The sequence below is a fragment of the Chiloscyllium plagiosum genome, chromosome 23, assembly GCF_004010195.1.
Source record: "Chiloscyllium plagiosum isolate BGI_BamShark_2017 chromosome 23, ASM401019v2, whole genome shotgun sequence".
In the NCBI taxonomy this organism is placed as follows: domain Eukaryota; kingdom Metazoa; phylum Chordata; class Chondrichthyes; order Orectolobiformes; family Hemiscylliidae; genus Chiloscyllium; species Chiloscyllium plagiosum.
Genome location: NC_057732.1, coordinates 39,115,149 through 39,187,237, shown reverse-complemented (window position 1 = coordinate 39,187,237; position 72,089 = coordinate 39,115,149). Strand labels below are relative to the sequence as shown.

Here is a 72,089-nt window from a genome sequence, read left to right as displayed (position 1 = left end):
TCATATAACTTTTGTGCATTTCAAATCTTATTTAGGGGCGGCACGGTGGCCCAGCAGTTAGCACTACTGTCTTACAGCTCCAGAGACCCGGGTTCGATTCCAGCCTTCAGTGACTGTCTGTGTGGAGTTTGCACATTCTCCCAGTGTCTGTGTGGGTTTCCTCCCACAGTGCAATGATGTGCAGGTTAGGTGAATTGGCCATGCTAAATTGCCCATAGAGTTAGGTGCATTAGTTAGGAGTAAATATGGGGAATGGGTCTGGGGGGGTTACTCTCTGGAAGGTCAGTGTGGACTAGTTGGGCCGAAGGGCCTGTTTCCAAACTGTAGGGAATCTAATCGAAATGTGTTGTTGCTGGTAGGTACTTGATCATCAGTGAAGTACAGATCTTTTAAATTTTCAACAAAATTTAAATCTTCTTATTCAGCATTTGCTGTAGGAATTTGTAACAATGTCGCTTGTTTCTTCCCTGGCATGTTTTCAATTGTAGTGTTAAATCTCATCAATCTCATAGAGTTATTGAGTCATACAGCGTGGAAACAGACCCTTTAGTTCAACTTGTCCATGCCAACCAGTCATTCTAAACTGAGCTAGTCCCATTTGTCTGCATTTAGCCCATGTCCATCTAAACTTTTCCTATTCATGTACCTGTCCAAATGTCTTTTAAATGTTGTAATTGTACAATCACTGTACTCTTGGTCACAAATTTGCTATTTTCTTTGAATTCAATAGTCACCAAAAGTCTGTAATTTGTCTCCATTGTGAACTGAAAACACAAGACATAATCTGCAAACTTTTCACAGGCCAAAGAGCAGTGATTGTCCTTTTTACAATGACTGCATACCTACGGACTATTTCAGTAAAAGAAATTGATCTACATTTATCATCTCTCTCAATCTCAAAAAGTAGGCTCCTAATCAACAATGCACCTGTGGCAACAATTGTAGGCAGCTCTGAATTATAATCATAATGAAATTAACATCTCCTTGATCCTTTCAAATGAATTCTGTTGAATACTACCCAGCATCTAGCCTGGTCTTGTCCCAGTAACTGACATAATGTAAAAACATAAGCACCTGCAGCAGGAGAGTAGGCCATCTGGCCCTTCAAGCCCACTCCGTGATTCAATAAGATCATGGCTGATCTTTTCGTGGTCTCAGCTCCACTTACCCGCGTCTCACCATAACCCTTAAGATTATTGTAATTTGTTCCTATAAAGTGGGACTGTTTTGCTTTGGTACCAGCTTGTGTTCATATTGATTTGACCGCTTTGGTATTGTGGGACACCTTGGCAAGTTCATTCATAACATTCTGGTCGGAGTCGCAAGTAGTGCTGAACACTGTGCAATCATCGATGAAAATGCCCACTTCTGACCTTTTGACAGAGGGAAGGTCATTGATGAAGTAGCTGAAGATTGTTGGAGAAAGTGAGGACTGCAGATGCTGGAGATCAGTGCTGGAAATGTGTTGCTGGAAAAGCGCAGCAGGTCAGGCAGCATCCAAGGAGCAGGAGAATCGACGTTTCAGGCATGAGCCCTTCTTCAGGGCTCATTCCTAAAGATTCATGAAGAAGGGCTCATGCCCGAAACGTCGATTCTCCTGCTTCTTGGATGCTGCCTGACCTGCTGCGCTTTTCCAGTAACACATTTTCAGCTCTGAAGATTGTTGGGCTTACGACTACCCTGAGGGATTCCTGCAGAGATGTCCTCGAGCTGAGATGACTGACTCTCCACAACCACAACCATCTTCCTTTGTACTAGGTATGACTCTAACCAGTGGAGTGTTTGTCCCCAATGCCCATTGATTCAAGTTTTGCTAGGGCTCCTTGATGCCATTGTTATGAAGGTGTAGAGGTGTACTGTACCGTTAAGAGAGTTGAAAAACTACAGGGATTGACAAAGCACAGAGAATCCTGAACAAAGTAAGAATGCAACACTTGGGAAACAAGTAGCTCCAGCTGAGTTGCATGAAATAAAAACAAATTCAAATTCAGCTGAGTTGCCATGAAATGAAAACAAATTCAAATTCAGCCAATCAGTTTAAATTCTGCCCCAAGACACCAAAATCCAACCAAATTTGAATTTAGTATTTTGATAATATTAAAACCAATGAAACAATCTGATGTTTTGTTATCTAAAACCGGACATTTTGAACAGTTAGAAGAAGGACATCCACAAATATAGACTGCTAGTTGAAGAGCTGTCTGAAAGGTACCTGTCTGTGGGCAACAGAAGATCGAAGCCGATGTAGAGAAAAATCTACAGTGGAAAATCTACAAAGGAGAATCAACAAAGCAGACTGGTTTTGATTTTCTTTTGTAAATCTTAATCCGGATTTTTTTTTATCAGATTAGTATTGTAGAGTGGGAGGTAAAAGATAGGTTTAAGAGAAAGGAGTTGTAAATAGTTGTTGGTTTTAATATTCTCTGTTGGACTTAAAGAATAAAATTGTTAATTTTTATTTTAAATAGTGACATCTGGATAGTTCTTTGCCTCTCAAATTTTAACAGATTATGGCTTGAGGTGAACATTTTCTGTGTGGCTGGTTTAAATTAGCATAAGGGTTTACCTGTGTCGCAATAGTTTGGGGGCTTTCGTCCTCAATTTGAACAAGCTTAGACAGATCCAGTCTGAGATTTGGACAGATTTGAATAGTCTTGGGGTACAAAAAAAGCCCAGTAGATTCAAACACTTGCAGGTTAGTGTCCTAATTCTTTAAATAAAATGCGGGTGAGACAATTTGTTTAATTTTGGTGACTTGTGGTTGGTTAAATGAAAAGTGACAGAAATGGCTCCTTAATATTGCTAAAGAGCTTCTGGGGTTTGAAGGTGATTCTCAAATTTGCCAAGAAAGTTTAGAAGGAAAGAAAAAGGCCATACTTTTAGAACAACTAAAGAAGTTAGATTTGGGTTTGACCAAGGACAAAAGTAAAGCTGAAATTATAAGGGAATTACTCAAACACTTCGGTGTTTCAGAGAAACAGACAGGTGGAGTAGAGTTAGAAAAACTTAAATTACAATTGAGGAAAATGGAGTTAGAAGATAAACAAAGAGAGAGTAAGTTCTTAGCTGAGCAAAGAGAGAAGAGAGAGAGGAAAAAGAGAGAAGGTTCTTAGCTGAGCAAAAAGAGAGAGAATTTGAACTTAGTTAGCAAAATCAAATAGGATGGAGATTAAAAGAGAAGGTAGTGATATATACAAATATGTCAAAACTCTGCTACATTTTGAGGATAAAGATGTTGAAGCCTTCTTTATTTCATTTTAAAAATTGGCTAGGCAGATGGAATGGTCCGAAGATTTATGGGTAACACTAGTTTAGACTAAACTTGTAGGCAGAGCTGGTGAGGTATTTGCCAGATGAGGGGTCAATAAATTATGAAGAGGTCAAACAGGCTATTTTAAGAGCTTGTGAATTGGTACCATTAGTGTATAGACAGTGGTTCAGAAACACAAAGAAGGAACCAGGTCAGACTTATGTTTAGTGTGAACAAAGTAAACATAATCATTTTGATAGATAGGTGCCTATGAGGCTCTAAGAGAGACTAATCTGCTGGAGGAGTTTAAAAATTCACTTCCAGAGATGATAAGAATTCACATATAGGAATAGAAAGTTCAGGAAGTGAGACAGGCAACAGAATTAGCAGATGAATACGTTCGTGCATAAGACAAGCTTCTGGCCAGAATTTTGTCCTGTGAGGGATAGAAGTTGGGAGAAGTGGAAATCCTACACTATGAAAGAAAGAGTAGAGAAACTGGTCAGAGTTTATCACAGGTTAAAAAAGAAGCCCAAGAGGGCAGAAAGGAGGTGAAAGACCTCAGGTGTTTCCACTGTGGTAAAGTGGGACACGTGAAGTCACAGTGCTGGTCGTTAAAGAGACTGTGGGAAAAGATGTGGTTAAAAAAAGCTAAGCCAGTGGCATTAGTGAAGGTAATAAAGGAGACCCCAAGAAGAGCTGAGGAGCTGCAGGAGAGTGCACAGTCTAGGCAGGGGCTGGGTATGGAGTTCACACCTGATCTCCACAAAGAATTTGCCTCTGTGGGTAAAGTTTACTCAGACAGAACAGTTGGAGAAGGACAAGAAATTATAATTTTGAGAGATACTGGATCTAACCAGTCTCTAATAGTAAGAGATGAGCAAATTAGCACTCTTTCTGATTTTTACCCAAGAGTTTGGTAATTTGTGGGATAGATGAACAGAAATTTAGCATTGGCAAAAGTGAGGATTGCAGATGCTGGAGATCAGAGTCAAGATTAGAGTGGTGCTGGAAATACACAGCAGGTCAGGCAGCATCCGAGGAACAGGGAAAGCGACGTTTCAAGCAGGAGCCCTTCATTAGCATTCCCCTATGTGAGATCAGGTTGGAGTGCCAACTCAAGACTGGGGAAGTAACAGTGGGAGTGATTGACAGTGTCAGTTCCAGGAATCCTGTTTGTTCTTGGGAATGATTTAGCAGGATCCAAGGTTGGAGTGACACCCCTTGTGGAGAAACCAAAGGAAGACCAAGAAACTGAGGAGTTAAAACAGAAATATCCTGGTATTTTCCCAGATTGTGTGGTAACCAGATCCCATTATCATAAGTCACAGCATGAAGCAAAAACTGAAGAAACAGATGAAGGAGTTGAGGTTCAGTTAGCAGACACCCTGTTTGACATATTGGTGCAGGAAAAGCCTGAACAGGCAGAGGGTCAGACAGAAGTGTTTAGTCCTGAAAGGCTAAGGGACTTGCAACAGAAAGACAAGACGATAAAATATATACATGTGGATGCGTACTCCGAAAAGGAGGCAGAGGATATTTCTGAGGGTTATTATCCGAAAGATAGACTCCTAAGACAGAAATAGGACCACGGCAGGTTAGTGCAGAGGAGAAATGGGCCAGAGTGCACCAGATTGTATTGCCGGTAGCATACAGATAGGGAGTGTTACAGGTAGCACATGAACTACCGGTAGGAGGTCACCAAGGGGTACGAGACTCAGGCTAAGGTACAAAAACATTTTTATTGGCCTGGAATGTACAAGGATGTGATTAACTTTTGCCTTACGTGTCATATATGCCAAATGGTAGATAAGCCACAGTTGGTTATAAAACCAGCACCTTTGTTGCCAGTTCCCGCATTTGAAGAACCATTCATGAGGGTTATAAATGAGAGTGTAGGTCCCCTCCTAAGAACTAGAAGAGACAAAGAACTTGAGAAACAGTTGTTAGTTACTGCCCCGCAGAGTGAGGAATCAAATCCAAATGGTGTGGATTTTGATGCGCCTCAAAATAGATTAACAAATGAAGAAGTCCTTGGGATTGGGATAGGTTAGTAAACTATCTGTCTCAGGAGAATAGAACACAGTTGAAAGGTTTGTTACTGCAGTATGAGGGCCCATGTAAGGACCAGATGGGGAGGACTAATGCTATTGTACATGAAATAGACGTAGGGAATATTGCTCTGATAAAACAACACCTCTTAATCCTTTCAAAGCCAGACAGGTCCCGGAGGTGGAGGCCATGCTCAACAAGGATATCATCATACCGAGCCAGACTGAGTGGAGTTTGCTGATCATCTTAGTTCCCAAGCCAGATGAGACTCAACGATTTTAGATGGATTATCGGAAGGTCAACGCCGCTACAAAATCAGACTCATATCTAATACTGAGATTGGCGGACTGTATCGAGAAAGTTGGACAAGCCAGCTACATTACCAAGTTGGACTTACTGAGTGGTTATGGGCAGGTACCTTTATCAGAAATGGGGAAAGAAATTTCTGCGTTTGTAACCCCAAATGGCTATTTCAATGCAAAGTGATGCCCTTTGGAATGAAGAATGCACCCGCCACATTCCAAAGACTCATGAACAGCGTTGTGGCTGGGTTAACAAACTGTGCAGATTATAAGAAATAGGATTTATAACCATCTAGAAAAGTTATAAGAGATAGGATTTATAACCATCTAGAAAAGAATAATCTGATCAGGGACAGTCAGCACGGTTTTGTGAAGGGTAGTTCGTGCCTAACAAATCTTATTGACTTTTTTGACAAAGTGACCAAACAGGTAAATGAGAGTAAACCAGTTGATGTGGTGTATATGGATTTCAGCAAGGCATTCGATGAGGTTCCCCACAGTAGGCTATTATACAAAATGCGGAGGAATGGGATTGTGGGAGACATAGCAGTTTGGATCAGTAATTGGCTTGCTGAAAGAAAACAGCATTGTAGTTGATGGAACATGTTCATCTTGGTGTCCAATTACTAGCAGCGTACCGCAACGGTCGGTTTTGGGTCCACTGCTGTTCGTCATTTTTATAAATGACCTGGATGAGGGCTTAGAAGGGTGGGTTAGTAAATTTGCGGATGACACTAAGGTCGGTGGAGTTGTGGATAGTGACGAAGGATGTAGTAGGTTGCGGAGAGACACAGATAGGATGCAGAGCTGGGGTGAGAGGTGGCAAATGGAGTTTAATGTGGACAAGTGTAAGGTGATATACTTTGGATGGAGTAATCGGAATGCAAAGTACTGGGCTAATGGTAAGATTCTTGGGAGCGCAGATGAGCTGAGAGATCTCGGTGTCCATGTACACAGATCCCTGAAAGTTGCCACCCAGATTGACAGGGGTTTTAAGAAGGCATACAGTGTTTTGGCCTTTATTAATAGAGGGATTGAGTTCCGGAACCAGGAGATTATGCTGCAGCTGTACAAAGCTCTGGTACAGCCACACTTGGAGTATTATGTACAGTTCTGGTCACCGCATTATAAGAAGGATGTGGAAGCTTTGGAAAGGGCGCAAAGAGATTTACTAGGATGTTGCCTGGTATGGAAGGAATGTCTTACGAGGAAAGGCTGAGGGCCTTGAGGCTGTTCTCGTTAGAGAGAAGGTTGACAGGTGACTTAATAGAGACATGTAAGATAATCAGAGGGTTAGATAGGGTGGACAGGGAGTTCCTTTTTTCAAGTATGGGAATGGCAAACATTAGGGGACACAACTTTAAAGTGAGGGGAGATAAGTATAAGACAGATGTCAGAGGTAGTTTCTTTACTCAGAGAGTAATAAGGGTATGGAATGCTTTGCCTGCAATGGTAGTAGATTCGCCAAGTTTAAGTGCATTAAATTGTCATTGAACAGGCATATGGACGTACACGGAATAGTGTAGGTGGGATGGGCTTTAGATTAGTATGACAGGGCAGCGCAACATTGAGGGCCAAAGGGCCTGTACTGCGCTGTAATGTTCCATGTTCTATTATTTGGAGAATGTAGTGATATTTAGTCAGTAATGGAAAGATCACATGGTACAGTTGGCAGAGCCCTTTGAACGATTATAAGAAGCAAAACTGGTAATAAGCTTAAACAAAACTGAATTTTCGAAAGCTGAAGTGGCATTCTTGGGACGTAACATCGGTCATAGAAGGTTGACCCCACAGAAAGCAAAGACGAAGGCCATCGAGGAATTTCCATGACCAGCCTCGAAGAAAGACATGTTTTGATTCTTGGGACAGAGCAGATTCTGTTGGAAGTTTGTTTCAAACTTCAGCAATGTAGTGGCACTGTTAACTGATTTGCTGAAGAAGAACACAAAGTTACGTTGGACAGAATAATGCCAGGAGGCATTCAACTATTTGAAAGCAATACTAACCACCATACCAGTTTTGGCTGCACCAAAGTTTTCAAAGTTGCTAGTGACATAGGAGTTGGAGCTGTACTGCTACAGAAAGATGAGGATGGGACTGAACTGCCAGTTGGTTACTTTTCCAAGAGACTCAACATCCACCAGAAGAAATATTCCACGATCGAAAAAGAACTATTGAGTTTGGTACTGGCCTTACATTTTAATGTGTATGTCACAAAAAATGTGTCAGAGACTGTTGTGTACACAGATCACAATTCTCTTACATTCTTAGAACACTTTAAAGACAAGAATATGAGACATTTTGTTGGATGCTTATGATACAGACTTTTAATTTACATACCATACATGCTTCAGTTTGTAAGAATGTAATCGTAGATGTATTGTTGTAGATTTAACTGATAAGTTATAGATAAGATTGATATCTATTCAGTATATTGTGTGGGAAGACATTAATATGAACTTAGATTAAAGTCACATGCATGTCATGATAACGTGGTTAAGGAATAGAGAAAAAAAGAAGCTATCTTTCCATTATGATGGTTCATTCTTTTCTTAAAGAGGGAGGTGTTATGAAGGTGTGGAGGTGTACTGTACCTTTAAGAGCGATGAAAAACTAGCAAGGACTGACAAAGCACAGAGAGTCCTGAACAAAGTAAGAATGTAACACCTGGCAAACAAGTAGCTGTAGATGAGTTGCCATGAAACAAAAACAAATTCAAATTCAGCCAATCAGTTTAAATTATGCCCCAATATATCAAAATCCAATCAAGTTTGAATTTAGTATTTTGATAATATTAAAACCAATGAAAAAATCTCATGTTTTGTGGTGTAAAACTGGACATTGTGAACAGTTAGAAGACAAACTGCCAAGGGCATCCACAAATATAGACTGCTAGTTGAAGAGCTTTCTGAAAGGTACCTGTCTACAAGGAGTTTGTGAAGCAGAACATCGAAGCTGACCTAAAGAAAAATCAAGCCCTCCTTTTCTTCCTCTCATGCTGTCCCAAACAGTACCCTCCCACTGACACCCTCATCCGTCTGGGTAAACCGGTACTCACCCTCAACAACTTTTCCTTCCAATCCCTCCACTTCTTCCAAACCATAGACACCCACATGGGACCCAGCTATGCCTGCCTATTTGTCGGATAAGTGGAACAGTCCATCTTCCGCAGTTACACCGGCACCAGCCCACACCTGTTCCTCCGCTACATCATTGACTGTATCGGCGCCGTCTTGTGCTAACCACAGACATATAGTCATAGAGATGTACAGCATGGAAACAGACCCTTCGGTCCAACCCATCCATGCCAACCAGATATCCCAACCTAATCTAGTCCCAACTGCCAGCACCCAGCCCATATCCCTCCAAACCCTTCCCATTCATATACCCATCCAAATGTCTCTTAAATGTTGCAATTGTACCAGCCTCCACCACATCCTCTGGCAGCTCATTCCGTACACATACCACCCTCTGTGTGAAAAAGTTGCCTCTTAGGTGTCTTTTATATCTTACCCCTCTCATCCTAAACCTATGCCTTCTAGTTCTGGACTCGCCAACCTCAGGGAAAAGACTTTGTCTATTTATCCTATCCATGCCCCTCATAATTTTGTAAACCTCTAAGGTCACCCCTCAGCCTCCGACGCTCCAGGAAAAAACAGCCCCAGCCCGTTCAGCCTCTCCCTATAGCTCAAATCCTCCAACCCTGGCAACATCCTTGTAAATCTTTTCTGAACTCTTTCAAGTTTCACAACATCTTTCTGATAGGAAGGAGACTAGAATTGCACGCAGTATTCCAACAGTGGCCTAACCAATATCCTGTACAGTCCAACTCCTGTGCTCACTACTCTGACCCATAAAGGAAAGCATACCAAATGCCTTTTTCACTATCCTACCTACCTGCAACTCCACTTTCAAGGAGCTATGAACCTGCACTCCAAGTCTCTTTGTTCAGCAACACTCATTAGGACCTTACCATCAAGTGTATAAGTCCTGCTAAGATTTGATTTCCCAAAATGCAGCACCTCGCATTTATCTGAATTAAACTCCATCTGCCACTTCTCAGCCCATTGTAATCTGAGGTAACCCTCTTCGCTGTCCACTACACCTCCCAATTTTGGTTTGCACATCACTTATTTGGTTCACCACACTGCAGAAGGACACAAAGGGATAGTAAGGAATAAGGGATTCAGAAAAGGAGGGGCAAAGCTTATGAGAACAAGCCCATATCACTGGATCAATCTGTACAGATGGTATAACTAAGTATCTTTACAACCATAAGCTCTATACCAGCAAATATCTATGGGTAATGGAGCATAAAGGGAACAGAATTATTATTAAGTTGGCTACCTTGGGCCAGGCCAAGTGCCAAAAATGGGAAATTGAAAGGGTTTAACTAGTTTTAGTTAGTTAAGGGTTAAATCTTCAGGCAAAAATATTAAAACAGTAGAAGTAATTAAGAACCACAGATATGCAAGGCTCGGAATATATGAATTATAGGCCAAATAATCAGCAAAAATCAAGGAAACTTCGGGTACAGACAATGTCTATTACATACTGTAGAAAAGAGCAATTTATACTTGGACAACTCAGTCAACATACATTAGGAATTGACCACATAAGCAATTCAGAACATGACTTGTGTATAAAAACTGAATACATATATAACTTTCCAACGTTCTTTCTTGCTTCTAGGGCTGACTCTCCTTGCATATGCATGAATAAAACAATTAATGTCTTGTATCTCTTCAGTTTGTCAAATTGTAAAATTGTAAAAAAAAATATATTACAAGCCCACTGACTCCCACAGCTACCTAGACTACACCTCCCCCCACCCAACCTCCTGTAAAAATATCATCTCTTATTCCCAATTCCTTCGCCTCCACTGCATCTATTCCCAGAATGATCAATTCCACCTCAGAAAGTTTCAGATGGCCTTTTTCACGATTGCAACTTCCCATCCCACGTGATTGACAATGCCCTCCAGCGCATCTCCTCCAACATGCACCACCACCCTTGAACCCCACCCCTCCCAACGCACCAAGGACAGAACCCCCCCAGTCCTCACCTTCCACTCCACCAACCTCCGTATACAACACATCATCCTCCGCCACTTCCATCACCTACAAATGGACCCCACCACCAGATATATTTGCCACCCCAACCCTAACAGTGTTCCGAAAAGACCATTCCCTCCGTGATTCCCTCGTCAGGTCCGTACCCCACTCCTGGCACATTTCCCTGCCATTGCAGAAAGGTCAAAACCTGGACCCACATCACTCTCCTCACCTCTATTCAAGGCCCCAAGGCATTCTTCCACATCTGTGAGAAATTCACCCACACCTCTCCCAATGTCATCTACTGCATCCATTGCACCTGGTGTGGTCTCCTCTACATCGGGAAGACAGGATGCCTTCTTACGGATTGTTTCAGAGAACATCGCTAGGACATCTGCACCCACTAACCCCACTGCCCCTTGGCTGAACACTTCAACTCACTCTCCCACTCTGTCAAGGACATGCAGGTCCTGGGCCTCCTCCACCACCAAACCATTACCACCCGATGCCTGGAGGAGGAACGCCTCATATTCCACCTTGGGACCCTGTAACCACACAGGATAAATGTGGATTTCAACTGCTTCCTCATTTCCCCTCCTCCCCACAAATCCCAGTCCCAAATCTCCAACTCCGCACCACCCTCTGGACCCGTCCATCACTAACCCCTCTGATCTATCACCTTCTCCCTCACCTTCATCCACCTATTGCTTTCCCAGCTACCTGCCCCCAACCCCAACCCCCTCCTATTTATCTCTTACCCCCACCCCACAAGCCTCATTCCTGATTAAGGGCTTATGCCTGAAACGTCAATTCTCCTGCTCCGCGGATGCTGCCTGACCTACTGTACTTTTCCAGTACCACACTCTCAACTCTGATCTCCAGCATCTGCAGTCCTCACTTTCTCCTAGAGAAAAATCTACAAATGGAAAATCTACAAAACAGAATCAACAAAGCTGACTGGTTTTCTTGAAATATCATTTTTTTCTGCAAATCTTAATCAGGATTTTTCTTTTGGACGAGTATTGTAGAGTAGGAGGTAAAAGATAGGTTTGTGGGAAAGGAATTGGAAATAGTTGTTGATTTTATTATTCTCACTTGAACTTAAAGAATGAAATTGTTAATTTTACTTTCAATAGTGACCTCTGGGATAGTTCTTTGCCTCTCAAATTTTAACAGATTACAGCATGAAGTGAACTTTTTCTGTGTGGCTGGTTTAAATTAGCAGAGGCGTTTACCCAGTGTTGTAAAACTATACTCCGTCAAATGTTAGCCTTGATGTCAAAGGCTGTCACTCTCATCTCACGGTCTAAATGGGCAACTTTGAAATGCTAAATGTAGACTTGCTTCCAACTGCTATCACTGCTTTTTTCAACAGAAATTTGTTTATACTTTCCTTAATGTTTCCCACCCTATTTTTTATCATCTGGTCTGTTATTTCACTCTCATCTCCAAGATCTTTCAGTATGGACTTCATGATTGTTTGAAGCCATTCCTCGTTATACTCCTTGCTTTGAGAGTGTAACTCATTTATCTGTGTTTCAACTCGGAGTAACAAATCTTCATCTTCTATGACTTTAGTGACAATCTTCAGATGCTGTTGCACCTCTTTGATTTGTTGAATGTTCTTCAGTCCATCGTCACTGAATTCATTTACACACAAACTGAAAATGGGAAGACAATTATAATTAGCAAAAATGTTAACCATTCATAAATCCTCACAAAATGTGTGATGATCAGAAATATCAGAAAGAACTGTATAGAGGAACAAAGAAAATCAGAGAAGGAGTAGGCCATTGGATCTCTGAGCCTGCCCAACTATTCAACTAGATCATCGATGAACTTCGACCTCAATGTCATTTCCCATTCTACAATGCTCAAAATACATGTCGAAACATTGGAATTTGTCATGATACCACTAAAGATTCCTGGGACAACTTAATCACTGGGGCAACCTAAAGTGCCTTCTGCTGGGATTAAGCTTTTCAGCAGAAACACAGAAACTAGGTGCAGGAGTTTGGCCTTTTCAGCCTCCATCACCATTCAATATAATCATGCAATCTCAATATCCCATTTTTGCTTTCTCTCCATACTCCTTGATCCCTTTAGGCACAAGTGCCGCATCCAGTTCCCTCTTTAAATATATCTAATGAACTGGACCCAACAGCTTCTGGTGGGAGACAATTCCACAGGTTCACAACTGAGTGAAGAAATTCTTACACATCTCAGCCCTGAATGGCTTACCCCTTATTCTTAGACTGTGACCTCTAGTTCTGGACTTTCCCAAAATCAGGAACATTCTTCCCGCATCTAGCCTCTTCTGTGCCACTGGGATTTTATATATTTCTATGTGATTCCCCATCATTCTTCTAACTTCCAGTGAGGACAAGCCCATTCGATTCAGTTTATCCCCATATGTCAGTCCTGCCATCCTGGGAGTCAGTCTGGTGAACCTTTGCTGGATTCCCTCAATAGCAAGAATGTCCTTCCTCAGACTTGGAGGCCAACACTGCACATAATACTCAAGGTGTGCCCTCACCAAGGCCCTGTATAACTGCAGCAAGACATCCTTACTCAAATCCTCTCGCTATGAGAGCCAGCATAACATTAGCTTTCTTCACTCCTTGCTGCACCTGTACAATTGTTGAAATTCATACATGTGTTCTTTAAATGTTTGCCATTTCCTATTCACCGTCAACCATTTAAGTATCCTTGGTGAGTTCATCCTAGATAAAGCACGCCTCATAGCATCAAAATTAGCTTTCTTTAAGTTTGGGCCCTACTTTGAGATTTAGTGGTAACACTCTCCATTGTAATGAAAAATTCTACCATACTTTGGTCATGCTTCCCCAAAGGATCTTGCACCACAATGTTGCTAATCAATCCTCTCTCATTACACAATGCCTCGTCTAAGAGGCTGCAAGTTTTGTTGGGGTGGAGGGTTGCTGTGTTAGGCAGGCTGCAAAGAAGAGAGAACAGCTTTAAATATGTCAAAGCAATACTTAGATAACTGGCAACCAGAAAAACTTGAAATCACAGGAAGCTTGGTTGCTCAGAGGTTAGCACTGCTGCCTCACAGCACCAGGGATCAGGTTCAATTCCACCCTCAGGTGACTGTCTGTGTGGAGTCTGCACAGTCTCTGTCTGCATGGGTTTTCTCCGTGTTCTCCGGTTTCCCCTCCACAGTCCAAAGATGGGCAGGCTAGATGGATTGGCCATGAGAAGCGCAGGGTCAGGGTAGGATTTTCTTGAGAAGGGCGGTGTGGATTACATAGGCCATATTGGCCTGTTTCCAGGCTGTAGGAATTCTATGATTCACTGAGGCAATGAATTCCTCACAAATAAATGAGGAATCTCTCATTTAAGTGTGCAAAAGGTATAAATCTACTTAATGGGGAAAAATGTAGTGGACGTTATTGTAAGCAAAACAGTGTCAATTGTTAAGTTTAAGTCTGAGGCTAAGATCTGATAAAAGGGGCAATAACTGCCTGCTTAAAATGTTCCATAATTAACAACTCTCAATGAAGATTTATCACAAAAGCAAAATAAAAGTCCATCACTGACATTGTTATTGTCCTACTTTGGATTTTGGGTTCTTAATTTATTTTTTCCAATGCTCATATCCACATCATTTCCTCTTTTTTAAAATCTAAATACCTGTCCTAGTCTAACATTTTTCATTATCTAAGTGAATATCAAATTTTATCATGTTATGATCACTGTGATTTAGAGGTTTCTTTACGCTAAGTTTATTGATCAATTCTGTCTCATTACACAATTCCAAGTCTAGAATAGCCTACATGCTGGTCTACTACAGAATATATTATCCTAAAGCTGGTTGGAGTCAAGTTCCCAATATACTTGCGTTATTTATCCTGCTTTTATTATCCCAAACCCACACACTGTTTCTTTTTTAAAAATTCCTTCAAGGTTTATGATCTGTTCTACAAGGTTGATCCATCTCCTTTCTCAGTTGGTATTAGTATGACGCCTTCAATTCAGGGAACTTGCGAGCAGCTCACAGTGAGTGTGTGCTTGCTTTCCATGATTTTATAATAAACACTGTATTTGCTTCCTATTCCAGTCTTGAAGAAAAAAATCCTCTGACAACAGATTAAGTACTCTTACACAATGGTACAGAAAAGATAAACTTTCTTTGTGAAAGTAATTTGGCACTAATCATTTCACCACTGATAAATAATCCAGACACTTTAGGGTGGAGAGTGAGGTCAAATGTTTGTGGGGGGAGGGATAAGATAGCAGGCTAGTATTTGCATTATGTTTCCAACAGTTTGCGTTCATTCACCATTCCAACTAACCTGAGTCAGAAATGATGCATATGCATACATTTGTTTGTAACTTTACAAGAAATTACATATTTACATAAAATATTTACATTCATGTGCCAGCACACATGCTGCATACTTACTAGAGCTTCTCAAGAGTTGTATTGTAACTCAGGTAATCAACCATGTTTTTTATACCTTCATCTGTAATCTTATTATCATACAAACGAAGAGATTTGAGCCTTTGGTTTCTTGTCAAAGCTTTCCAAAAAAACTGAGCTCCCCTGGCACCAAAATAGTTTGTGCCACATCTAAATGAAACAAGCAATTCAGAAACAGAAATGACAATGATCAGATTTTTTACTAAACTTGAACAAATTCTTTTTTAAAAATGATATGATTTAAGTACTTACGATAATGTCTCAATTCTGCATTTTGGGTCTTGAAGAATGTCACTCAAAATCTCTGCTGACTTCTCAGTCAGTTTGTTGGAGCTTACACTGTAAAATAAGATAGTAAAGACACTCAGTTTTGAATACTTGCCAAATAAGGATCATAGAGTCATAGTCATAGAGATGTACAGCATGGAAACAGACCCTTCGGTCCAACTTGTCCATGCCAACCAGATATCCCAACCCAATTTAGTCCCACCTGCCAGTACATGACACATATCCCTCCAAACCCTTCCTATTCAGATACCCTTCCAAATGCCACTTAAATGTTGCAATTGTACCAGCCTCTACCACTTCCTCTGGCAGCTCATTCCATACACGTACCACCCTCTGTGTGAAAAGGTTGCCCCTTAGGTCTCTTTTATATCTTTCCCCTCTCACCCTAAACTTGAGCCTTCTAGTTCTGGACTTCCCCACCCCAGGGAAAAGACTTTGTCTATTTATCCTATCCATGCCCCTCATGATTTTATAAACCTCTATAAGGTCACCCCTCAACTTCCGACGCTCCAGGGAAAACAGCCCCAGCCTGTTCAGCCTCTCCCTATAGCTCAAATCATCCAACCCTGGCAACATCCTTGTAAATCTTTTCTGAACTCTTTCAAGTTTCACAACATCTTTCCGATAGGAAGGAGACCAGAATTGCATGCAGTATTCCAAGTGGCCTCACCAATGTCCTGTACATTTGCAATATGACCTCCCAATTCCTGTACTCAATAGTCTGACTAATAAAAGAAAACATACCAAATGCCTTCTTCACTATCCTGTCTACCTGCGACTCCACTTTCAAGGAGCTATGAACTTGCACTCCAAGGTCTCTTTGTTCAGCAACACTCCCTAGGACTTTTCCATTAAGTGTATTAGTCCTGCTAAGATTTGCTTTCACAAAATGCAGCACCTCGCATTTATCTGAATTAAACTCCATTTGCCACTTCTCAGCCCATTGGCCTATCTGGTCAAGATCCTATTACAATCTGAGGCCACCTTCTTTGCTGTCCACTGCACCTCCAATTTTGGTGTCATCTGCAGACTTACTAACTGTATCTCTTATGCTCGCATCCAAATCATTTATGTAAATGACAAAAAGTACTGGACCCAGCACTGAACCTTGTGGTACTCCATTGGTCACAGGCCTCCAGTCTGAAAAACAACCCTCCACCACCACCACCCTCTGTCTTCTACCTTTGAGCCAGTTCTGTATCCAAATAGCTAGTTCTCGCTGTATTCCATGAGATCTAACCTTGCTAATCAATCTCCCGTGGGGAACCTTGTCGAACACCTTACTGAAATCCATATAGATCACATCTACCGCTCTGCCCTCATCAATCCTCTTTGTTACTTCTTCAAAAAAAGCAATCAAGTTTGTAAGACATGATTTCCTATGCACAAGGCCATGTTGACTATTCCTAATCAGTCCTTGCCTTTCCAAATACATATATATCCTGTCCCTCCAACAACTTGCCCACCACCGAGGTCAGGCTCACCGGTCTATAGTTCCCTGGCTTGTCTTTACTACCCTTCTTAAACAGTGGCACCACATTAGCCAACCCCTGTCTTCTGGCACCTCACCTGCGACTATTGATGATATAAATACCTTAGCAAGAGGCCCAGCAATAACTTCTCTAGCTTCCCACAGAGTTCTAGGGTACACCTGATCAGGTCCTGGGGATTTATCCACCTTTATGTGTTCCGAGACACCCAGTACTTCCTCCTCTGTAATATGCGCATTTGCAAGGTATCACCATCTATTTCCCTACATTCTATATCTTCCATATCCTTTTCCAAAATTGATGCAAAATACTTGTTTAGTATCTCCCCCATTTTCTGCGGTTCCACACAAAGGCCGCCTTGCTGATCTTTGAGGGGCCCTATTTTCTCCCTAGTTATCCTTTTGTCCTTAATGTATTTGTAAAAACCCTTTGGATTCTCCTTAATTCTATTTGCCAAAGCTATCTCATGTCCCCTTTATCATCTGACTGAAAAGAAGATATTAAGAAGTGCAGCATTGTTAGGGGAATAAGCTTCTGGCCAATGATAAATAAGGAAAATTTTTGTATTAGGTATTATTAGGTAAATTTGATCTAGCAATGGTTTTAAATAGTTTAATTTTTAAGAGATTCTTTGTTACTGTCTTGGAGTATCGAATACACAAAAATGTCTTGATTCAACCATCCTTTCAATAATGAGCTTCGCTATCTGTAGGTCCATTTGGCACTGGTCTGCATGTAACACCTTCAAGGTCATGAGGGAAAGGAGACAGTGGATTCTGTGATGGTTCTGTGAGCAGACTGTTAAAGTCATTTCGCAGATTTCCTTAATTACCCTGATGTACTTATCTAAGGGATGATCTGTCTGATTAGCACGGAATACAATACTTTTCATTGTATCTCAGTATATGTGACAATAATAAATCAAATCATCTCCAGGACACAAGCACCAAAGTGCGGAATGACTGGGTGTCAGAAAGGCACACTACGTCAGGCCCTTTATACACATCCAAAGTCTCTGAGTCTCTCAAGGGAAGTGTGGTGATGAAGACACTGTCATTCACCTTCTGTGAAATGTGCCTTTTCAAAGAAGGCCTGGGAAGGTTCAGTGATGCAATACTCTGTGCTCTACAGGTTATCCCCAGGGACATACACTGAGATAAACATCAAACAAAGAACTGCAGATGCTGGACATCTGAAGTGGTTTCAGTGGAAGGCACTCTTTGGTCTGCCAGAACCTTGTTGGTCCTCTATTGCAAATCTCTGTGGAAAGGACGATGGATGAGGACTTGCCATGTGAGGTAGTTTGGGCTGAGGTTAGGAATAGGAAAGGTGAGGTCACCCTGTTACTATGTTCTATGTTCTATGTTCTATGCAAAGTTGTCACAGCTGTGGATTACAGACTGGCACATTCTAAGGTCAGAACCACGTGCTCAGGGACACATTAAAGCTTGAGGCAGCTGCCCACAAAAACACAATGGGGATAGTTTCACCATCTAAAAACAGTCAGCCATAGTGCACCAAAGGGCTGGTAAATTATGGAATCATCAGGCTGTATGCATGTCATTGAATTCATTGAGTGAATGCCATTGCATTGTCACGAGATTCCTAAGGATACAACATATTCTATGGAGAAAAATTGAAAGTACCATCGCACTTTCCAGAATGTCTGATTTGAAATGTTTATGTTTATACACGTTTTACGAATAAAGTACATTTTTGGACAAAATATCTGTAACAACAGAGGAAGCAAAAACGGAAATTGCTGGCAAAACTCTGTGGGTCTGGCAGCATTTGTGAGAAGAAAGAAGAATTAATGTTTTGAGTCCATTGACTCTTCATTAGGGCATAGGAAGGTTGTTTTGATATGAAAATAAACAAAGATATAAATCTCAGTTTCTAAACTGATGTAATTGTTAGGCCTCTTCAAACAATAGATATTTGCCCTGTAGCTCCTGGTCCCACCAGAGATAAGAAAAAAAGAAATTATATATATTTATATGACACCTTCATGGACTCAGGATTCTCCAAAACATTTCCAAGCTGATGTAATACATTTCCAGTATAGTCACTGCTATTTTACAGATAAACATATCAGTCAATTTGTGCCCAGTGAGATCACACAGATCATAATCAACAGCAAAACAATTTATATCTACGAAACAAAGAATTCCAATAAACTTCAGAGTGACATCACAGAACAAAATATAATTCTGAGTGGCATAAGGAGCATTAGATCAAATGAACAAAATCAATTCCAACTTGGATTTAAGTCTTTGGGAACTGGTCACTGTCCAATTCTTCAGTTTTACTCGGAACACAGAAACACTGGCATGTGGAAACTACCAGTTCTGCTGAGACAAAAAAAATGATTTCAAGAGAGATTTCTAGCTTCTGGTTTGTCTTCTTTACTGATTCTTGATGATAAAACAAAAGCATGAGACCAGAAAGGGAACCAATAGTATCAAGGTCACTTAATCCTTTCAAAGCCTATTTAAGGCAAAGTAATTAAGGCAATCAAACAAAAACCAAAATTGCTGGAGAAACTCAGCAGGTCTGGCAACATCTGTGAAGAGGAAGTAAAGTTAACATTTTGAGTCCAATGACCCTTCTTCAGTACAAGGGAGCAAATTCTATACTATAGCACATTTACAGCTGAAAGTTGGAGCAATAATTTGGGATGCTGAAGAAACCAGATTTAGATGAGTCTGGATATCTCGAAGTGTTGAGGGGTTGGGCCGGATTGGAGAGGTAGGTAACAGCAGGATCTTGGAAACAATGAGAATGTTAAAATCAACTCAGAAGGGTGCAGTCATATAGATGAGAGGAAGCAGAGGGTCACCTTTGTGCTCTAGATTATTCTGGAAGGGTAAGCAATTTTGGCAGAAGAGATTACGATCTAGCAATCAGTGACTAAATCAAGTGTCTGCCACATCCTTTTAAACCAAGCTCTGTTGTTTATGCAGCAACTATTGGCACCACAATCTACAATTCTTTCACATGAAATTTGGAAACTTGATAAAGTCAACACCCGAGTACTTTGACTAACTTACAATCCTGAGAGAAAGTGAAGACTGCAGGTGCTCGAGATCAGAGTCGAAGAGTGTGGTGCTGGGACAGCACAGAGACTGCTCCTAACTGGCTGTGCTTCTCCAGCACCACAATCTTCGACTTACAATCCTGAGAGCTAAGTTGTGACCAATTTCCAGCTTGATTTCCAATTGAACCTTGTTTAAATGATCAGAATATAGCTGTCATCAATTTGAGTTTTGCCAACAAGAAAGTTGATGGACTGGAGGAGTCATACATCTCTATCCTTGGTTTCACAGACCATTGCTTAATAAGGCTGTATTTCCATTTCATTTTTTAAAAACTATTATCTCTGCAGAGTGATTGGTGTCCTGTGTGTTTGAGAGGTTTTTTTTTGTGATTGAAAAGGGACATTATTCTAATTCTGGATTACAGCTTATATATTAAGCAATCCTGCCACTTTTGTTAAGGAAGGGTTTTGTGTTGGAATAATGGAATATTTTCATTTTACTGAAGAAATATAGTGCAAAATTGCTTTAATTCTGAATAATGGTGCAAAGGGAAAAAAATTGCTGTTTTGTTGGTTGAATTTAAATGTTCATATTTAACACACATGAGTTTATATGTGTGACTCATGACTTGGGGCTTAATTAACTGTACATTCATCCTGTCATGATTATAGCAAATACATAATTAAGTTTATGTGAGACTTACAGCAGACCTTGCCATCAATGTATTTTACAGCAAACTAACCAAACAGTAAGGCAAACAAAGCGAATTTAAAAATACTTTTTTAAAAAGAATCTCTGAAATATAGCAGAAAGACCTATAGCAAAGAAATCCAATCACATATTGCAGTGTAATTTTCAGGTATAATTGATGGGGTATTGTACAAATTATCTCCACGACTGGAACGTGACACAATGCAGGCATTAAATTTGATCAGGGCAGAACTGAAGCAGAAAATGCATGACAAAGGGAAACACAGCGAAAGACGGTACACGGTAAAGCACCCAAATGCAAGATTTTATTCCTTGCAGATTGTAAACCTGTTGCTTTAAATTCTTATGAATGATATTACTCACAGAACAGTTTTGCATTTGAATAGCACATCCTTGAGCTGTTTTATTCCATCATCCGCTATAGTACAGAGTCTTAAATCCAATTCTTCCACAGCAGAATGACGGAGACAGTAACATAACGCAGAAAGGTCTAGTGGGCTCAGAGAAATGTTGAAAAAATCTACATGCTTGAAGTGAGGAGATACCTCTGTTGTTATAGTTGAATCATGCAATTCAAAAAGACAATGCATTAAATTCAGCAGCTTGGACCTTTTGCAACTTCGTTCAAGACATTCTTTGAACCAAGTCACTAGAGCTCTGGCTGTAGAATGAGGGAGTGAAGCATTACAGTCCCACAACTTGCTACCTCTTCTTGCTTTTAAGCAGCCCATGAGAAGCCTCGTGAAATTGTACAGCATCTCTGTGTGTTCAGCCTTAAATGATCTCAAATAGTATTGGCTTTTTTGATTCTGTGGTGTTCTCCCAAAACACCAAAGATCCAGACATTTGACCAACTCTTCAGCGTCATCTTTCAGTGAAGTTGCACAATACAAAGCTGCAAAATATTCCTTTAGCATGACATGGCAGAACTCAAGGATTCTTTGGCCTTTATACTCTTCTTCCAAGATAAGATTTGAAAAATACTTTGAAAGAACATCATGATCTATTCCATAGTGACACATATCATCTATTTTTATTTCAAGTTTCCCTGACAGCAAATTGTTGAAGGACAGTTCCCCCAATTTCAGGATAGTATCTTGAAGCAATTTGTCTTTCTGTTCAGTCCCAGAGTTTTCAATAATGACCACTGACTTGTCAGATGTCCTGCAGTGAACCAGGCTATAAAGGAACAGCAAGAGTACTTTACTGTGCGTCATTGACACATCTGCCATCACAGTGTAACTGCAGTTACATCTTTCCAAAATATTGCACAGGATATAGCTGTTGAGGGGATTTGACATCAGGCAGTTGATGGTCTCATATTTAACCACGTGTTCATAAATTTCTGCTGCGCTTTGTTTTCTCTGAAAGAATATTTCACAATATCCTCTTAACTGATCGTTGGTAAACCCAGAGATAATAAGGATGCAATCAAAATACTTCTTGTGAGATTCAAGCTGCTCAGTATTCCATCGGGAGGTAACCCATACCTGTGCTGTTGAAAGGAGATCACCTGCAATGAGTCTGTAAACAAGAATATTTACTTCAGCCTCAGTGTCTATGTTAAAATCACCATCCAGTGGATTACATTGCAACTGATTGCTGAATTCATCCAGTCCATCCAAAACGAATAACACATCCTCAGGGTTACGAAGAAGTTCTGTTAGGACTGATGACAATGACTCAAACTGCTTCTGAAGCAGTTTCCGTAGAGTCGTCTTTCTTTCAACTCCATTGAAGTCACGGCATCTGAAAACAATGATGCACCTTGGTTGACTTAGCTGAGATTCTGCCCACTCTTGCTGGATGCTGGCTATAGCCCAGCTTTTCCCCACTCCTTTGTCACCGATCAACAGGACTCGCTTTGAAGGGTAGTTTGCTTTCTGCGGCAATGACAGTAGTTGTGCAGCTTTCACTCCTGACACAAAATCTGGAGCAAGACCTGTGATCTGTTTCATGGGAGAGGTGATATTGACTGTTCTGTCAAGTAAGCTGTAGGCTTTGGCCTTCCCATGTGACATTTTGTCAAATTCTGTTCGATTTTTCAAAATGTCCTTTTTGTAACTTTCAATGACATCTGGAAGGAAATGGTTGAAATTCTCAATACACAAAGTGGGAAGAAACAGTTTCATTCAGAAACAGGCACCAGGCATTCAGTCACATATTCAGCTTTCATAAATGTCCACCTCCCTTTACTTCAAATTCTAAACATTTATAGCATTTATATGTTCATTTTCAGCACTTAATATCTGGGGCAGGATTTTAATGGCTTAGTGGGAGCAGGAACTCAGATGGATGAACCCATCATTTCCCGACACCATATTGTCTGTTTAGAAATTGGATTGCCATCTAGTTTGCAGTTAGTCATTTTCCTGAAAGATAAAATGTGTCAGGGTGCTGCACCTGTCTTGATGTGGTTCCCTGTCATCTGTCAGCAACACTGGAACCAGAAAATTTCAACACAGAAGTTCACTAACTCTCCTGGCAGAAAATAAGACCCTTGTGGGCAACATGTGACTCGTATATCTACTCTACGGCTTCTACTAGACAGTTTATTCCAATGCCAAAGATCAACACCTCTCCATTTGCATGACATAGACAATTTGGGCACTCAGTGTTCTATGTCATTAATACCTTGTTATTCAACATGGCAAGATCATCACGGTTTCAAAGCCTCAAAGTTGAGTCCTAGTTTATGTCTGGCAGCAGCCACGGAAGATGCCAGAACACAAAAATCTGATGTTAAACTGGTGTAATGTTTAAGCCTCACATTGGTACGCTTTAATAAGCAGGTTTGGAAGAGCATTCCAAACATTTTTTTTTGAAAGGGAGCATGAAAACCAAGTCAGACTTTTTACCAAAGTAGCGTGGGAAGGAACATTCACATAACATTATCACAGTTTTTAAGTTCTACCTCCTTCCCTATTCATCTGTGACTGATTCTGAAGGAATTAAAGAAATGGTTTCATAACGAAGTAAACCTGGTAGGTTACTGGTCTTTTAATATGTTTTTAAAGCACTTACATAGTTTTAATCTAATTTTTTCTATCTCGAGATAATAGAACCAATATTCCAAATTTGTTTAGTCAGTAACATTCTATTCTTTCCTCGCTAATTTACTAAAACAAATATTATCACAATCCTCTGAAGATTATGTTGGTTTTTTGGTAGAAATGCATCAAATAGTTAACAAGAATACCAAATTTATTTTGTAGTCGGCTGTAGTGCCATCATATATGTTAGAACCTAATGAGAACACAAAAGAGAATTCAGTTCATTACCTTCTACAGCCTTATCCAGTAAAGGCACATCTAGAAAAAAAAAATAAGCTTGAGTTAATGTCTGCTTCTTAAGGGCAATATCATTTACTGTCAATATCTATTAGATTCACCAAGTTACTGGGCGGGTTTTCTATAGGGGCATTGGGACTCCACAGTTGGGGCCAAAAGGGTGTCACAAGCCAGCACTCTTGGGGGGCCATTCACCCAGCTGTGATTTTCCCAGTGGTGGCCAATTGATAGGATAGATTTGCTATTCGAAACAACAGATTGACTCTTGCAGCTCCATGGCCTGAAAGAGACCTCCATTATAGAAGATGGGATGGCGTTGGGAAAACACCATGTTGGCCAGCAGTGACACTTGCCTGTCTGTGAACTCTCAGTCACTGGGGGAGAGCTAAACCTTCAGGCCACTCTTGTATATGTGAAGTTCAATCCTGCACAGAATTCAATGTAATGGCAACAATTCGATAATCTTGACCATAAATCACACTCAATCAAACTGAATCTCACGTATTTTTTGGCTGATTGTAAGTTGCGTCGTGTTTTTTAAAGAGGGTTTTTCACCATGCGGCCTAGTGAGATTTCTTGCCTGATCTTGCCAAACTTGCTTTATCAATGATTCACCCCACCTATATAGCACCTGTCACATTGATTCTGGCCCTATCTTACAAGAGGCCATTCCTGGAACAACTCAGCATTGACTATATGTTTGCCAAAGGGCTAGGGCATCCCTGGTGATGGTGCCATGTTAGAAAGGCCAATGTGCACCTGAGTGAGGGCTAGCATTCTAATGCTTCCCTTCTCTGTTACGGATAGAATTTGAACATGTTGGAGAAGGGCAGATGCTGCTGCAATTCTTTGATAAAGACCTGGAAGTCCTGGTGGATGAATGGTGCAAAGTTAGGGGCATCCTCTTCCTGAAGACGAGTAGGGGGAGTCACAACACCAGACCTTGGCATCCTGGTCTGAGGTTGCCACCTTGGTCAGTGCAGTCTTGACAGTGCAGATAAACAGCCTGCAGTAACGCAAAGTCAATGATCTTCTCTGCTCTGCTAAAGTAAATATCACACCTTGATACTTCATAATCACTCTCTCTCCTATTGTACCCATCTTCCACCAAGGCTCAAGCTCTAATACTCTCATAACTGTATGCCTCATTTTCCTCATTTACTCTAATCCTGCAGAGTTTCTAAGTTGCCTATGCATTCCCTTGGAAAACCTCACCAACTTAAACCGCTCCCCCCCCCCACCATCACCCCACACCAGCACGAACAGCATTGCCATCCATTTTCAGCTCACTCAATCCCTCCCTTTGTCTCCAGACAGGCATCAATAAGCCCATATGAGTAGTGAGGTCCACAACATTAGATCCTGAGGTGCCATGAAAATGAGATCTGTCTTTTGCAGAAGACTCAGATCACTCCTGCATTTTTATGACTAAAGTATATTTTTGAAATTAAAATAAACATTCATTTCCTGCCAACTGAGTACAGAACATTCTTCATTCTAAAACCCTCTCACAGTAGCCCTGAAATCTATCTCTTTCATTGTTCACTATTTCTAACCAGTCGCAGCGACATGTTGTCTGTCTTTTGTCTTGCAGCACAATGTTCACCACTTCCATGGAGAAACGGCTGGGTCAGCCAGAAGCCACCTGCTCAACTGAAAACACTGACACCTCAGTGAGAATGTCAGCCACAGAAAGTGGAACATTTGCTGGTGAGCACCTCACTGTGACAGCTGGCTGAGGATGAAACTGCTCAAGCCTCTGGCATTCGGAGGCCTGCAGGAGACCAAGTGCCTGCTTAGCCCCAGGCAGGAGGGGACCTTTTGGGGTTGACAATCAGGGACATCATCCACATGCACAAGCAGCAACGGAATTGGAAGCAAGGCATGTGGGAGACAATAGCCATCAATGCCCAAAAGCCTTAGGAGTGCAGCTATGCAGGAGATTGTCTGGCTGCCTCTATGGACAGTCGCACTGGACAGCCAGGTCCAGCATCCTCCGAGTTTGCTGGAGAGGTGAACTCACTTGGATTCCAGCCACTGGCCCTCAAAACTGAAGGTGTGGTGACAGGGGGATGGGGAACCTGCCCACATCCTCAAAAGGAAACAGGGCAGTGCCAGGAGGCACCCAACTGGAGAAGGAACCACACACACAAGCACCTCAGAATCTCCTCCCAGATTACTCCAGAAGTGGTTAGACCCTCCACCTCCACCCTGCCTGCACACCCTTTGACCCTTGGAAGTTAAAGCTAGGAAAAGAGTCCTCTTGCCTTTGGCAAGAGAAGTCTGGGAAAACATCTCTGGGCCATCCAGACACAAACACCCCAGGACATCCTGACCAAATCACTGAGCTCCACTGCCAAGCAGAGTCCCTCCACCACTCCTGCAGAATCAGCGATTACACCGAGATGTAGAGACAGGGATAGAAAGATGAAACCTATTCAGGGCATTTTGCTGGCACAGGTGACATTGCACATGTGTGTAAAGTGTCACATTTGTATCATTTTCCTTGTTTTGACACCACATCTGTTTCTTTGAGTCTCTGTTTAGCCCTGAATATAACTATGCCAGCAGAAGGACTAACTTCATATTTACACAGGATACACCATGGACCAATATCTGTTTTGAGAGTCTGCTGCAGTAATCAGAGGTAGGATGAACCAAGTGTATAGAGAAGAATGGACTTTGCTGATTCCATTACCCCTCATCCTAAAACATCCCCATTCATTGCCTGGCCATTTTGTGAATGGTTGTTAGGTGAGATCCAGGCAGGGAGGAGTGCAGCATACAAGGAGCTAATGCACTAGGCGCCTCCCTCACAGGCTCAGACACTGATCCCACCCAGTCTCAGTGCGGTTGCAGCCATATTCTTTCCCATTGTGTACTTCCAATTTTCCCTAACAATGGAAGGAGATGGCAGGGTTGATGGTGTTCAGGATCCCAACCCGTCTGCTCCCTCTCACAAGACAGATTGCATCCTTCTTCCTTTGTTTATTTAACTCTTCTTCATTTAACTTTTGAATCAAATTAATTTCTTCTTTCTCTGGCTGCGGTGGTGGAGAGAGATTGCAGAGAACTGTTGAGCGGTGGTCATGTTCATTCCTACTTGCCATAGCAGTTGCAGCTTGAGGGGCTGTTCCAGCGTCAATGAATTGGGGTCCGCTCATTTCCTTCGGTGTTTTGGTGAGGTCTGCAATGGCGGGCGAGTTAACGATCTCTTGGTCTTCAGGAATTGATTTGGACGGTCTACCACTTCTTGGAAGTTGAGACAGATCCTGGCCTTCAACAGTTGGGACATTCTCCTGGCTATGGCAGTGGCTGGAACGTCAGCAGCAATGAGGCAGCTTTGGCAGAGATGACATCTGGTGGAGAGGAGCTGCTTCAGCTGCTTCCGCTTTGGTGTTGTGACCTCAGGGAGAGTTTTGGCGGCTGGAGAGTGTGACAGTATCCTGTAGCACTTAAGAAATCAATAAACCATGTATGGAACAAAAAATGAGATTAGTCCTAACTTTGTATGATTTATTTCTTTTTGTAATTTATGTAATTAAAATTGCACCAACTTATGTCACCTTATACATATTTCACTGTATTTTCATAAATACATGTAACATGGCAGGGTAGCTCAGTGGTTAGCACTGCTGCCTCATAGTGTCAGGGATCCAGGTTTGATTGTAGCCTTGGGTGACTGTCTGTATGGAATTTGCACATTCTCCCCGTGTCTGCGTGGGTTTCCTCCAGGTGCTCTGGTTTCCTCCCACAGTCCAAAGATGTGCAGGTTAAGTGAATTGGCCTTGCTAAATTGCCCATAGTGTGCTGAGATGTGTAGGTTAGGTGCATCAGTCATGGAAAATGCAAGGTTATAGAGTAGGGGGATGGATCTGAGTGGGATACTGTTGAGGTTTGGTATGGACTTGTTGGGTCGAATGGCCTGTTTCCACACTGTAGGGATTCTATGGTAATACATTACTATTACAATGTGTCGAAGAAATCCTGAACATTCAGATCCTGTTTGAGATAGCCCTTCCCATGAAATGCTCTTTACACATCCTCAGGTCTCTGCCTAAGTGTTTACAGGACTGTACATAGATGTACCAGTCCCCCAGGCCCTGCATTATGAGGTGACCATGCCTGGTGTGGTTATTAACTGTCCTCTTGAAACCAGTGGGCTCCTGTCTGTGGTTGAACCCAAGACCCCTGCCACATGATTCCATTCACTTCCATGATTTACCATATCTCAATTAACCAACTTCATAATCATCGTTCCCTTTCCCCTTAAGCCTGCAACCCTCAATCCTGAACAGTAGGTTCCTGTCTTATTCCTACAGGAGCTGCACCCTCTTCCATCTCTTTTCCCTTTACCTCTGAGGATGGACCCAACAAACTGAGCACAGCCACTCCCTTAGGCGACGTAACGAGATGCCAGCAAGAACTGCCCAGACCGTAACACATTCCTGTATATCTTTCCAGCGAACCCCTACCCAAAAAACAAAACTGATTGCAACGGAGCCACAGGTCTGACTGGGAATTTCTGCTCTGCATGGGCACCCTGAACAAGTCAACCCTGATCGGATGCCTGACTGTTAATTGGCATCAGAGCGTGCCCTCACTGACTGTGGCAGGATTCCTAACTGCTGTGCTCTTCCAGTACTTCCATGAACCTCAGTGAGGATAAGCCATCGGCTTGCTGCACACGCAATCTGTTTAGTGCATAATATGCTGACACATACTACATTTATGACATTGATGTAGCTGCCCTACAGCAAGATGTACATCCCTAGATTGAGGACTGCTGACCAACAAGGTAAGCTGCTTGGTTGTCTAACTGTGTTAAAAGGAATGGCAAGGTAAGGCAAGGCAGGGATACTGCAAGGCTGCAGATAAAAGCTAAAACGTAGGTACTGAGAAAACAAGAAAGCAGCCCTAAGACACAGCTTTGTCCAATCTGTGAGCTGGTGCCTATGCCTAAGTAAAAAGTGTCCTTGCAGCAGAATTTCATTGCTCGTTGCCATTGTACCTGGCAATGCAAGTCTGTGCTTGCAAAGTGGCCTGTAGTGGATTGGAGAGATGCCAAGATGGTTACGAGGAGTTCATAAATGTCAGATGGCAATGTCTGTGGATGAGGTGTGCGTGCAGCCCATGGCTGCGGATGCTGTTTGGTGCTGAGCAATATGGAAGCTTCTCACAGCCAAGCAGCAAGCTGAAGTCGCCAGACATGGGCTCTGACTTCACACTGAGATGTCTTCATGTCTAGCTTGTTCAGCACATTTGGAAAGATAGGAAGTGAATATTAATGAGGCAATTTGCAGCTATAATCCCCCTGAAATGATAACTTGCTGCTGCCTAGTGGGAAATTCACCTCATCACCCGGTATCAATGCAACAGATTTCTCCCTGCATTGAGATGGCCCTCACTAGACCTCCCACCCAATTCTGCCACAAATCTTGCTATTGTCCATGTCACTCAGGTTTCACCCAAATTTGAGATTACAAAGAATATGTGGAGCATTGACTCTGTGATGTTTATTGGGCAACAGTTTACTGTTCAGTGAATGTGAAGCCATTTACATTACCAATTGAACAATACTAATTCCCTTGAATTCCCAATAACAATTCCCTTGAATCTTGAGACAAGTCAATCCCTGACTCTTGACTACAGAGATTTTAAAAATATGAAGTCCCAGTTCTGTTTCCTATTTGGAAAATCTAACCTTAGAATTTATTAATGTTGGTGCAAGCAATCTCCTTCAGTGAAGCTATACCTTGCAATAAAAAGCCTAAGAAATCCTTACATTAAGTGAACAATCATATCACAAAACATGCATCAATAGAACTCAATCATTTCCCACATCCTGTGGGAAATTCTCATTTTTTTAATCCCATAAACATATCAGTCTGTGTCCCATATCTTAACATTTTTTTTTAATCCTAAGGTTGAACTTTAGAAACAGAGTAAATTCCCTTGTGTCAAGAAACTGTAGCCTTAAATATTAAAACAAATTACATTAAATTTTGTAACTGTCATAGTAGGTCCTTCAAAGTATCAAACTTCAGTTACTATATGCAAATTGCTTGACACGTGTTTAATTTTTTGGAACACTTTACTCACTCTCGTTGGAAATTTGTTGCTTCTTCTTTTGCATTTCCGAATATCCAACTCTAAATCCAATTAAAACAATCAGTGCTCCACTTATGAATCCAAGTGTATAAATTGCTCTTTGTCTGTGCAAAACTGCGGTATCGTCATTTCCAATGACCAGTGGTTTATCTAGGATATTTAGAAGTATAAAATTATGGTTTAATCACTCCATTAACAGCTGAGATACAATGTTCACTCTTCTTCCCATGAAATGAGCTATCTTAACTAGCATGTTCAGGTGTTAATTATCCTCTGATGTGATCACAGTGACCAGAGCAAACTATACTGTAAACAGAAGAGCCTTGGGAAAAGTTGATGAGCAGAGAGATCTGGGAGTTCAGGTCCATTGTACCCTGAAAGTGGTTGCACAGGTGGATAGAGTGGTCAAGAAGGCATATGGTATGCTTGCCTTCATCGGACGGAATACTGAGTATAAGAGCTGGCAGGTCATGTTAAAATTGTACAAGACTTTAGTTTGGCCACATTTAGAATACTGTGTACAGCTCTGGTCACCACACTGCCAAAAGGATGTGGACTCTTTGGAGAGAGTGCAGAGAAGGTTTATAAGGATGTTGCCTGGTATGGAAGGTGCTAGCTATGAAGGGAGGTTGACTAGGTTAGGATTGTTTTCATTAGAAAAAAGGAGATTGAGGGGGGCCCTGACTGAGGTCTACAAAGTCATGAAGGATATAGACAGGGTGGATAGAGATAAGCTTTTTCCCAGGGTGAGGGATTCAATAACGAGAGGTCACACTTTCAAGGTGAGTTGTGAAAAGTTTAATGGGGCTATATATGGCAAGTACTTTATAGACAGGGTGGTAGGTGCCTGGAATGCGTTGCCAGCAGAGGTAGTAGAGGCAGGCACGGTAGATTCATTTAAGGTGCATCTGGACAGATGCATGAATAGGTGGGGAGCAGAAACATACAGATGCTTAGGAATTGGGCGACAGGTTTAGACAGTGGATTTGGATTGGCTCAGGCTTGGAGGGCCAAAGGGCCTGTTCCTGGGCTGTAAATTTTCTTTGTTCTTTGTTCTTAAACCGAAATGCCAGTTCAGCTGTGTTTAGAGCAGAATGTCATCTTAGTAAAAGAACAATTTAGAACAGCTATTCAGAAGCTTGTAAAAGGGTTGACTGATACTAAAAATGCCTACAGTGCTCAATTAGGAGACTTGTTCTAATACCATCCCCCAACAATTTACTTGGAAGTAAACAAAGTGTTGTTATGGATTTGAAATACTGTTTAAATGGATACTCTTGACCATCTCAATTTGCTGCTGCAATTGAGAAGCTGCTACTGAATAAATTGTAAGACTTTCTTAGAGACTGAACTCTTCAATAACTTTACAGCAACACTTATTCAAAGAATTCTCTGAGGAGTTCACCTAAAAAAAGGGAGTTAAGTGCTCTGACACTCTTCTTGGAGTCAGCAGCAGAAAGGGAGTACCTGGTCAAGGCAATCTTGTTAGTGATTCCCATTCGTTTTGGACAAAGAATGGGAGAAGGACATGACACTATGCCATGGCACTGCCTACTGCAGGAGAGCGGGACGGGAGGAATGGAAGAATGGTGCCTGTGCCTTTTAGTTCAGTGCTTTCTCCTTCTCTGGACCTCGTCCAACCTCAAGTGCTGTATGCAAGAACTGTGCACACTTTACTCCATGCTTTGGCCCTTGTTATAACACGCTAATGTGCATCTACCAGGCAGAGGCCTGCACTGTAAGTGATTTAGAAGAGTCCACAAAATCTTCTCCACAGAAATTAAGTGCTAAATATGAATAAATCTTCTTTATTGCCTCCAGACAAATTAAATTATGATAATCAGTAATAAGGACCAAAACTTGCACTAAACCCAGACTCCAGACAGTCATGCCATATTTCCCAAGTACCAATTTAGCTTCTGTTTTCAGCTTTTGCCTAAATAAACAACTAAATTTTTTGCACTACTTAATAGTTAAATTATTAGAATATAGGGTTGTTAAAAAGTACCAGATACCAACTTAAGGTCTACAGTTTGCATCTGAATGTAATGATATTTCAGTAAGATCTATATACTTCAATTAACCATATGGTGGCATTAGACTATGATTTATTTTTATTCATTCATTTATGCTATGGCCATTTCTGCTACATTGTGTCTGTCTGAAATGTGTTTTATCCTAAAATATCTAACATTCATTTGAGTATAATATTTCATAAGTATAGGTAATGCCATTCAGTTTACATTATATAATAATCTTGAATGCCTGTGGGTGCTAAACTTTAAATTGTACTTGAGACCTTAGAATCTCCCCTTTATCAAATAAATCTAATGAAATCCTTAATGTTTCCTCAATTAATTATTAGTAAATGTGTGACCACCAGCTCAGAAGCTTCATTGAACAGCTAACTGGAGCATAAAATGTCTGGGAGTTAGCAGGATGATTGGGGTCTGATTTTCCCCTCAAACTCAATCACCAAAAGTAAGGGATAAAGGGTCAGGAAGATTGCAACACTGGCTCTGTGCTCATGTTCTTGCTTGGGATTGCTGGATTTCCACTGAGATTATGGGATTTCTCGTACCAAGGGACACGTTAATAACTAGCAATTCCATCTTATCCTCCTCCACCAATATCAGAAGAGCACCATCTTTGAAAAGAAATGGGTCTCAACTAACACCCTGTCTCTGTCTGCAGGGTGGGAGGCAACAACATCCTGGAAGTTGGGACAAAGCAGGTCCCTCTATCTCCCAGATGGTAGCACAAGGATCAGAGGCAGAGGTCATCCAAACTGAACTGGACATCAAGAAATTCTTGAATATGACAACCTTCCATCATGCCTGTCAGATTTGAGCTTTTAGGTTCATTAGCTTCCAAGTGTCAGGCTTATGCCTGCTGTCCATTAAGTCTTGTTAATAAGCTGACTAAAAAAAAAAGCAGTTTCAGGTGAAGTTGGGCAGAACACTTCAAACCTAAAGGTATTCTCAGACTAAAGAAAGTTGGGGGCCCATGACAAATTATTTAAGCGAACAGGATAATTGATAGTTAAACGGTTTACTCAAACTGATGTGTAGTTCATCTTCTACACAGCACACAAGTGACTGAATATATGATATAACTTTCTTACAGTCTAACAAGCTCCATTCTCATGAATCTCCCTGAAACATTTAAATATGTGAAAGATTTGAAACAATTTCCAGGTGATTATTCCCTGCCTGGGCACAATTCTCTCAACAAGTTTTGCATGTACTTTTATTTACGGCTGGGAGATATCTACAAGCTTACCATATAATTTCAGTTCCACCAAATTTTCAATGTAGCCTTTTCCATCCTCCTGAATTACAAAGCAGGTGTAGTTCCCCATGTCTGATGTGGCTGCTTCTTTCAATCTGAGTGAAGCATTTCCATTGGGGAAGTTTTCGGGAAATAGTTCAGTACGTCCTCTGAATGCTGGGTCCTGATACTCTGGATGGTTTTTCTCATTGTAGTAGCTATGAACCACAATTAAACTGACTGTCCACTGCCAGGTAATGACAAGTTGCTGCAGACTAAAGTTGGATGCAACAGTAAAGGTGCAGGGCAGTAAGATGTCTTCACCTAAGACGCCGCAGATCTGGATGAAGGATCCATCACCTAATGAAAATATTAGACATACAATATACAAATAAGGATGAAACAAGAAGTGGTCATTTGCCCCATTCAGAACATCCATTCCATTTAATGGTTTCTGCCCAATCTATTGAAATTCCCAAAAGGAACCAATCTACAAGATAAAGGTGTAAAAGCTCTCCCTTTCCCACACAAGTCAAATCTTATCTTCCAATCTGCCATTACAACCCTGTCTAAATGTAAAATCATGATTACTCAACTCTAGTATCTGGACCAACAATATTTAGATTGTGATGTAATTGGTCAATATGGACAGTTTCAAATCCTATTTCAGGATTTGAGTGCATGACTGCCACTTCAGTGTGTTACTGAATAAAATGCTACCATTTGGATATTATACTGAGGCCCTATGTATTTCGTCTTGGAAAGAATGCAAAGCCTGTATTCAGCAGTTAGAAAGGTTCAAAGGAATGATTTTGAAATAGGGTATATCACCTGGAAATAAAGTAAATCAAGAAGGGTTCAGAGATGGATTGCAGTCATCATGATGTGGCAGTTCTCACCAGACTGCTGTTTTCTTCAGATAGAAAATGGACCAAGAAAGGAGAACCACCCCAACACTTCACCTGGAGAGAGCAGAATGCTTCCATCACTCCCTCCTGAGGTCAATACGTTCTGTGCCAAGTGTCCGTTTGTCACTGGTATTGGAGAACTGCCTTCCCCTGTCACAGATTGTAAACTTTTCCTGCCTATTTAGCTAAGCACTATATCTAAACTGTTTTCTTTATAAATGTAATAAACCACCTTAAAATTATTTACAAATAGTCAAACTTATTTTAAGGATGTATGACTGCTGAATCCCAAATGTTACATATATGGCTTGTGTTTTCTTACTGTTCACAAAGGCTGATGTATTTGTCCACACAAGAGTGGTAATTGTCCTTTAAAACTTATTATTTTCAGCATTTGGGATTTCTGAAAAGAAGTGATGTATTGCTATTTAATGTAAATTGTTTTCCCTCAGCTTGAGCTTAACTTTTTAAATTATAGCCCCATTGTTCATGTGCCATTAATACTGCTTTCCTTTCAAAGAAAAGAATCACAAATGGCACTAACTATTTTTCTGCTTGACTATTGCAGTTTGATCCAAAACAAATTCTCACTGACATCAATTTCTCTACAGGCTTACTAATTTCATATCTGTCTTCCTTAGATTCTCATTCATTGTATATATCAGTGTGGTGTAAACTCTTGTCATTTATATGTAATGCCATTTATTCTACGTTTGGGATTTTGGTTTTGAGTAACCGGCCTGTGGGTTTTCTGTGTGTCTGAAATTAATAATTAACTTAAATATTTCCGAAGCCATAGTGATTTTTTTTGTTAGTAAAGCAGTTTTTGAAGCCAAACTTTTTGTACACCATTAATAAAAGTTTGATTATTTTGGCTTGTTTTGGACTCACCAACATAAATACTGGAGTTTCAACATTTGTTAGAGACTTTTGGAACTTGTTTGTTTAAGCTTAAGGGAAAAAAACATAGCTTTTGACAGGCAGCTATTTGTTCTTAGGTTTTCTTTGACTGAGGAAGTCCTGGAAAGCCCTCGAATGGATGTACAGCCCAAGAGGCAAGGACAGGACATAGGGAACTCAGTATCCTTATAGAATGAAGAGCAATGTTATCACAGACCAGAATGTTGGGATAAAACCCTGAAGTGGTTATATTCAAACTAAGGTGGATAATAGTTCCAAGAAGAAACTATCCACAGTTCAAGTCAGTAAGTTGAAGTCACAGCAAATTAAACCTATCATGGTGTTAGATACAGGGGTTTTAATGTATGTATTTCATGAGTATTGTAAAAACAAAAGCTGTTTTATTTTATTTTCAATTTATAAAAGTGCATTTTGGGATTTATGGGATTACACTCTTACAAAGCATTTAAAGATCTTTGAATGTGTGTTACGGTTAGATGATTTAGTTTCTTCATTTTTATCTTTGTTTCCTTTGTTAGTAAACTTTTGGTTTATTGTTAAAACAAAATCTGCAGCATTGTGTTTCAGCAAGAGATCACTTGTTAAAACCAAAACTAAACATGATCCAGACAGATTTAACCAGACAGTCAATTACACGTGAGAAACTCCTGAAAAAAAAGACAAGGCACTTACCTAAGAAAAGCTGTTGAAGGAACAGAAGTGACCACAATGTGATGCACAGTGGACTCTCCATTGCCTGAAAACCAAAAATCCATTGGAATGAAATGAGTCATTAAAGATTTTTCCAAATAGCTATTCAAGGTTTGTGGCAATTGTGTGTCCAGAGTGACTGATGATTAGAACAAAAGGTGATAGGTGCTTCACTGGCACCTTAAGTTAAAAGAATCATTCAGACTCGCTACTTAATAGTTCCAATCAACCTGACCCTCCTTTTTTTTTGAGTTAAGATCATTTCTCTCTGCTGTCTTCATTCATCCTTAGTATCAAGAATACTCCATCATCCTTTTAATCTCTCTCATACAAGTACGCTGGAATACTTAGGTCCTAATCTTGATCACTTTGCAATTACATCTTTGTAATAATTATTGGATTAAGCCAATTAATTTCTGTTATTAATGTGTCCAATTTGTTGTAAATCCTTCACACGTTTACATAAAGTGCCTTAAGCTTTGACTTTTTCTGTTTTTTCTGACATCACCTTATACACGAATACAATTTTAACTTCATTTCTCTTTGTCACTTCCTGAACTACTCTCCTTATTTTTACTTAAAACAGTGTGCAACTCTAGAGAACTTTAAAGAACATTTCCCTTTCTCCTTTGAATTTGTCCTTTTCTGAATCTTCCTACCTGGCCTTCATTATTTTAAAGTGCACTCTCCAGCCCTACTTGTTAAGATTTGCCAGGATTCCAATCCCAACTTGGTTCAAGTGGAGCCCATCGCAAAGGAACAGCTCCCTCTTTCTATGTGCCAATGATCCATGAAGCAAAATCCTTGCTATCACACCACTCTTTCAGCAATGCATCTGACCCTATAATCTGTTTATTCCGGTGTTAAGTGGGATGTGGTTTCAGTGGCAAACCAGAGATTACTTTTTAAGGTTCTGCTTCTTCATTTGAATCCTAATTTCTCAAACTCTCTCAGCATAATAGCATTTTTCATCCTTGCAGTGTCATTGTTTCCTACATGGACCAGGACAACTGGATCATTGTCTTCAAGTTCCTCTTTAGCCATGAGATGATGTTTTTAATCCTGCCAACAGAATCTTTCGAACTCTAGACCTTGATTGTAAATCAAAGAGTATCAATTTCCCAAGTTACAGTGTCCCCAATCACACCATAATTCTTTTATCCCTCCCATCTTCACTTGAATGTGCTTGTGTCATCATGCTACAGTCAGTTTCCATTCACATGAAATTGTTGTTCTTATTCACACAGCAAGTAACTTGCACCTGTTCATCAAAGTGAATGGCTACACCTCCTCCACTAATGTATCCCATACCAATCTGACTTGCAATCACACCCTCCTGCCCCTGACCATGAACCAACTCTAAAGGTTCACTTAATTGAAGGAACACAACTGTCTCTAGTAACAAATTGTCCAGGTAATTCCCTCACTCATTGATACTCTGCAATATTTGCAGGTCAGACTCCAGCTCAAGAATTCTGAGTCGAAGGCCTGTGAGCTAAGCACATGGTGCAGATATGAACATCTAAGATCGCAGTGATCAACTCCAACTCCAACTTGCTGCAGTACAGCATACCCCCAACTCTGTCACATCTGTCTGGCTGCATCCAACTTTAGGATCAAAGAAAACTATTCTTTTTAGCTCTTTCATTTGACTCTCAGTTTGCATTCTCTTCAATTATAAAAATAAACTCACCAACTAGTCATCAATCGTCACAATATGATTCACTCCAGGGATCTCCAATTAAAGACCACCCTTCTTAAAATAAGACGTCTTGTTGTTTGGTCATCTGTTTCACTGATCCTTGAAGTACCTTGGAGAGTCCTTTGTGATAATTTAGATCATGCACACAAAAACAGCCCGTGGTTTCCGAAAGGCTGGTTTCACTTAGCATAATGACAGTGGCTTAAAAAGCTCCAAGTGCCTGCAAACTTGAACAAGCAGAAGATTCGTTTTAATGTCTCTGAAATGTTTATAGTTCTCTGCTTTGAAACATCTAATATTCCAGGAGAGTGGGATTACTATTGGATTATTTCAGCAAGAAGAACCGATAGAGAAGCAATGCTCACTGAGCAGTTTAGAGATTTGTTTGCAACAGGAGAGGGAACTGGAGAATTCCCATCACTCCCCAACCTTCCAGGACCCGGGTCCCAATTTCCTTGAGTTCTGTCATTTATTCAGTTGTCGTGAGCTACTATCATCATTTGGGAGAAAGTGAGGGCTGCAGATGCTGGAGGTCGGAGTCGAGAGTGTGGTGCTGGAAAAGCACAGCAGGTCAGGCAGCATCTGAAGAGCAGGAGAGTCGATGTTTAGGGCATTAGCCCTTCATCAGGACGCTGCTGAGCTGCTCCAGTAATTTATATTTTTGTTTCTCATTTACAGTTCTTTTCTGATGATCATTTGGTCACCTGACAACAACGAAACCGATCGATGGAGCAATAAAAACACGAAGTGGGAGGTAAATTCTGATTCTGTACCTGATCCCCAAAATGAGAGAGAAAACAAACGCGTCTTACGACCCGGGAGAAAAGTTCGCGATCTATTCTGGCACTATTCGTTTGACGATAACTGTTGACGCAGTGAACTTGTGAAAGTGAAACTGACTTGTTTAACTTCGGAATAAAAATTCAGCGAGTGACAAAGTTCATCGACGCAAAAAGTTACAACGCTTTTTCCCCAAATTGCCTAAACCGCTTCCCCTTCCGAATTCCTGTTTAATTCAGACAATTTCAGCCTTAACATACTCTCAATTTCTAGAAATCGCGTTTCCCTCACATCATTTAAAAATATTGAAATGTACTTATCTGAATGACAAGGCTTACAATTGGTTAAAGTGCTGGATAATAGTATTGGAATAGTTAGGTGATTGTTTATGACCAGTGCACACCCGATGGGCTGAAGGGCCTTCTTCCTCTTCTGTTGACCTGGACGATTCTGTTCCCGGAACTGGGGGCGGCCAGTTACAGAGCAACCACGAAATTGCGACAACAAAAACATCCGCATGATGTCAGAGAGTACTTTTGGCTACCGGATGTTGTAAATGTGATCGGTAACTGTACCGGTAGATACTGAGAACTCAGCTTCCGTGTTGTGGCAGATCCAACTGAGACTCGCAAGTAGAATGTTTGATCCCGATGGGGCCCCGAGGCCGACATCCTTTCCAAGGGACATTTCCCCAGAGACGCCAAGTTAAAATTGTTCTGTACAAGCCCACATTTTCATCACTTATGCCCCTATTAGGACTCTGTGTACATTTCTAACCACTTTATCCTGCCACTTTTAATGCTATATGCACATACACACGCAGGATCTTCTGCTAGTGCACCCTCACTAGAATTGTATACTTTATTGTTGTTACTATTAAATGTGTGTCTTCATGTGTTGTATGAGATGTTTGGTTCTAAAAGGGTTAATGCTGCAGAGTGCATTAAGCCCTAGCAAATATGATGATATCAGGAGGACATAGATAGGGAAACAGCTCTGAATCTGGAAGGAGACAGATCCAGTCTCCTGGTACTTTTAGGAACCATGTCTATCATCCAACGTAACTTGTTTGTAAATTGCCAACATGTAATAAAATACATTGTTGAAGAAATGAGTCTCTTCTATTTACCCTGCCCAGTGGTTTTCCTCTCATCCCACTAGACAAAGCAGGTCCTATCATTCCTAAATCTACCAGGCAAAGAATCCAGTGAGCACATAAACACAATGAGCCATGGTGTATGATTCATTATACAACATGTTGCCAGCAGGGGGCATTACATCATGTTATAACATGGTGAGCGCTGTTGCAAATTTGAACAATACAAAGAGTAGATAGCACTTTGGATCCAGTGATATCAGAAGAATGTAAGAGAGTAACTTGTGTAGACATCAGTAGCTGAAAGAGCTGAACTGTCATCTGCAGAAGAGCAATTCACAGAAAAATTCAACAAGGCAAAATCTAGTCAATGCTGAAAGCATTTCACTCTTGGTACGAAAAGTACAGCAGCAAGTGTATAATATATGTGGGAATAAGGCCATTCAGCCTACTGAGTCTGCTGTGCCATTCAATCATGGCTGATACTGCAACTATTCTACCTTCTACCGTAACCCAACCGCAAGCAGTGCGGAGGGAGGTCGAAGATGGCGGCGGCCAGTGTGGAGTCTGATTCAGATTCTGACAGTGTGGAGGAGCGGTCACGCCTCAAAGAGGCTACATGGAATGTCGGCAACACCAGTTCCCACAAAATGATAGGCAGTAAGCGCTTTGTTTGTAAGATTTACCAAGTTTCATTCTTTGCTGAAATCAAAACAAATTTCTGGAGAGACTGGCACCATCAGTGGAGACAAAAATGAGTTTTTAACTGAATCTTTAACTCAGCATTCTCACCACAAATGCTACCAGTTTCTCCAGCAAGTTCTGTTTTTGTTTCAGATGTTTAGCATCACAGTTCTTTGTTTTACCCGTCTATTGTTGGTTCTAATTTCAATCTGTTTTATGCACTGCAATGGGAGAAATCAACTCAATTCCACTCTAGGGAATGAAAACAAAAAATGCTGAGTAGTTTTGATAGTATCCAAGAAGATAAGAACAGAGTTAACATTTCAGGTTAATTATGTTCTTCTGCATCATAGAAATGTTATTTCTGCATAGGATTATGTTAGTGACAAATGGCCTAAGGAAGGCAATCCAATTTAAGACCACTGCAAAAACAAACTTACTGGTTTTAAGTAAGTACAGAGCTAACAGGGAGGAGAACAAAGTTGAAAGATGAGGGGGAAGGAGGAATTAAATGATAATGCAATGCGCAAAGCAAAAGGAGATGATGGGACACAAGTAAAATAACAAATTACTTATCTGCACGGTGTCATTGTTATTTGCAACAGTTGCAGTCTGAGAAAATAAAAATGCTAGTTATTATTTGAAATTGGGTGAAGTCAACGTTGGACTTGGAAGGCTATAAAGAGCTTAATCAAAAAAGAAGAGATGTTCTGTTCACAATTGCAGAATTGTTACAGAACCATCAGAGGCCATTTAGCATATAATGTCAGCACCAGTGATCTGAACAAGTATTTCCTGAGCTGACATTCTCCTGCATTCACCCTGTAACTCTGCATGTTCTTTTTTGGGGGAAAAAAATCACTAACTCCCTTTGCTGAGATTGGAAGGTTTGAGCTACAGGGAGAGGCTGAATACACTGGGTCTTTTTTTCCTGGAATGTTAGAGGCTAAGGGGTGACCTTATAGAGGTTAATGAAATCATGATGGGCATGAATACTGTGAATAGCCAAGGTCTTTTTTCCCAAGGTAGGTGAGTCTAAAACCAGACAGCATAGGTTTAAGATGAGGGGAAAGATTTAAAAAGAGCCTGAGGGCAACTTTTTCATGCAGAGGGTGGAGCGAGTTAGGAACAAGCTGCCAGTGGTGGTGGAGGCAGTTACAATTGCAACATTTAAAAGGCACTTGGATGTGTACATGAACAGCAAGGGTTTAGAAGGATATGTGCCAAATGCCGGCAAATGTGACTAGATCAGTTTAGGATATCTGGTCGGCATGAATGAGTTGGACTGAAGCGTCTGTTTCCATGCTGTACAAATCTGACTCTGACTGCTTTGAACTTGCCTCCACAACACACTTAGGCATTTCAGACCTTAACCACTTGTTTCATGAAAGAGTTTTCCTTATTGCTTTTGTTTCTTTTGCCAATTGCTTTAAACCTGTGATCTCTTGCTGTCGGTCTTTTCACAAGTGGGAATTGTTTCTCTTTATAATATTTGCTCCATCCACACCCCTTATAATTTTGAATATCTCTTTCAGATCCCTTAGCTTTCCCTTTCCCAAGAAATACTGTAATAACATCACCAATCTGGCTGCATAACTGAAGTCCCTCATCCTGGAACCATTATCCTGAATATTTTCAGCACACTCTAGTGCCTTCACATCTTCCTAAAGTGTGGCACCCAGAATTGGACGTAGTGCTCCAGCTGAGCTTGAACACATGCCGTATAGACATTCACCATAATCTCCTTGCTTTCATACTCTATGTCCCTATTAATAAAGCCTAGGAAGGATACTGTATGCTTTACTAACTGCTCTGTTAACCTGAGCTTCCATTGTGCCTCTATAACACAGTTGGAGGTCAAGTACGCAGGTGATTGTCCAAAGTCAAAACCGGGATATATTGAGAAGGTGATGATGCATGTATTGGGTGTCCACTGTGTTAAGTCTAAGTCTAAGTGAAGTACAGTTGAGGATAGGTGGTCACATGAGAACATCTCCTTGAATGCGTGAAACCAAACTTGACAACCCTGAATTATTGGAAACAGCAGTTATGTATCATTGACTTTTGTTTCAATGAAATTTCTCTCTCATTTTCTTTAAAGAAGCAAACCAAGGGGCTGTACAGGACATTGGTTAGGCCACTGTTGGAATATTGCGTGCAATTCTGGTCTCCTTCCTATTGGAAAGATGTTGTGAAACTTGAAAGAGTTCAGAAAAGATTTAAGAACTAGAGGACATAGGTTTAGGGTGAGAGGGGAAAGATATAAAAGAGACCTAAGGGGCAACTTTTTCACATAGAGGGTTGTATGTGTATGGAATGAATTGCCAGAGGAAGTGATGGAGGCTGGTACAAGCAACATCTAAGAGGCATTTGGATGGGTATTATGAATAGGAAGGGTCTGGAGGGATATGGACCGGGTGCTGGCAGGTGGGACTAGATTGGTTTGGGATATCTGGTCGGTCTGGATGGGTTGGACTGAAGGGTCTGTTTCCATGCTTTACATCTCTATGACTCTATGATCCCTTTATGAATCAAGAACCTGTCCATCTCTGTCTTAAATTACTCAATGACTTGGCTTCTACAGCTTAACCACCCTCTGGCTGAAGAAATTTCTCCTCATCTCAGTTCTAAAGGATCATCCTTCACTCTGAGGCTGTGGCCTTGGGTCCTAGTCTCCTCTACAAGTGGAAACTTCTTCTCCACATCCATTCTATCCAAGCTTCTCAGCATTCTGAAAGTTACCACGAAATCCCCCCCCTTCTAAACTCCACTGAGTACAGACCTAACATCCTCAACAGCCTCTCAAAGGACAAGCCTTTCATTTACAGGATCATTCTTGTAAACCTCTGGACCTTCTCCAACACCAGCACAACCTTCCTCAGAAACTGCTATATCAAACTCCTTTTTGAAATCATACAATGTTTTGACTTCAATTGTTTTATGTGTTAGTGAATTCCACAAGCTCATCATTCTGGGTGAAGAAATTTCTCCTCATCTCAGTCATAAGTGGTTTAGTCCATATCCTTAGACTGTGACTGCTAGTTCTGTCATCAGGAACATCCTTCCTGCATCTACCCTTACTACTTCTGCTGGCCTGTCTAGTTCGAAAGGAAGCTGGTGGTAGCATATCCACATGGTGCATCTTTCACCAAAGTGACAGTGGGGAGGATCCATCATACAACAAGTGTTTTCTGAAGAGCATAAATCAATTGGGTTGCTTGGCCAATTTTCTCTGCTGTTGATAAAGCCTTAGGATGGAATAAATGCCAAACCACACCTCCTGGAAATGAGCGCTGATGGTAGAGTTGGCAAAGTGTTTCGTTGGGCTGGAGGGTGCAGGATGGACACCTCCCCCATTCTCCGAATAAAGTCGTTGCTGGAAGATTGTTGTGCTTTTCCAGCCCCACGCTTCTCGACTTTGATCTTCAGCATCTGTGGTCCTCACTTTCTCCTAGATGACTTTCCTCCCTGTATATCACTTAAGATCCTTAAGTGGGCATTAATCAGCCTGATCACATTGCCGCTGGTATTCAATGATAGGTTGGGACTCATAATAAAGACTCTGGTTGTGGGAGGGGGATAGAGATCTCTTATTCAAAGCCACTCACCCAGTGATGGGACGAGAATGCCCACTGAAAGTCAGAAACCCACTCTTTCCTCTGATCCTCTTCCCTATATCGGTGATCATCTCCTCAGTTTGCCCTCATTTAATGATCTCCCGAGATCTTCGGTGAAGGGCCAATGTCGTTCTGGCAGACTCCACCCCTGGTGACACTATGCTGGCAATGGGGAGCAGCCTGTTTCTGATTGGTCAGCAGTTCCCGGGGGGGTTGAGATTTCTGCATGACTGGGGAAAGCACAATAATTAGGTGCTCCTAGAGTTACGGTGTCAAGGTTATGATTACCAATTAGCATCTTAATTAACTCAGGATTTATACAGATCAAGTCATGTGGGTGAATAAATTTTGGTGTCTGATGTTGGACTCTCACCACCTTCAGTAAACTCCACCCATACAGTCATCACAGAACAGGAACAAAACATTCTGCAACAAGTCCATAATCAAGTGTGTCAATCCATGCCTCTGCTCCATCCCCGAGGTTTAACTCGATTAAAGCAATAAAAGGAAATGAACATCAACAAGAAGAATCTTTATGTGAGGCACATAAGGTTTTCAAACCAGAGATTCCAGAGGGTTCCATGGTGACAATAGATTTTTGTCGAAATTCAATATTCTGGACCTGAAGTAAAACCTGTGCATTAATTTGCCCTTGTAAGAAGCTGGATCTCTACATATTGACTTTTTAAATCATTCAATGATTTTCTAAGTGACTTTTTTATGTTTCTTTAATAATAGATTCCTGACATTCCTGTTGACTGACATCAGGCTAACTGGCCTGTTTCCTCTCTCCTTACTTTCTTAAGACTACAAAACACAGGAGCAGGGATTCGGCCAATCACCCCATTGTGTCTGCTCTGCCATTCAATCCAGTTGATAGGTTTCTCATATCCATTTTCCCGCCTTCATCCAGTAATCTTTGATCCCCTTAACAATCAAGAACCTCTATCTCCGTCTTAAATATATTCAATGACCTGGCCTCCACAGCCTCCTGTGGCGATGAATTCCAAGGATTCACCATTCTCTGGCTGAAGAAATTTCTCCTCATCCTAATTTCTCCTGCTAATAGAAACATCTTCCCAACATCCAAGACTTTCAGTATTCTGTAAGTTTCAATTAAATTCCCCCAATCCTTCTAAATTCCATCGAGTGTAGACCCAAATTCCTCAAGTGTTCCTCTTATGTTAAGACTTTCATTCCTTGGATCATCCTCGTGAACTTCCTCTAGAACCATACCAGGGCCAGCACATCCTTTCTGAGATATGGGATCCAAAATTGCTCACAATATTCTAAATGTGATCTGACCAGAGCTTTACATAACCTCAGAAGTACATTTCTGCTTTTATATTCCAGTCCTCTCAAAAGAAATGCCAGCATTGTATTTGCCTCCCTAACCACTGATTCAACCTGACAAATCTGTTAAAATTCTTTGAGGAAGTTAACCTGCAAGTGAACCTTCAGTGAATCATGGACTAGAAGTACCAAGTCCATTTGCACTTCAGATTTCTGACGTTTCTCCTCATGCATCTATTCTCCCTATCAAAGTACATTACTCCACACTTTCCTACATTGTACTCCATCTGCTACTTCATTACCCACTCTCCAAACCTGTCAAAATCTTGCTGCAGTCTCCCTGCCTCCTCAATGTTACCTGTCCCTCTACCTATATTTATATCATCTGCAAACTTAGCCAGAATGCCTTCAGTTCCATCATCTAAATAATTAATGTATAAAGTGAAACGTTGTGATCCCAACACTCGTCCTTGTGGAATACCACTAGTCACTGGCTGCCATCCTGAGAAAGACCTTTTTATCCCCACTCTCTGCTTCCTGCCAGACACATTCTGATGAAGGGCTTATGCCTGAAATGTTGACTCTCCTGCTCCTTGGATGCTGCCTGCCCTGCTGTGCTTTTCCAGTGCCAGATTTTTCAATTCTGATCTCCAGCAAACGCAGTCCTCGCTTTCTCCCACTTCCTGCCAGACAGTCAATCTTCTATCCATGCTAGTAACTTGCCTCTAATACCAAGGGCTGTTATCTTACTCAGCAGCCTCCGGTGCAGCATCTTGTCAAAGGCCTTCTGGAAGTCAGGTAGATAGCATCCATTGCCTCTCATTGGTCTAACCTAATCGATACATCCTCAAAGAATTCTAACAGATTTGTCAGGCATGACCTCTCCTTGATGAAACCATGCTGGCTTTGCCCTTTTTTACCATGCACTCCCATGTATTCAGAACTCTCATTCTTCACAAAGGACTCCAAAATCTTACCAATGACCGAGGTCAGGCTAGTCAGCATGTAATTCCCAGTCTTTTGCCTTGCTCCCTTCTTAAACAGGGGGGTTACATTAGCGATTTTCCAGTCCTCAGGGACTCTCCTTGACTCCAGTGATTCCTGAAAGCTCACCACTTAAGCCTCCACTACCTCTCCAGCTATTGCCTTCAGAACTCTGGGGTGTCGTCCATCTCATCCAAGTATTTATCCACTTTCAGTTTTTCTAGTACCTTCTCCTTGGTCGTGCCCACCACATTCACCTCTGCCCCTGACTCTCTTGAATTTTTAGGATGTTACTTGTGTCTTTCACTCTGAAGACTGATGCAAAGTATTCGTTTAGTTACTCAGCCATCTCTTTGTTCCCCATTACTACTTCTCCAGCATCATTTTTCAGTGGCCCAATGTCCTCTTTTGCTCTTTATATATCTGAAGAAACTCTTGTAGCTTACCCTCATATTTAATCTTCCCTTCCTTACTTCTTTTTTAGTTGTTCTCTATCGGTTTTTGTAGACTTCCCATTCTCCTGGCCCTCTTCAGGCACTCTGCCTGTATTCCTGATGAAGGGCTTTTGCCTGATTTTACTGCTCCTTGGATGCTGCCTGAACTGCTGTGCTTTTCCAGCACCACTCTACTCCAGAATCTGGTTTCCAGCATCTGCAGGCTTCCTACTGCCCTTTGCCGCATTATATGCTTTTTCTTTTGCTTCTATGCTGTCCCTGATGTTCTTGAATAATACAGGATGAGCAGAAATGTACTCTAATTTGTCATGCTGAGGTAAAATATGGACTCTTATTGTGCAACCGATTTTAATACCTGAGACTTTTGTGGATTAAAATGGATCTGAAAGGGAGAAAAAAACACTGATTTAGGATGGCCACAGCATTCGCCTGACAGGTCAAGCCAAATTCATTAACTGAATCTGAGATATGAAGTGGAGGTGCTGGTGTGGACAATGGCAGAAGTCACACCATGTCAAGTTATAGTCCAACAGGTTTATTTGAAATCACAAGCTTTCAGAGCACTGCTGGAACCTGTTGGACTATAACCTGGTGTCGTGTGATTTCTGACTCAATCTGAGATAAACAAGGAGTGTCTGAGGCAAAATTAGCATTTTATTAAAAGGAACTGAAACTCAGTTCGGCATGAAAATCCCTTGTCTCTTTTTGATTTGATTCTGTATATTGCCAATAGCACCACTAGATGGCGGAACAACCACACGTTAGAACACAAATGTTTGGTACAACTCCTGAGTGTCAGCTCACTGAGGTCAACAGTGGAATTGGCTTGTGTGTGTGTGTGTGTGTGTGTGTATGTGTAGTTTATTAAACGTGCAGCACACTGTTGTATTCTATCCCCCTCCAAAGGTTACAGAATGTTTGGTGTATGAGATCTATAGGTATCCTAGCAATAGCTTTTTTTATTCCTGATGAAGGGCTTTTGCCCGAAACGTCGATTTCACTGCTCCTTGGATGCTGCCTGAACTGCTGTGCTCTTCCAGCACCACTGATCCAGAATCCTAGCAATAGAACTGAGTAAAGTACTGCCAAAGCATCCGTGGAAGAATTGCCCATGAAACGAATTAGAGTCTGAGGCAGGATCAGAAAGAGCCCTTTAGTTCCTCACCTGTTTCCCCATTTTCTGATGCCGGACTTGGGAATATGCAAGTGGGTTGTATTTTAGGCAAACAATTATTGGGTGGGGCAGGGAAGGAAAAGAATTGAAAAACTCCCTCCATGCCTGTCCCCGTCAGCTTTGTGAAAAACAGTGCCTGGTGATAAAGCAAATTGGAGAAATATCAATTCACTGAGATCCCAAGGCTATTTACAGGTTTTGACACTGGTGAGGATTCTAGATATTTATTAATCAACCCTGAGCTCAGTCCCTGCAGCAGTTGTCACTGAGATCTAGCATTGCTGGAGTCACTAGAGTTACCTGTCAATCGGATTAACCAGCAGCTCTTCAAAGTAGGATATTCTCTCACTAAGGGTGGAAACCCAAACTTTACCTTCTTAAGGCTGCCAGCAATTTGTTATTGCTGGAGGGTGGGATTGTTGAGCATTGCACTGCAGCACCCACTTACCTGCCAAGTGGGTGAGCACTATGCCCTCCAGTAAAATTTAGCCCCTGGAGTAGATATGTAATAACATTTTTTACAAGTCAAATATGGAATCTCAGGGTAGAATTTTAACTGTGGCCTGCCATTCCTGACAGCATTAACAAGCACTGAGCCATTTCCTTGCTCTTTCCCTTTTCTCATGTGATTCAAAATAAAAATCAAAGTGTTGGTGGCATACACAGGAAATATATGCAATTCCACACAGAGCATTTTTAAAAATGATTAAACCTGCCATCAGCTTTCACCACTACAGCTATTAGCAGGGAACACAGTTCCTGCACCTCAAATTCCCCAGGGACTTGGGTGCAGGTTCACAGAAGGTAGCATTACAGATAGATGAGGTGGTTAAAGGCAAATGGGATTTCTTCCTTTATTACTGGAGACAGAATTTAAATGCAGAAAGATTTTAGTAGAGCTGTGAAACACTACATGAGAGTACTGCACACAGTTTTGATCAGTGTGTGGAGAAAGGATGTGATTGCACTGGAGAGAGTACCGAGGGATTTTTTTTCAGAATGTTGCCAGGACTGAAGAATTTTAGCAATGTGGAAAGATTGGGATTGGTTTAATTGGAATAGAAGAAGCCAAGATGAAATTATATTCAGCCTGGCACAGACATAATAGGCCAAATAACTTCCTTCTGCGATATAAATTTTCTATGTTTCCGAAGAAACTGATTGTAATACCCACTTCATCTGTGCCCTTTAAAGAAATTTGATATGGCACCTTTCACGGTGCAGAATGTCTCTAAGCACTTTACAGCCCTGAAGACCACTCACTGCTATCACTCCGACAAGTGTCTTAATATCAAAATAAGCAGTGGAAAATTTGATTTACTATCCAATTGAAAGTAGCTCATCAACCTTTCCAATCAAGATGTGCATGAGAGCAGTTGCATTGTGTACTAACAACAAGATGCACTGCCGAAGATCACCAAAACTCCTTCGACAGCACTTTCCGAACCCATGACCACAACAGCATAGAAGAGCAAAGGTAGCAGACACATGGCAATACTACAGCCTGTAAATTCCACTCTAAGCTACTCACCGTCCTGACTTGGAAATATGTTACTGTTTCTTAACTGGCTCTGGAAAATCCTGGAATTCTTTCCCTAATGGTATTGTGGGTCTATCTACAGCACATATACTTCAGTGGTTCAAGAACACAGCTCACCACCATCTTCTGAAGGGCAACTGTAGGGATAGGCAATAAATGCTGGTCAGCCAGTGATGCCCACAGGTATGAGTGATTAAAAAGAGAGCTTTCCTTTTGAGTTGAGAGCCTGATGTTGTTATTAAATGTGAATTTCTACCCAATACTGTCAAGAACAGCAATCTTAAATTGATCTTTGTTGAATAGGCCAATTATTGGCCAGAGGATGGCACTATCAAGAAGCTGTTATGCTCCCAATACCACAAGGGGCCTGCAGCCTGATTGCTTGTTAATTAATGTAAGAAGATACATGCTGTTTGCTGCAGATAGTCATTCTGCCACCAGTGTGAGTTTCCTGAAAATGGTTTGGAGTTGAGACTGTGCCAGGGAACTGGCCAGTGGTGTGAAATGATGTCTCTTGCTCTGCTCAGTTTCTGTGCCCTCATTAGGCAAAACCCCTGTTTTAAATCTGCTATGTCAAAAATTTTAATCATACTTTTCAAGTTTGCAAAAGAAACAGCTGAACACTAACCAATTAAAATGTAAATACAAGCTCTTCCTCTGGATGCCGTAAACAAATACACTGCATGTTGAGAACAAATTTGCTGACCACATTCTGAATACAATGCATACGCACAATTATAGATGTAGTCATTTGGTCTTACAGAACTTGAGCCCTGCTGGAAAGAGATACATTTTGAATAAACTTTTTCTCTTGCACTCATCAGGACAATTCACAAGAATACCAATCTCAGAGGAAAAACCAATTGTGTGAAGAGAGTGTGAAGTTGGCAAGTAGACTGTGATTGGTAGAGGCGTTGCCAAGGAGAATTCATGCTTTTGTAGGAAATACTTATATATATATAGTACATACATAGCATGCAAACATACAACTGGTGGAGAAGGTACAAAAAATACAATACACAAATGCAAGTGGAGCAGGCAGATAGCACATAATGACACACACAGACATTACACAAAGCATAAAGGCATGTATACATTAATGTACAAATATAACACACAGCTAACTGTCCAACTTCAAGCTAGAACTCCAAGTGAAATAAACTGAAAGAATGATCACGATCAAATATTTTTAAATATTTTTATTTGTTCAACTGATTTGTTTGTTGCTAGCTAGGCCAGCAGTTATTGTCTATCCCTAATTGCCCAAGGCAGTTTTGAGCTGCTTTTTTGAACTGCTGCAGTCCTTCTGGTGGAGGTATGAAGCTGAGTCAAACCTTGTGACTCTGAAGGAACAGTGATAGAGTTCTAAGTCAGGAGAGTGGAGGGAAACTCGGGGTCGGTGTAAAGCTTTCCTGTTTCATCTCTATGTTGTATGCCAGTAGCAAAGCCTTTGCCTTATTTATGTTAAATTCTAGTCACTGTTATAACTAGCTTACTTTAAACAAGGTAGCCAATGATCCATGTCAGTACTTCTTGGGTGTCCTATTCACCAGAATTTGAGTGAAGCACTGAACTGTAGACAGTCTCCTCTTCCTTTTGTTTTAATGTCTGCTGCAAGTTTTCCAATTGCAGTTCTGCATAACATATATTATTCCCGCTGCTCTCCTCCTGAAAAATGGGAAAGATATTCATTTGTATTTACATTTTCTGTTCTTCATTTTCTGAGCACCTATTACTCATACCAACTGCACACTTTAAAAATCGGGACCTGTTACTCTTTTTACCTCAATTTATCTCTTACTTTTTGTACTTTGTTGCTCTTGTCATCTGAATTTCTCATTAAATAAACTGAGCCAAGCAGACAAAGGTGTGATTTCAATTTGTTAATTTTAAAAAATGTTTTGACATATTAACAATGATTTCAGTGAGTAAATGGCTTATATTGTAACAACTGTGACATTCAAAATTAGTACCATCAAACTAATCTGAGTTAGGTCTTATCATATAGCTTCAGTTCCCAATTTGTCAGTCATTGCAAAGATCTATGACTAGAAATGTTCACATTCTTGCTACCTATATTATTCTTTCATGTATTTATTGTGTTTTTCAGTATCAGCCCCTGCTAGCAAACGCCTGGTGTCAGTTCCTTCTGGTCATTTGCTGAAACCTATTCCTATTGTTTTCCTGGCTGGGCTCCGATCCTCCACCCTCCTTAACTCATCAAAAGTTTGGCTATCTGCCATTGGCTTGGGACAGCATAGTGGTACAGTGGTTACTACTGCTGCCTCAAAGCACCAGGGACTCAGGTTCGATTCCACCCTTGGGAGGCTGTGTAGAGTTTGCACATTCTCCCCGTGTCTGCTTGAGTTTCCTCTTGGTGTTCCAGTTCCCTCCCACAGTTCAAAGATGTGCAGCTTAGCTGGGTTGGCCATGCTAAATTGCCCACAGTGTCCAGGGATGTTCAGGCTGTGTGGGTTAGTCACGGGAACTGCAGAGTTACAGGGATGGGGTAGGGGGCTGGGTGGAGGTGGGCTGCTTTTTGTAGGGTTGGTGTGGACTCAATGAACTGAATATCCTGTTTCCACAATGTAGGGATTGTATGAGTCTATGCTGTGTTCTGCCAAGTCAGTCTGCTTTATCTGGCCTGGTTGGATATGAACAAAATTTTGTTAAATATGTTTAATAGGTAGTTGCAGAAGAATCAAGAATAAGGCCAGGTTTTAGGACCCTAAATTATGTGTCCATATTGTAAAAATTAAATTTACATTTATGATGCTATCTTGTCTACAGCGCAAACTTTGATTACTTGCATGATTTCCTTTTCTTCCTTGAGTTCCTTTTCTTCCTATATAAAATAAAAATTATGACATAGAAGAATATAATTGTATGTTGTTAGGTGCATTGATGTTTAATCATATGTTTATTTTTTTACTTTAATTGTACTCATTTTTCTTGATTTGATTTCTTCACGTGTAACAAAACAAAAATGAGAAGTATAAACAATATTAAGGCAGAAATGGTTCTGGACGCCAGGCAAAAACCAAAGGGAAAGATTTACAATAAAACATGTACAAATGTGCATGAGAAGAATATATATTTGCTTAATATATTTGCTTAATGTAATTACTTAAATTTGGTTACAAATTGTGACAACAAAGATTAATGTTAGCAAAAAGGAACCTGGAAAGAAATACTTATGATTTATTAATCTCATTCGTAATGGAATGATTTAAACACAAATGAAAAGTGTTTTTGAATTATTAGTTGAGGACCATTGGTAGTACAATTAACTCTGAAACATTGAACATTTAATTGTGACATCTAAAAGTCTGTTTTGTAATAATTAAGCATTTCATTAAGAAAGTGGAGGGACAAGCCTGGGGGTCATTGGAGATGGAACATGTGTGTCCATCAATGCTCTGGATGCCTTTAGGGAGAGGTGGGTACCACAGAGGATACAGTACTTTATTTCTGCCTCCAACTCCATTTTGATTTAAGCCCCTCCTTCTCTCCTAACATCATCACCACCGCCACCCCCCCTCCCATTTTAATGACAACATTGCCCTTAACAGCCTTTGCTTGTTAATATTCAATTGGCCACATGGGTGTTTTCCTACTGGTGGAAAAAATGAATATTAATGTATACACACAATGGTGTCTTCTTACTGTGACACTGAGGAAAAAATTGCCACAGTTGATTTGGGGAAAAATATAAACATTAGTGCTGGCCCTCTTGGGTGCAGTGGTATTGTGGCAGTTTTTGAAAAACAAAAAAAAATTGAGAAAGGAAATGAAGGTGGTGGGTGGGTCTTGTGGTGCAGAGGTCTTGTTGCTACCCCTGGACGAGGACCTGGGTTCAAGTCCCACCAACTCCAGAGGTGGTGTAATAACATCTTTGAACAGCTTGTTTAGAAAAATAGGTTAATTTTTTTTTAAAAGTGGAGGGGTCAGTCTTGTTGTGCGTGATTTTTAACTTTATGGCCCAAAACTAGAGTCCCTGCCCCAATGTCATAATGGCCCAACAGATCCATTAAAATGTTTAGTTAAGAAAGTTGCAATTAGCACCTGTCTAGGTCAGCAGATTGTCATTGTCGATGAAAGGAAAGGAATGTTGGTGATTTTGCTGCTTGTGAAACTAACTGAAATTAAAGAAAGAGTGACTTATTAAAGAAGTTGACTTTTGGGCCCTGTTTCACTGGTTGACTCACTGATCAGCCAGAAAGTTTCCCCTTGCACAAGCAACTGGATCATTGAAGCAAGTAGATTGTTTAACTGCAGTATCAAAAAAAATCTTGGGTCCTTAACCTCCCTCACAACCTGAGATTAGATTAGATTAGATTACTTACAGTGTGGAAACAGGCCCTTCGGCCCAACAAGTCCACACCGACCCGCCGAAGTGCAACCCACCCAGACCCATTCCCCTACATTTATCCCTTAAGATGCCTCTTATGTGTAGCATATCTTTCCACCTTGTAAAGAGGCTTTTGTTTTTGTAAAGGCTGCTGGTGCACACCGTCCACCTCAAGTCTTACGTCAGCTGCATGGATACTTTGGCTTGATTATTTGTTACCAGGTGATTGAGAACCCCAATCAAGAGCTCTCTTCATGGGACACTCCCACTTTCCATCAGAGACCTGCAGGGTATTGAATACAGCAGTCCTGCATAACCACAGATTGCAGTAGTTCATGGACTAACAGCCTTAACTGTTTATTTTGTGGCGCTGTGGAGTCCAGGGACTAAATTTATGTTGATTGTGGACTTTTGCACCCCATCTTTAGTTATTTGTAAAACATTTTGTTTTGTTTTTGATTACGCTTCAGCTCTATACTTCTGATTTTTGGACATCTGGTATGGAGGAGTGTAGGCAGATTGGAGGGCTTTCTTGTGGGTCTGTTCTTGGGCTTGGTTGGGCTGGCTATACCATGTCCAGGCAGCAGGCTATGGAGGGAGTCATCTCTGCTGACTGTCTGCTCCTCTTCTGCAGTTACATCCATAGAGTCATAGAGTCAGAGAGTCCTATAGCACGGAGATAGGCCCTTTGGCCCAAACTGATCCATGCTGACCAAAATGTTCATCCATGCTAACTCCATTTCCCTGCACTTGTTTCATATCCTTCTAATCTCTTCCTATCCATGTATTTGTCTAAATGCCTTTTAAATGTTGTTAATGCACCCACCTCAACCACATCTGCTGGCAGCTTATTCCATATGTGCACCAACCTCCATGTAAAAAAATTGCCCCTCAGGCTCCCTTTTGTTTTTTTTCCCCGTCTAACCTTAAACTGATGCCCTCTAGTTCCCAACCCTGGGAAAAAGACTGAGTGCATTCATACCTGTCATGTTCTTGTCCACCTCTATAAGATCCACCCTCAGTCTCCTACGCTCTAAAGACAAAAGTTCTAGCTTGTTCAACCTCTCCCTATAACTTGAATCCAGGCAACATCTTTGTAAATTTCTTCTGCACCCTTTCCAGTGTAATAACATCTTTCCTATAACAAGGTGACCAAAACTGAACATAATACTCAAAGTGCGACCTCACCAATGTCCTGTATAACTGCAACATAACTCCCCAACTTCTATATTCAATGCCCTGACTGATGAAGACCTGTGTGCCAAAAGCCTTCTTCACTGTACTGTCTACCTGTGACACCACTTTCAGAGAACTCCAAGATTCCTCTGTTCCACCAGACCCCTTAAGGCCTTACCATTTACAGTGAAACTTCTACCTTGATTTGATTTTCCAAAATGCAAGACCTCACACTTATCCAAATTAAACTCCATTTGCCATTTCTCAGCCCACTTCCCCAGCTGATCAAGGTCCTGCTGCAATTTCTGATAACCTTCCTCACTGTCCACAACACCACCTATTTTAGTGTCATCTGCAAACTTACTAATCATGCTTTGTACATTCTCATGCAAATCATTGATATGGATAACAAACAGCAATGGGCCCAGTACCAACCTCTGAGGCATTCCACTAGTCTCAGGTCTCCAGTCTGACAAACATCTTTCCATTACCCTTTGCTTCCTACCATCAAGCCAATTTTGTATCCAATTTGCCAGCTCACCTTGGATCCCATGCAATCTAACCTTCCAGAGTAGTCTACCATGTGCATTGTAATCAAAGGCTTTACTGAAATTTATATAGTCCACCGCCCTGCACTCCTCAACCTTCCTGGTCACCTGTGGCTAATGATAAAGCAAAAATATCAGCCAAGGCCACCGCAATTTCTTCTCTAGGCTCTTGCAGCGTTCTTGGATATATTTGTGCCTGAGTGTCATTGGAGAAGGAGCATGTGATGCCTTTAGAGAGAGGTTAGCACTATTGGGGATATAGTACTTTATTTCCCCTTCCAACACCATTTTGATTTAGTCCCTTCCTGTTCTCCCTAATCCTCCTTCCTCTCTCATTTGATGGTTTGTATTGTCCATAAAGGGCTTTGCTTGCAAATGTTCAATTAGTTGCATGGATGTTTTTACAGGTGATGGTTGCTAGTTTAAAAGAAAGGCAAAACAAAACGTCACAGTGATTCTGGTGATAGGAAGATACTCAGTTGTGTATGATAACACTTCGGGGTAGAAAACAAAATCTTATCTTAGTTGTTTAGCAGGCCTGCCAACTTCAGTGTGCTTGTGACCCGCCCATACAGGGAACCCCTAAACCACAAGCAGAAGAAGCATTGAATTGAACTTACATATAATTCAGGGAGTTCAGCAATACCACGGTCCAAACCGTTGCTGACTCAAAATACTTAGAGTCAGAGAGATTTACAGCGACAGAAACAGACCCTTCAGTCCAACTCATCCATGCCGACCAGACATCCCAACCTAATCCACTTGCCAGCACCTGGCCCATATCCCTCCAAACCCTTCCCATTCATTTACACATCCAGATGCCTTTTAAATGTTGCAATTGCACCAGCCTCCACCACTTCCTCTCGCAGCTTATTCCATACACACACCACCCTCTGCGTGAAAAAGCTGCCTCTTAGGTCTCTTTTATATCTTTCCCCTCTCACCCTAAACCTATGCCCTCTAGTTCTGATTCTGGTCTCCCCCTCCCCAGGGAAAAGACTTTGTCTATATGTCCTATCCATGCCCCTCATGATTTTATAAACCTCTAGAAGGTCACCCCTCAGCCTCCGAAACTCCAGGGGAAACAGGCTCAGCCTATTCAACCTCTCCCTATAACTCAAACCACCCAACCCTGGCAACATCCTTGTAAATCTTTTCTGAACCCTTTCAAGTTTCACAACATCCTTCCGATAGGAAGGAGACCAGAATTGTATGTGATAATCCAAAAGTGGTCTAACCAACGTCCTGTATAGCTGCAATATGACCTCCCAACGCCTATACTCAATACTCTGACTAATAAAGGAAAGCATAACTGCCAACTGTTAGTATTATTTAAATATTGTTATAATGGTCATGATAACCATGTTTAAATGAGCTCCTATTAATATTTTTCAAACAAAATATATGTGCTGCTTATGAACACATTGTAATCTGGTTTTGTTACCTCCAGGTCCAAATGAGAATCATAGATGATAACTTTAAGCTCATGATTGGATATTATTAAATTAAATCATGTAAAATCTTGATGTATTGGTGTTTAGCACAACTGGTACAGTCTTTATATCATGGGAAAGTAGCATAATACATAAATAGAATCAAAGTTAGTGAATTTTAAAAAACTATTTAGAATTAAACATTCAGAGAAATGTCAGATGAAGAATATAGCGATCGTCATACATAATCTGTAATCTCAGCTATTATTGTTCAAAATGAAAGTAACCCATGAGCAATAGTGTTTTTTGACTGGGGAAATAATTCATGTCATGATCACTCCCTGATAAATGTTTAATATGGCATATAACAATAAGATCTTTAAAAAGTACACGAGGTGACCACATTCTTAAATAAGTGATGAAAGAATGAACATTGTACCCAATCAGTGAGACATCATTTACAAGTGGATTTAGAGACAGTGGTTTGGAATCAGAAAGGTGGAATCAAAACCAAATCCACGTATAAGCTTAATTATGAACAGAGTTTGTCGAAAATCTGTTCTTTTAGAAAAAAGGCAATTGAGCAACTGGTACAATGCAAGACTTTGAACAACTAAAGGGATTGCATAAGGTGATTGTAATCAGAGATTTTGTACAAAAGGCAGAGATACACCTAACCAGGGAGATGCAAAACTTGGAGTATTTTATTAGTAATTATGATAATATTTTATATCTCCAGTCAATTGAGTGAATATAAATAAATCTAATGGGATGTTGGTAGATAGCTGATTCCAGGGGAAGGGGGAGTAAGAATTGCGGTTGCACTATCAGTGTTTGAAAACAGATTAAGTTCCTCAGGAAGTAAACTACAGTATTTTATTTGCTGGAGAACCACTTACCATGTATGTATTTTATGAGAAAAAGCACAAGAAGAATAGTACAAGCTATTCCACCGCAAATGGAAAGTAAAATGAATGGCAGCATCCAAAGATGTCCATTATGATCTGTAAAATATGAGTGTGTATGAATTATGCAGACAACCTGTTAAAACTCAAATTGAATACATTTAGATCAAGCAAAGAACTCAGATGCTGGGAGTCTGAAACAAACAGACAAATTGCTGGAGAAATTCAGCAAGTCTGGTAGTATCTATGGAGAGAAAACAGAGATAACATTTCAAGTCCAGTGACCCTTCTTCAGAACTGAGTTTGGAAACTGAAGGGGTTTGGTTAGATCAGTTGACTGGATAGCTGATTTAGGATACAGAGTAACACAAACAGCATTGGTTCAATTCCTGGTCCAGCTAAGGTTTCTATGAAGGACTCTCCTCTTCCCCCCCAGGTTGCTTGAGGTATGGCGACCCTCAGACTAAACCACCACCAATCATCTCTCTCTCTCTCATGAGAGAACAGCCCTATGATCTAGTAGAATTATGGCAAATTTACCTTAGAGGTGTATATATGATGAAGAAAGGCAAAGGCTTTTCAATCCCAGTATTGATCCCTGTGGCAAGTTCCCTTCTTAAAATTACTCCTTTACTCCACCTCTCTGTCTTCCGATAGTTTGCCAATTCTCTATCCTTGGTAATATTCTGGCCCCAAAATTGTGCGTCATCTATTTCACCCACAGCAAATGAAACAATTTTTCCACCACATATTAAAAGAAAAATAACACAGATACACATTCAGAAGAGGTTGATAATGTTACATCTTACCTTCATCTCTTGGGTGTACATGAATGAGGATGGTGTGGTTTGTCTTGAATTGTGAAGCAGGATGCTGAATTATACAAGTGAATTTGTTTGAGTTATTGCAGTTTTCAGTGGAGATATTAACAATGGCTATGTAGTTGTACATTCCATCAGGGTTGGATATCTGGCTTTCATTGGTGAGCTGGTTGATGAGGCAGGTTGTTTGAAACATCATTATGATTGTTTTTGGATAAAAATCATGTGCTGAACAGTTGATTATAGCTGAAGATGAAGAAACTGTTTCTTTAGAAGATATAAATAGCCAAAGAGAAGGAGGAGCTAGTTATAAAAAGGAGGGCAGAGAATAGATTAATAATAGAATCAGATTAATATCGGCTCAATGTGCAATTGAACCATTCAGACTTCAAAGCTATTAAAACTATGTAAACAGATATCTTGAACAGATATCTAAACATAAAGAAGGGATTTTTTAGTAATAAATCACAGGTTAAGTGGTACCAACTATTTACATATTTTCCTTTTTACTCACTCTCTAGTTTTGTTTTAGTCTTTCACCAGAATGGCAACTGCACTTTACTTCTCACATGAAATCTTTCCCTTCTTCCTGATTTTACATTCCTCTTGGTCCACCGACTCTATTCCCATCCCATCTGCTTTGCTGTTTCAGATCTGTTAGATTTGCCATTATTTGTTACTATTTTCAGCCTGACTCCTATTCTAGCATCGGATGCGAATTGCTCAATGTTCTATTTGCTCAACCACTCACAGTTCCACCAGGCTCTTCAGTCCCTGCCCCATTAACACTATGTTATCCCTCCAATAACTCCCGGCGCCTTGCTGTTTTGTCTTCTTCCCACCTCTTATCAGTTTTCTTTTGTCCATTCCTTCCTCCCATTGCCTTAATTGAATAAGCAAGGTATGCACCACTCACGAGAGCGCTAACAATATCATCACCACCCCACGAATCATGTCAGCTACATTGGATTCCCAACAAGTCTGACTTGAGTGGATTCTTCCCAACCCTGTAGACACGGATTCGGGAGGTTCTCACGAAAGAGCGACTCCCCAGTTCATGCCGGGTTAATTTTGCAGAACGGTGTCAAATGGACACTGGTGATTCGCCCGGCATCGACTGGTACAACAGCAAATGCCCACTTGAAGTCAAGTTGGTGATGCCACTGGGGTCGTCATAGGACTCCTCTCCTACTCTTATTATTAGAGCGTCATATGGTTGAAGTTAGAAGAGTGGCTGGTAATTACTCAATTCAGCAAAGACTTAACACACTTGTTAAGAGCGCGACGGGCACAATGTGTAGAGTTCCCTGCAGATATTTTAATTTCGTGGTTAATTATGAAATTTTATTGACACTGAGGAAAATCATTGCTGTTCTCAGCCCCTCACCAACGTTTTGCAAAAGGAAATTAGCTTCTTTCAATGATATACCACGCTGAAAAGGTCAAACAAAACTCTGCGGGTACAAAAAATTTGTTGAAGAATTATACTTAAAATGTTAACTTGTCCCTTCTTCTGCAGATGTGCTCACTGACATGCTGCCTGTTTCCAGTGTTTTCGAAAAGTTGATAGGCTTAACTCATAAATCAAGAAATGTCACTTAATTATTGTCAAGTGCAATGTTTACCGTGTGCTCTTTATTTTAAAGAGAGAATTGAGGTGAAACCTACGGCGGAATTGTCAACTTATATACAATTATTAAAAGAAAACGGCAGGGGCGTGTCATGGCTGTCTTTACAAAGCCGAGAACAAACTGAATGTTACTAGGATGTGCATATTGGATGGATTGGCCATGCTACATTGCCCCGTAATGCCCAGGGATGTGCAGGCTGGGTGGATTAGCCATGGGAAATGTGGAGTTACAGGGACTGAGTGGGTCTGGGTGGGATGATCTTCGGAGGGTCGGTGTGGACTCCATGAAACCTGTAGAGATCCTATGATTCTATGGCGGACTGTAGAATCACCAAACCAAAACCAAGTTGATGGGTTGGGAACTTCTAAACCTTCAAGAAGTCAACAAATCTTTGCTTCAATATTGTAGGCAAGGAAGGAAAGTTGTGTTCAGTAATGAGAAAATTTGTTAGTACTGTCAGAGTTTTCCTCATTATTTCATTTGCATTAATCCTGCTAACGAATTGGGAAAAGTATGATCCGCTTTAGAGTAGAATAAATGGAATTTTAACCTATATATTACGATTTGATGCTGATACAAGTCCGTATCCCAGCATTTTTATCCCAAAGATTGGTGAATAATTGTCTCTTCTCCATTTCCCCGCGACAAACGAGTAAATTATTGTGATGGAAATGTATAATAGCTTTCTAAGTTTGCACCGTTGGTGTGACTGTTGCTTTGCCGTTTATTTTTGTTACTTACTTTCTTGACTCATTTTCCTATTATTATTTTCCCTTCATCATTTCTGAAAATACATCACCCTTTGCTGATGTACAGCACCTGAGGTTCTCTCCAGAACTTCTCCTGTGAATATTCTTCATGTTTGACCTTGGAAAGTCAAAGCCACAAAGCTGTTCTGGGGATTAGGATCCTTCTGCCTTCCATCATTGTTATTAATGTACATTTCCATCTGGAATTCTTACAATGCACTGAGACTGAGAACTTTACAAACCCTGGCGCCCTGGGGTCAAGTGTAGCAATTCTACCATCATGCTGGCTAACATTAGCTAACTGCATAGAGTGGCGATCAAACTTGAAGCGTCTCATCTTTATGACTTATTCATTGCTGCTAAAGTTTTCACCAGTATTCCAAGGCATATTAAGAATGCGATTGTAAAATTGTTACCTGTTACACTCAGCATCGTTCCTTTGCCAATTCTTTTACCACTCGGTGGAGGCGCGGTCTGAAACATCTCACAGTGGTAGCGTCCTGTGTCACTGACTTGAACATCAGTAATCCTTAAGGTGAATGCTTTCTTATGGAAATTATGCATTGCAAAATATCGATAATGAGTCACTTGGGATACACTGGTCGATAGGTTGGCAATGATCTTTGGAGGTGCTTGGTTATTATTGCGGAAAACCCACCGTGCTTCGAATCTTTGTAGGTTAGGTACTGAATGGAAACAATCTAACGAGATCAAGCCTCCCTTTTCGACGGAAAGATGCGCAAGCTGTTGTAAATCTCGCTGTCCATCTTGAGAAAAGTTAAATGTATGCATTATTAGCAATGAATGTGAATATATGAAAAGCCTGGACTACAGTTATAGGGCTAGTTAACTCACTTAATCCCTTTGTTCAAATAGAGGAGTTTTTTTTCTGTATTCACAGTAATGTGTCTTATGTTTCTTATGCAAAATATTATATATATTTTCAATCTTGTTCGGTCATAATTTTGAAGATGCTCCGACAGGGGTTTAAAAGTAAACCAGAGAAATTTTGTACATTGTGTTAAGAAGTCAGAGACGGTCACAAAGTTGCCGAATGTGTGTGATTATAAGAACATCACTGGTAATGAAATATATGGGAAATGGTCAAGTAAGCAGATCTATTTACAAAATAAACTTATATAGAGCAAAATAATATAGAATGGAGGATATTATTGTCTGTAACCACCTTACTAACTGAAAACATTATGCCATGTTACAACAAAAATGTTATAGTGATACAAAACAATACTGTATGAAAAGTGAATTGAGGAACATCAACTCTGGCCTCACGAGCGGCACATGAACAAGTGATTTAAACACCAGTGAAATCAAACGGGTACAAAATTTGTTTTGGAAAGTTTAAGTACGTTTTCCACAGATTTTAGTTACATTTATCAGCATAGAGACGGTTTGGCATGCTGCACAATTAAATTAAACAATGGCAATTAAAACCGGGTGGGAGTTCCTTTAGACATCAGTAAAAACAAAGTTTATATATATTTGTAAATATATTAAATGCAGCTGATATAGGCAAAATTGTAAAGCTCCTATTTTAGTTTGAAAAAACAGTGGTAACTAAAAACTCAGTGGAGAAATAATTAAATTATAGAGAATTGATTCATATCGTGACTGGCAATGTTACTTTTCACGATAAATTTCTCCGCTATAGTTTTCTGCAACTCTAACTTCAAGTTTAATGCACACCCAATTACAAACAGCGCTTCAGTTCAATAAGTACCTGTAAATGGTAACAGCAGCTGTAGAAAAGTGTAGAAAATTTTCATTTCGCACATAGGTGAAGTTACTAGGCAGAGATCACCAGCCAAACTGACTACATCATGTGAAAACCTTAACCCAGTTCAGTCTATTTCGCGAATAGCATGAGGTAGCCTATTACCTTAGTGTACAAAGCGTGTGGAACAATGGATGAAGGCACATGGACAAAACAGTAGGTGGCAGAGCATTGTGGGTGCAAATCCTGTACTGCTCGATCACTGGTTTATAGGCAGCTGTGATTGCAGGAAGAGTTCCATATATGAGATTTCTATGTTGTAATTAAACACTAGACCAATTTGACTTGGAATTTCATCATTACTGTGTAGAGATTAAGCCTTCAGCTAAGCTGAAGCAATATTTTTTGAGGAAACTGCATAATTAGATTAGATTAGATTTGACTCTCTACAGTGTGGAAACAGGCCCTTTGGCCCAACGAGTCCACACCGACCCTCCGAAGAGCAACTCACCCAGACCCATTCCCCAACTAATGCACCTATCATTCGTTTTGGGCAATTTAGCATGGCCAATTCACCTGACCTGCACATTTTTGGACTGTGGGAGGAAACCGGAGCAAACCCACACAGACATGGGAGAATGTGCAAACTCCACGCAGACAGTCGCCCGAGGCTGGATTCAAACCCTGATCCCTGGCGCTGCGAGGCAGCGGTACTACCACTGAGCCAACATGCTGCCCTAGCAGTCACCTATTTCTATGCAGTTTGTTAAATATAAATATAACAATTTAACATATCATTTCATGCTGGGTTTCTGAGGCTTTATGTCTACCAGTTTGTGGGTTGATCTACATGTGGTCTATTTTCTTATGTATACAATTTTTCTTGTATTATATTTGTATAATTCCAATTCATCCATCCATTTATCTAGAAGTCAACGAGTTGCACTGTTAATTTGTACACAATGCAGCACCCAGATAATGTTGATTCATTCATCCAGTTACCTAACTGTAAGCTAGCGGCAGTACTTTATTTCTTTATTTTTAAATGGGGTGTGGATATTACTGGCAAAGCCAACATTTCTTGCCCAATTAACCTTGAACTGTGTGCTTTGCTTAGCCATTTCAAAGGCAGATAAGAGTCATCTATGTTGCTGTAGGTTAGGAGTAACAAGTAGGTCAGGCCAGGTAAGGATGACAGATTTCCTTCTCAAAAGGACCTTAGTAAACTAGATGGGTTTTTACAACATTTGAAAATAGTTTAGAATCACCTTTACCAACATTCAGTTCCAGACTTTATAATTGAATTTATATTTGATCTGTTGCTTTCATGGGATTTGAACCCTTCTGCTTACCATGCCATTTCACACAGTTGAACATCCAGGCAGCTTGCCTTGCTGGTCAGCAGTCCTCAGTCAAGGGGGCATATATCTTGTTGTATGACACTGTGCTGTGCCAATCTCATACCTGCACAATATGCCAGCAGCCTATGTAGCAAACACTCTGTATGTGCATCAAGCAGGCACCATATCTCAAACTGCGAGGGGAAAATCCCTCACTAAAGTCCATGGATGTCCCTGACAGTCAGGGGTCTCACAAAACTATCAAGGACAACCTTTGATACCAGTCTATCAGATAGGCCACAGTCAAGGTGATTTTGGTCAGGGGCTGTGTGCCTCTGTCTGGGGAGTGGGTCATTGTCAGTCCTATGGCTCCTTAATGACCATCTTGGGGGAAGGGGAATGATAAGGCTAACATGGTCAGGAGATATCTAGGTATCAACCAAAGGTTAATGCACTTCTCAAGTTGGACTGTTCAATTATGCCACTCAAGGCCATGGTCAGTCTGTTGGATCTGCCCACAGAAAGTAAGAGGAAAGGAGGGATAAAGCAGGGGGCAGTGGGGGCAGACTGCTACCACAGGAAGGCGTTTTGAGAACCTTTACTTTGGAATTGGGGCTACAGACCAGAGGGAAAGGGTGGTGATAACTGTGGAGGGGGTTAATAGTATTTGAAGTGGAAATACAGTAAAGTTTGGATGAAAAGGGGGTGCTGCAGGAAGGAGGGAGGTTTGTCCACAGTGAGGAACTTCAATGAGGATGGCAGCAATGTATGGCATGGTCACCTCTTGTGCCAGGTGCTGGGGATGGTGGAGAGCTACAGACTCATATAGACAGGTTGGGTGGGGACTTGAGCAGATGTGAAGCCTATGAAGTTCACAGAAAAGCTACCAGGCAGGGATGTTTCAGACTTCACTGAGTGGGTGTGTGTAGGAGCAGGCTTTCTGATGCAAGTAAATTCTGTCCCTAAGAGCGTTGTCCAATAATTTCCCTCACACTGATATAAGGCTCACCAACTTATGATTTCCTGGATTATCCTTGTTACCCTCATAAGCAAAGGAATAATTCTCCAGTGTTCCTGGAACTCGTTTATAGTGATTTGGCCTCAATCATCCCCTCCCTTAATATCCTGGGATAGATCCAATCAGGTCTTGGGGACTTATCTGATTTCATGGTTTGAAAACACCTGTTTCCTCCTTAATTTTCACATGCTGTAGAATATCAATAACCCCCTCTCTAATTTTACCATCATCCATGTTCTTCTCCTTGGTGAAAACTGATTCAAAGTATTTATAAAAAACCTCACCCACTTTCTGTGATTCCATGCACAAGCTCTCTCCTTTGTCCATGAGTGGACTCACCCTTTCCTTAGCTCGCCTCTTGCTCCTAATATATGTATAAAATGTCTTCTGATTCTCCCTAATTCTCTCCTCCCTCTGACCTATCACCTTCTCCCTCATCTTCATCCACCAAGCACTTTCCCAGCTATCTACTCCCAACCCCACCCCCTCTCCCATTTATCTCTCAGCCTGGACCCACAAGCCTCATTCCTGATGAAGGGCTTATGCCCAAAACATTGATTCTCTTGCTCCTCGGATGCTGTCTGACCTGCTGTACTTTTTCAGCACCACACTGTCGACCTTGATATCAAACAGGAGGACACTTCATACATGTTTGGCCCCATCTAGAAACATGAAAGATATGATTTTGCCAGAGTGGATAGGGAGCAGATACTCTTAGATACTTCTGTATCAAAGCAGTAAGAGACATTCAAGAAGGCACAAAACAGCAGAAGCTCTAGAAGAGCAAAGGGATCTTAAAAAAGAAATTAGGAATACAAAAAGGGGGCATGAAAAGAAAATAGCAAGTAAAATAAAGGAGGATTCTAAGTTATTTTAAAGTACATTAAAGGTAAAAGGATAACTAGAGATAACTAAAGAGTTGGGCCCATTATTACCTACATGGTAATCTGTGCGTGGACGCAGAGGATGTAGATAGGGTATTAAATTAGTATTTTGTATTGATGTTCACTAGTGAGAGTGATGATGTGGGTATAGAAATCAGGGAGAAGGACTGCGATGTAATTAAAGACATTACTCGACAGAGAGGTGGTTCTTAGTGATCTGCCAAGCGTAAAAGTAGATAAATCTCCAGGGCCAGATGAAATATATGAGGAGAAAGTGAGGTCTGCAGATGCTGGAGATCAAAGTTGAAACTTTATTGCTGGAACAGCACAGCAGGTCAGGCAGCATACAGGGAACAGGAGATTCGATGTTTCGGGCACTGGTTTATATACAGCATATGAGATACCCAAGAGTGAGGGACAGACTGGCATCAAATCGAGGGTTTCAGGGTGGTTTAGATACAGCATATGAGATACCCAGGAGTGAGGGGGCCTGTGCCCGAAACGTCGAATCTCCTGTTCCCTGGATGCTGCCTGACCTGCTGTGCTGTTCCAGCAATAAAGTTTCAACAGATGAAATATATTCCAAGCAAGGGATAAAATAGCAGGGGCATCAGCAATAATTTTCAGTTTTTCTCTGGCCACAGGAGAGGTGCCAGAGGACTAAAGGACAGACAATGCAATACCATTATTCAAGAAGGAAGACGTAAATCAGGAAACTATAGGCCAGTCAGTTTCACTTAGTGGTGGGGAAACTATTGGAAGCAATTCTGAAGGACAGAATTAATCTGTACTTGGAGGCAGAAATTAATCAAGAACAATCTGCATGGTTTTGTTAAAGGAAGGTTATGTTTGACCAACTTGACTGAATTTTTCAAAGAGGTGACCAGGTGTGTAGATGAGAGCAATGCATCTGATGTAGTCTACTTGGATTCCAGCAAAGTTAAGAGCCCATGGGATCCAAGGAAATTTGGCTAATTGAATCCAAAATTGCCTGAGTGGCAGGAAGCACAAGGTGATGGTCAGGAAATGTTTTTGTGACTGGAAGTCTGCATTCTGAGGGGCTCTGCAGGAATCACTGCTGCTTGTGGCATATATACATTTCTTAGACTTGAATGCAGGAGGGCAAACCAATAAATTCATGGATAATACAGAAGTTGGTGGGGTGGTAAACATTGAGAATAGCTTTAGATTACAAGAGAATATAGACAGGCTGGTCAGATGGGCTGATCAATGGTAAATAGAATATAATCCATATAAGTGGAAGGTCATGTACTTCGGCAAGTTACACAAGGGAGAACATGGTGAGGAGTAGGACCCTAGAAAGCACCAAGGATCAGAGGGACCTTGGTGTGCGTGTCCACCAACACCTTTAAAGTAGGAGGACTGGCAGATAAAATGGTTAGGAAGGCATATGGAAGTCCTGCTTTTAGTAGTTGAAGCATAGAGTTTAAGAGCAGGGAGGTGCTGCTTGAACTGCTGGGTATATTGAACTATGAAATGTTGGTTAGGCCATAGGTGGAATATTGTGTGCAGTTCTGGAATCAACATTATTGGACGGATGTAATTGCACTGGTGAAGGTGCAGAGGAGATTTACTAGGATGTTGTCTGGGCTGAAGAGTTTTAGTTATGAAGAGAAATTGGATAGACTGAAGCAGAGAAGACTCATGGGGTCTTGACTGAGATGCATAAAATTAGGAGGGGCATAGGTAGGCTGGACAGAAAGAAATCATTCACCTTAGTAGAGGGATCAATAACCTGGGGCACAGATTTAAGATAAGGGACAGGAAGTTTAGAAGGGATGTAAGGAAAAATATTTTCACCCAGAAGGTGGTGGGAACCTAGAATTCACTGCCTGTATGGATGGTAAAGGCAGAAACCCTCAAAACATTTAAGAAGTATTTGAATGTGCACTTTTGATGCCAAGGTATATAAGGCTATAGGCTCAGTGTCAGAAAATTAGATTAGGAAAGTTAAGTGGTTGTCCTTAATCAGCTAAAACTTGATGGGCTGAAGGGCCTTTTTCTGTGCTGTAAACTTCTATGAAATATCCTGAAGTTTTCATGTGGTGCAGGAAGTGCATGCAAGAGATTTCAACTGCCCGTCCATTATCTATGAAGAAAGGGTGTCAATTATCACAACATTACAATCCTTTTTTAACTCTTTTGTGTGATGTCGTTGTAGCTGGCTGACAAGCATTTATTACCTGTCCCTGGTTGCCCTTGAGAAGTTGGTGGTGATCTGCCTTCTTGAACCGCTGTAGTCCACCTGCTGTGGATTAACCCACAATGCCATGAGGGAATTCCAGGACTTTGATCCAGCAACAGTGAAGGAACAGTGATATATTTCAAAGTCAGGATGGTGAGTGGCTTGGAGGGGATCTTGCAGGTGGGGGTGTTCCCATGTTTCTGCTTTTGCTATACATGCAAGAATGATACAATTGATTACCTCCTTTTGCATGATGTAGGATAAAAGAGAACAATTGACTGATAACAGACAAGCAAAGTTGCAGATAGTTTCTAATCAACATGCTTATATGATATAACATTTCTCTGGAGCAGGTGGAACTTGAATCCAGGCCTCCTTGCTCAGAGACAGGGACACTAACACTGTACTACAAAAGCCCTTCCAAATTAGATTGCTACATAAGATCAGTCCCTTTGAACCCTGGTCCAATTTCATTAGGGAGAGTTGTGGGATATATTGTAATTTGATCTGAATTAAACTAAAGGTCAAATCAGTCCTTATTATGTATTTACAATGCTCACTCCAAGTTTGCTGCACTTCTATCCCTTGGCAAGGATATTATGAAAACCAACAGGACAACCCTCCTCATACCCACCCCACAGGCCATGTTGCAACTTTGTCAGTATTGACTCTGTGAATTAGGGAATTGGGTGCAGCTGCTCTATTACATGCCCACAGATTTCATTTCACGTTTGAGTTACTTCTCACATATTTCCTTTATCAACATCAACAACTTGCAGTTATAAAGCAACTTTAACGTAGTCACTTGTTCCAACGCTCCTTCTTTAGTCAGCGGAATTTCCATTATGCAGATATGGAAATTCCACTCAAGAAAATGTTAACATTTATTTCTGTTTTTGGACAGGAACGTTTTTCAGCAAAAGTAAATAGTCAATTGTTCTTTTCTTCTGACTATTATTTACATGTGCTTGCATTTTTATTCAATAAATAATTATTTTTAAACCAAAGAGAAAGAGAAAGTCACACCAATGCATTCAGTTTGGCGTTTGATATAATGTGTGAATACTATGCATCCATCCTGCAGCAAAGCAATTTTAAAAGCAGATTGATCCATGTGCTAGTTCTTAACACTTAGTTGATACAGTAAACAGGGGATCTATGCAGAATGACAATGGAATAAGACAGCAACAGGTGTTTTAAAAACCTTTTAATGTGGTATTACCATTATTACAGTACATACTGTAATCCAGACAAATGCAAGATGATGCATTTTGGAAGATGCAATTTCCAGAACGAACTATACAGTAAATGGAAAAGTCCTGTGGAAAATTAATGTACAGAGAGATCTGGGTGTTCAGGTCCATTGTTTCATGAAGGCGGCAACACAGGTCAGTAGAGTGGTCAAGAAGGCATACGGCATGCTTTCCTTCATCAGACAGGGTATTGAGTACAAGAGTTGGCAGGTCATGTCACAATTGTATAAAACTTTGGTTCGGCCACCTTTGGAATTTTGCGTACGGTTCTGGTTGCCACATGACCAAAAAGATGTGGATGCTTTGGAGAAGGTGCAGAGGAAGTTCACCAGGATGTTGCCTGGTATGGAGGGTGTTAGCTATGACGAGAGGTTGAGTAGGCTAAGATTATTTTCATTGAAAAGAAGGTAGTTGAGGGGGGACCTGATTGAGGCCTACAAAATCATGAGAGGTGTAGACAGGGTGGATAGCAAGAAACTTTTTCCCAGAGTGGAGGACTCAGTTACTAGGAGCCACGAGTTCAAAGTGAGAGGGGAAGAATTTAGGGAAATATATGGGGCATGGTGGCTCAGTAGTTAGCACTGCTGTCTCACAGCGCCAGGGACCCAGGTTCAATTCCACCCTCGGGTGACTGTCTGTGTGGAGTTTGCACATTCTCCCTGTGCCTGCGTGGATTTCCTCCGGGTGCTCCGGTTTCGTCCCCCAGTCCAAAAATGTGCAGGGTAGGTGAATTGGCCATGCGAAATTGCCCATAGAATTAGGTGCATTAGTCAGGGGTAAACATGGGAAATGGGTCTGGGTGGGTTACTCTTCGGAGGGTCGGTGTGGACGTGTTGGGCCAAAGGGCCTGTTTCCACATTGTAGGAAATCTAATCTAATATTTTACGCAGAGGGTGGTGGGTGCCTGGAATACATTGCCAGTGGTGGTGATGGGGCAGAAATGATAGCATCACTTAAGATGTATTGAGACAGATACATGAATGGAGCAAAGAGATACAGATCCTTAGGAAATAGATGGCAGATTTAGATAGAGGTTACGGATCGGTGTAGGCTTGGAGAGCCTAAGGGTCTGTTCCTGCGCTGTAATGTTCTTTGTTCTACATTCTGGTACAGGTCTCTGACGGAGACACACACACACACACATAGCATTGGGACTAAGATGCACTGTCTTAAACAAATGATGCACAGAGCATTGGGGTGCCATTGTGCAATACATTTAGTTTACAGAGAACTTTCAATAAGATGAGAACATAGCATTAGGATTTTACTGCAGTTGAGTGAAAGATGGACATGGTGTTACAATGCTGCTTCATATTTTAAACATTTGGAGCATTTAATTTTTGAAAAGTTGTGAAAAATTGATTCATTTCATGTCTTGTGGAAATTTGCAGAGTTGTTTCTTTAAAAGAGTTTGTTGAATATTCACCATGGACATTGGAGATTCTATTTATACAAGTCTTCTCAGAAATCTCATGACTGGTAATAACTACTTGCTTTGCTGTAGAACCAATGCTGGCGTTATTTCAATAGTGACTCGGTTGGAGAAGTGTATTTTATCTGGTTAGTTGGAGGGAAACCTGGAAAGAGCAAGCTGGGTTTGTGGAAAACTTGCTAAGAAAAATTTGCCCAGCTGATCTCTCATTTCTGAAAAGTGAACTCTCTTGTTGAGATCAACAAGCTAATTATTCTTTTGAAAGAGTAAAAAAGATCTCCAGATTGTATTTCCTGAGCAAACTATGTCAAACAGATGAAAGACTCAACAGACAATCAAGGTATTTTTCAATGTATAATTTCAGTTACATTATACTGTAAACTTTTACTATAAATTCTGTGCCTGACAATTGTGTCCTCCGCAATCACCTGATGAAGGAGTTGGACTCTGAAAGCTAATGTGCTTCCAGTTAAACCTGTTGGACTATAACCTGGTGTTGTGTGATTTTTAACATTGTTAAAGCAGTTTGAGTAATACAGGAGAGTGAAAACTAGAATTCCAAAGGGAAGAATAGACAAAGAAAAAGCAGAAAATGACAAGAAAAGGGAAGAGAAAGATAAAGAAAGGAAAATGGAATTGAAAAAAATGGAAATTTAGTAAATTAGAATTAGAACTGCAAGAAGAGATAAGGCAAGAGAACACAAAAATAATCTTAAAATTATGTAGTGCAGACTGGAGATGACAGATATTGTTGGGAAAAATCTGAATCATGATTTGAGGTCCAGCATAGAAATGTTAAACTTTGTAGTTTAGATGAGATGTGACCAAACTTTGAGTGAAAAATGTGGAGGTTTTCTTTATGTCATTTGAGTGGGTGGGGCTGCTGTGCTTGGGATGTGGATGAAACCACTTTGTTCAGATCAATTGTGGGCCTCTGTAGGAGCAGCACTTGCCCTGGTCAAAAGGATTGATGATATAAATTATTTAATTGAAACCTCATATCACCAGATAAAGATTCAGCGGTGTCTCATCAATATGTTGAAGCATCAACACAGTGAGGAGGAGGATAAGCTAATGCAAATGTATCAGGTAGTAAGGACAGGGGAGGATGAAAGGGGTGGTGACAATGAGGCAGAAAGAGAACTAAGCAATTCTGAAAATTAATCATTGATTTTCTAATTAGCTAATACTGAACAGTTAGGGAGGTTAAACATCATGCTTTCATATTTAAGTGCAGAAGTATGAAAAGACATGACAATGGTGACCAAATTTAAAGAAGTTTGGAGGGACAAACTTGGGTGTACAACTTTAGCCATAATGAGAATGTAGGAGAATCCTCTTATATAAATCCACATCCTTATCACTTAGGTCTAGATAAACAGACCTAGGGTGAAAGCAGGCATCTAATACATTTTGGAATTATTTTTAATTGAATCCAATCAAAAGAGCTGGAGATCCCCACTAGT

At 40.9% G+C, this 72,089-nt stretch overlaps 2 protein-coding genes across 6 annotated transcripts; both read right to left on the bottom strand.

Moving 5' to 3' along the window:
- Positions 1-11,494: 11,494 nt before the first annotated feature.
- Positions 11,495-38,941, bottom strand: LOC122561804 (NACHT, LRR and PYD domains-containing protein 1 homolog). Its single transcript, XM_043713982.1, has 10 exons — positions 38,640-38,941; positions 37,513-37,748; positions 35,802-35,865; positions 33,313-33,660; positions 30,022-30,180; positions 23,911-23,940; positions 20,993-22,706; positions 15,355-15,441; positions 15,085-15,252; positions 11,495-12,319 (listed from the first exon to the last, which is right to left on the bottom strand). The coding sequence occupies exons 3-10, from the start codon at positions 35,860-35,862 to the stop codon at positions 11,965-11,967; spliced, it is 2,922 nt and encodes a 973-aa protein (XP_043569917.1). The 5' UTR covers positions 35,863-35,865; positions 37,513-37,748; positions 38,640-38,941; the 3' UTR covers positions 11,495-11,964.
- Positions 38,942-50,078: 11,137 nt separating this feature from the next.
- LOC122561803 (immunoglobulin kappa light chain-like) lies at positions 50,079-62,726 on the bottom strand. 5 transcript variants are annotated; one of them, XM_043713980.1, is made up of 6 exons: positions 62,656-62,726; positions 61,175-61,525; positions 58,367-58,681; positions 57,552-57,656; positions 51,910-51,989; positions 50,079-50,812 (listed from the first exon to the last, which is right to left on the bottom strand). In XM_043713980.1, exons 2-6 carry the CDS (start codon positions 61,320-61,322, stop codon positions 50,687-50,689), a joined length of 774 nt encoding a protein of 257 aa, XP_043569915.1. In that variant the 5' UTR covers positions 61,323-61,525; positions 62,656-62,726; the 3' UTR covers positions 50,079-50,686. The 5 variants fall into 5 exon arrangements, with proteins under 5 accessions (XP_043569915.1, XP_043569913.1, XP_043569912.1 ...); XM_043713978.1 differs by lacking the exon at positions 62,656-62,726 and adding an exon at positions 62,497-62,645 and having other exon boundaries at positions 51,951-51,989; XM_043713977.1 differs by lacking the exon at positions 62,656-62,726 and adding an exon at positions 62,497-62,645 and having other exon boundaries at positions 51,955-51,989.
- Positions 62,727-72,089: the final 9,363 nt, after the last annotated feature.

Bases quoted from the DNA above. Each gene is read 5' to 3' on its own strand.
- LOC122561803 (XM_043713976.1), bottom strand. From the start codon at position 62,551: ATGTGCGAAATGAAAATTTTCTACACTTTTCTACAGCTGCTGTTACCA. The intron at 58,682-61,174 runs GTAACAATTTTA...TTTTATAACTAG, and splicing joins AACGATGCTGAGTGTAACAG to CTCCTCCTTCTCTTTGGCTA. The intron at 50,813-51,909 runs GTAAATTTAATT...CCCATTTTTCAG, and splicing joins GACAAGATAGCATCATAAAT to GAGGAGAGCAGCGGGAATAA.
- LOC122561804 (XM_043713982.1), bottom strand. From the start codon at position 35,862: ATGGAGAGTCCACTGTGCATCACATTGTGGTCACTTCTGTTCCTTCAA. The intron at 30,181-33,312 runs GTAAGCTTGTAG...TAAATATCCTAG, and splicing joins GGTGGAACTGAAATTATATG to ATAAACCACTGGTCATTGGA. The intron at 12,320-15,084 runs GTAAGTATGCAG...TCCCATTTTCAG, and splicing joins ACAACTCTTGAGAAGCTCTA to TTTGTGTGTAAATGAATTCA.